Below are 72,089 nucleotides of genomic sequence, written 5' to 3'. Positions count from 1 at the left end.
TGGGTTTGGGTCCCTCTCTCCCTCCCGCCGAGCTTGCGAGGCGGGATTCGGCGCTTTCGGGAAAATGAAATGTCTATTTTCTATTGCGCCGGATGCAAAATTCTTGGCGGTTGGCACATTTGGGCAAGGGTGAAGAAGTTAGAGTTGAAATGGAGTTGGTCGAAATGATGCTGGCGTCGGTCTACTGACCGGACGCTGGGTCACTCAGCGACCGGACGCTGAAAGGCTGCGTCCGGTCGAGCTGTCAGACGGCACAGTAGGCTAGGATTGAGCACCGGACGCTGGCTGCGCCCGGTCAAGGTGGACCGGACGCGTCCGGTCGAAAAAACATGTCTCGGGGAGCTTACTGGAAACGACCGGACGCTGGGGCTTCAGCGTCCGGTCAGTTTTGACCGGAGCGTCCGGTCAGCGTCATAACCGTTGGGATCTGACAAACAGCGTTTGAAGGAGATGACACGTGGCGTCCATCGGGCGACCGGACGCTGAGGGCCAGCGTCCGGTCAGTATGACCGGAGCGTCCGGTCAGAGCGCGTTTTGCCCAGTGAAGGGGTATAACGGCTCTATTTGATGGGGGCTCTATTTATAGCCCCATGGCCGGCTCAAGGGTAGTCTCTTGCATATTTTCATTGACATAGCAACCTTGTGAGCCTAGCCAAAGCCCTCCCACTCATCTACATCATTGATTCATCATCATAGTGAGATTGGGAGTGATCCAGGTGCATTGCTTGAGTGATTGCATCTAGAGGCACTTAGTGATCATGTTTCGCTGCGGATTTCGCTTGTTACTCTTGGTGGTTGCCGCCACCTAGACGGCTTGGAGCAGCGAGGATCGTCGAGCGGAGGTGGTGATTGTCTCCGGCTCCGATCGTGGTGATTGTGAGGGGTTCTTGACCTTTCCCCGGTGGAGCGCCAAAAGGTACTCTAGTGGATTGCTCGTGGCTTGTGTGATCCTCATCTTGTGTTGGTTGTGCGGCACCCTATTGAGGGTTTGGCGTGTAAAGCCAATTAGCGCGTGAACCTCCAAGTGAGTGAATCGCCACAACGAGGACTAGCTTGCCGGCAAGCAAGTGAACCTCGGTAAAAAATCATTGTCTTCATCATTGATTCCGAGGTGATTGGTCTTCATTGTTATTCATCTTTGTGATTGATTGGTTCTTCATCTACACGGCGGTATAACTATCCTAACCACTCTCTTTACTTTACCGCAAACTAGTTGACAAGCTTTTTAGTGTAGCTAGTTGTGAGAGCTTGCTTGCTTGGTTGGTGTGGCTCTTTAGTTAGTCTTTGAGAGCACACTAACATAGGATAGTGTCTTTGCTATTGTGTGAATAGACACTATCTAAACTAGAATTGTGGTAGGTGGCTTGCATTTTAAGTAGGCTAGTGCAACACTCGCTTCGCCTCATAATTGTCTAACCATTTGGTTAAGTGTTGTTGTAGAAATTTTTATTAGGCTATTCACCTCCCCCCTCTAGCCATTAGGACCTTTCAGCCGCGCCGCCTCCTCTCGCGCCACCGCACGCTCTCCCGCCGCCGCAGTTGGGGCCCATCTGGACCCGCCTGCCTCCTTGTGGGGGTATGGCCGCCGGTATCCTCAAGACAAGACATGGGCCGCACCATCAGAGGTGGCCCGTCCTATAAGATCGAGGCGTGCACGGCAAGATTACAAGTTGTACTAGATATTGTAATAGTACCAAATAGGATACTTTACTTGTAACCCTCCTCCTCCAAACTATATAAGGAGAGGCAGGGGTCCCCTCAGAGGGGACATCTGAATACAATACACCAAAGACACAGGACGTAGGGTATTACGTCGATCAGACGGCCCGAACCTGTCTAAATCGCTGTCTCTGCGCCTTGTGTCACCATCTGGTTCCTGATTACACGCACCGTCTACCGACAATCTACCATCATGGGCATACCCCTAGATGGACTGCCAACCATATTTCGTCGACAGTGGCGCGCCAGATAGGGGTCCCCTTTAGGGGATCGTGCGCGCTGATCTATGGCAAACCAGATGGGATCTAAAGATCGACGCCGCTCGTGGCAACCTGACTTCCTACGGCGACGTGCTTCGGAAGCCTGACAGGCTTGATATCACTCGGCGACGGAATCAATCTACTACGGCGGCAACCTGTGCTTCACGACGGCAACCCTCCAGCTTATGTCGGGACTTCACCTAGGTCCGTGACCGTCGGCGTTCATGACTACACGCTTTATAGCAGCTTGACCGATCAACTTCTGGCTCTCCTGGATTGCTTCCAAAGTCAACACCGACCACGTGCATCTACAACACCATGCATACGAGGTACAACTGTCGCGCCAGCTGAGTCTGATTTCGACTTGCAGTAGACTAGCCTGCGCCCAAGTACTAGCTTTCGAGTCAGGCGGCGGCACCAAGTCTCGGCTGGGTTCTCGACGATTCAAGACCCAGATGCGTCCATGAAACTAGAGCTCCGACCCGGCGTATCCACCTACTTCAACGAGTCAGCCGAACGAACAACAAGCCAATAAGGAAGGAACAAGATAGAAGGCATGCAAGCTAATCATGCATATACTTGTATATGCATCACGTACAGTCTAATCTTGCTTGCTGTTTTCATCCCATGACTACTCGATCTAGAGGCTACTAGGATGTGCACAAGTTTCTACATGTGCGCATGAGGCACTACTGCTGCTCAGCCCCAATTCCCTAGACTCCATCAAGGTCATCACCAGAATCGATGATTTGTCATCAGCACGGCCCGCTGATCGCGACGGCCTCCGTTGACTACCTGATGAGACTTCACGTCGACACGTCTTGTGACGACAAAGCCCTCCGACGCCAACATGATCGCTGAGATGAGCTTCCAAGCGGGCCGATTGAGCAAGCCGTCCGAGCTCATGTCGACCACGTCCCGAGCGGCTTCGCCGAGCTCCGACCACCAGACCACGTCGACCACGTCCCGAGCGGCTCCGCCGAGCTCCAACCACCAGGCCACATCGACCACGTCCCGAGCAGCTCCGCCGAGCTCCGACCACCAGACCACGTTGACCACGTCCCGAGCGGCTCTGCCGAGCTCCGACCACCTCGACCACCAGACCACGTCCCGAGTGGCTCCACCGAGCTCCGACCACCTCGACCACCAGACCACGTCGCAGTGATGATCGCCACGAAGAACGACGCTATGACAACTGCGACCACCATCACAACAGGCCAAAAAGTACGAGGATCGGACAACTTTATCGCCATCGACCAGATTTCTATCCAAAGATAAGTACACTTCTAATATTTATATTTAATACAATTTTCATTACGATGTTTCTCCACAAACGTCCTCGTCATGATTATTCTTCAAATAACATTTGTCCATGTATACTATCTTAAAGATGACATACAGCTATACTGGTCGGACGATTTATATTAAGTATAAACACAAACTTCATATTAACACTGATGTTTACAAAGCACCAACTGCTTTATCACATCATGCTCATTTGCAAATGACTGTTGAGCGTTGTTTCTTCACTGCTGATTTTTTCTCCATAATTTATTATTTTGTACATCATGTACTACCATTCTACATATTTATATTGCAGGAATTTCGAGCTATGCTCAGGGACTTCGTCGCTCGCTCCTCGACCTGTGCTCGGGGACTGCCTCGATCACTCTCCGATCACAGCTCGGGGACTTCGTCGCTCGCTTCTCGACCTATGCTCGGGGATTGCCTCGATCACTCTCCGACCACAGCTTGGGGACTTCGTCGCTCGCTTCTCGACCTATGCTCAGGGACTGCCTCGATCACTCTCCGACCACAGCTCGGAGACTTCGTTGCTCGCTCCTCGACCTATGCTCAGGGACTGCCTCGACCACTCTCCGACCACAGCTCAGGGACTTTGCGTCTCAACTACATGCGACTGGTGACTCATATACAGTTGGGATATTCTTTCTCGTTTAGACTTTGCTACAAGGCTCATACCTCGCCTTCCATCAAGCTCGGGGACTACATCGGTACAATGCACCTACCGGTGCATATTGTATCACCTGAACGACGATTGGATTCTCAACTTAACTGGGAATTCTTTTTAGACCCTGGCACCACGTGCCTACGTCACCTACTACCAGGCTCGGGGACTAAGTGGGCACACTTCACCTTGCGGTGAATGTGCTCGCTCTGATGGTTCAAACACCTCCGATTCTACAAGGACGATGGTGTCTCTTTTTGACTCAGAGTCAAAGTGGGCACACTTCGAGGGAAATATTTTTCAAATTTTATCTTGAGCCCCTTACATCCTTCTAGCAAGCTCAAGACGACACTACTCGAAGGATACAAGGCGCTCGGGGACTAGCTGTGGGGGTATGGCCCCCGGTATCCTCAAGACAAGACATGGGCCGCACCATCAGAGGTGACCCAGCCCATAAGATCGAGGCATGCACAACAAGATTACAAGTTGTACTAGATATTATAATAGTACCAAATAGGATACTTTACTTGTAACCATCCTCCTCCAGACTATATAAGGAGAGGCAGGGGTCCCCCTCAGAGGGGACATCTGAATACAATACACCAAAGATACAGGACGTAGGATATTACATCGATCAGATGGCCCGAACCTATCTAAATCGCTGTCTCTGCACCTTGTGTCACCATCTGGTTCCTGATTACATGCACCGTCTACTGACAATCTACCATCATGGGCATACCCCTAGATGGACTACCGACCATATTTCGTCGACACTCCCTGCCTCTCAGATCTGGGGAGGGGCGCTATGGAGAGCGGATCCCCCTCTCACCATCGCTCTTAGGCTGATGAGGCAGACATGGAGCCGCCATCGCCGTGGGCGTTCGGTGCTGGGTCGCCAGATTTGCCGCTTCCTGAGGATGTCCTCAGTGACTCGGAGGATGACCTCTCCACCGTAGATCCACTGCCATCTCCACCGCCACCGGGAAAGGGGAAGGAGGTGGCGGAGCCTTCTGCTCAACGTCAGCGTGCGCACCGCCACTGGAAACAGTGGGGACGCCCGGAGGGCTTCATGGCAGCTGCCCGTCGCTCCCATCCGAAGGCCGCCGCCAGTGGGTTTTCACCACCACGCCATAGATCTCCGTCGGCTCACCCGGCTCGTGCCCGGGGTCCGTCGGATGCGAAAGGCTACCACCTGGTCCGCAGTCACCGTTTCGGACGCCAGCACCCCTCCCCCCACGTTCGCCGAGGCCCATTCCGCTGGGGCTCCATGGGCGGTGCCTCAACTGCCTGGCCGACGACCACATCCGGGCTAGTTACTGCTTCTTAGCCAAGTGCTACAACTGCTGGACCGAGGGTCACCGTGTCACCAGCTGCCCATTCCCAATCCGGAGGGAGCTGGCTGGCATCAAGCGCCGTCGCCAGCCGCCGTGCTCCGACGAGGGGCGTAGGGTCCTGCCTCGCAGTGGGACTATGCCCCGGCGCGGCAACTATGGCCACAGCCCCGGGTCGGTTGACACCACGTCGCCGCAGTCTACCTCTATGGGACATTCCACTTTGGTGCCGAGGTGCTGCGTGGCTTCTCCCCCGCTGCCACCTCCGCTGCCGCCGCTGCTTCGTGGCCGTGGTGCCTGGCCACGACGCGCGCATTCTGGTCATGGCCGTGGGTCGGCTGACTCCGCGTCGCCAATGTCTGCATCCACGAGATGCTCCATTTCGGTGCCATGGTGCTGCGTGGCTTCCCCTCCCCCCCACCGCTGCCTCCACCACCGCCTTGACCTTCTTCATCAACTGCTGCGATGGTCATTAGTGGGGAGGAAGAGCCACGGCGCCCTTGCGGCATGTTCGTGGTGGTACCACGCTCTAACGTGATTCAGGCGGCTGAGGATGCCTTGGGACGTGCACTGGTGGCAGTCGTTGGCGGGACCAGGCCACACGTCTCCATTGCTGCAGTCTACGCTGACCTCTACAACCGCTTTGAGCTCACCAGAGATGATGTTGTGGTTCGTCAACACTACCCGGAAGACTTCGTTGCCTACTTTCGGCAGGACGCGGACCGGGATCGCGTTCTCGCCTCTAGGCCTAGCGGGGCGCTGATGCCGTTGGTTTGGCGGTCGTGGCATCGCACGTCTTTGGCTAGCACCGCCACCTTCCACTACAGGGTGGTTGTCGGGATGCTACGCGTGCCCCTACATGCCCAGAACACGACGGTGGTGCAGACCATCCTTAGCCCCTCATGCTCACATGTTCAGGTCACTAGACTGCGGGGCGTTCCTGATGATGATGATCGGGAATTCTTCGTCACCGCTTGGTGCTGGCACCCTTCCTTCATCGAGCAGTAGCGTATGATCCTCATCCCTGAGTCGCGCCTGCTTGGGGTGGACGATGCTGCCCGTACTGAGTCACCCGGACTCTGGTACCTGGTACATATGCGGCTGGTTGCTTTCCAAGATTGGAGCACGCCACCGAGTTCTGACAATGGAGATGATGGCGGCCATGACGATGATAATGGGGGTGGTAGTGACGACGGGGGTAACGACGATCATAATGCTGATGCTAATGATGGCTATGTCGAGGATTGGCCAACACCCTGCAGGAACTCTAAAGTCGACGACGACTCTGGTGACAGGAACTACAACCACTACCACCCTAGGGCTTGCTGTGGTCGCGGCATTGCCCCGGCAACGTCTGTCCTGATTGGTGCCGTGTCGTGCCCCCTTACAGCCCAGCCTCTTGGGCATGCTGATGCAGCGACTTCGTGTGGGCTGGTCGTTCACTCTCCGGTGGATTCGCCACCACCCACCCCGCCTCGGCTGACATTGGAACCGACACCCGGGTCCATCGAGGATGCGCTGCCCACCTCGCCTGCCGCGGTGCCTGCAACACCACTCCTTGTCGTGCACGCTGGGAATTCCCCTGCCACTGGTATGGTGGCCCGCTTCATCAACATTGCCCCGCACCTCCTGCTGGCGGGCATAAGTGTCCAGTGTCCGCCAACGCCGCTACGCGAAGACTGGTGGGCAGCATGCGCTGAGGACGAGTTGGCTTTGGCTCCTCGGTCGGGTGTCTCTCCTGTGCACCTAGTCCTTCCACAGACATCGGATAGCCCACCCACACCGGAAGTGCCGACCTCACCCCCGCTGCAGGGATCCTCGACTCCTCCTACCGCACAACCTCCTCTTAACGTAGTTCCTCTAGGACCGGCGGATGCCGTTTGCGACATGGTGCCTGATGAACCATCGATCCAAGAGATGCTGGAGGGCGAAGTGTGTATCCCGTTACAGACACCGCTCGTTCACCGTGGACCGACGCTGCGCCGCTCCCGGACACCTGTCTCGATCCATTCCTTACGGCGGAGCGGACGGATCGCAGCACGACCGCGCGCACCGAACGCGACTCGACAGGCACAAATTTTACTACTGAAGAAGATGGGGATTCATGTCGACGAGAATGCACCAGATACGGAGGCCGAAGCGAAACTCAAGCTTGCGTTTCGCGGGGACATGACCCAGTAGAAGCAAAATTGTTTACAGAAGCTGTTGCTTGGCAACATTGACCTGGCGGCCCTGGACCTCAACCTTGAGGGGCTTGGCAATGGCATGGCCTGATCGGTCAGCGCTCATGGACTTCGTCGCCCAACTGTTCTCCATGTTAACAAACTCCAGCTGCTTTGTGTGGAATGTCCGCGGTCTCAATGACCGCGCGAGGAGGAATGTCGTCAAGGAATTTGTGTTGCTCCTTAAACCAACCATAGTTTGCATCCAGGAGACCAAGCTCTCCTCTATTTGTAACAATGTTGCTGTCGAAATTATGGGGGGCTCCTTTGACTATGATTTTGTGCCTGCTGATGGCGCGGCTGGGGGTATCATGTTGGCCTGGGCACGTATTGCTGGTCGATGGACTCTCTACATAGGGGCAGATTCTCCCTGACCGCCAGATTCTCCAGCAGGGCTCCGTTGGGTCAGCCCTGGTGGATCTTAGTCGTATACGGGCCTCAGCTTGATTCAGACAAGATCGAGTTCCTTGATGAGCTGCGACAGTTCAGGGCCGCCTCCTTGGGCCCTTGGTTCCTATGTGGTGAGCGTTGATTTTGGCACGGCCTACAACATTCCAGTACTTGTGTTCTGTGTGATCAAGAAGTGGAAACGATGGACCACATTCTTCTTGGATGCTCCTTCAGCCGTGTGGTTTGGCACATTTGGCTGTGCAAGCTGCACCTGCAAGACTCCATTGTACCCAGCTAGGAACCGACCTTGCATTGGTGGTTAAAAAATAGGAAGCTCATCCCCAAGCAGCAGCGTCGTGGCTTTGACTCATTCTTCTTCCTCATCGTCTGGGCGCTTTGGAAGGAGCGTAATGCAAAAAACTTCAACAGCTCAATAACCACAGCTCAGCAGCTCGCGTTATTGGTGCAGGACGAGGTGGAAGCCTGGTGCACGGCCGGGTTCAGGCGCCTCCGCTCGCTCGTGGCCAGGATGTGAGGCTTCCCGGCTGCTTCGTGTGTTTTAGTCGGAAATTAGTTGCTATGTAATCGCTTTATGGTGCTCGTTGTTCGTTGGAGTCCGATAACCTTGGCTTATCATCTCTAAGTTCTTATTTGAAACTCCTTTCTTCTTAATAAAAAACGCGCTTCGGCGTGGTCGAAAAAAAAGAATAAGTTTTGAAAAGGCTCTAGGATATACAGCCTGTTCGGTTGGCTGGTTCGTATCGTTGCTGGTTCGTGAAGAAGTACTACTGGCTGGTTTGTGTGAGAGAAAAATACTGTTCTAGCTGGAAATTTACGATCGTTTACGACAAGCCACAGCTAAAAGAATAGGATGATATACTCTAATAAGGGCACCATCAACTGTATAGTAGATAGTTACTAGGGCCTGTTCGCTCGTCTGAATTCTGAAGGAATCTAAATGGTTTGGAGGAATGCTGGATGAATTTGTGAGAGAAAAACACTGTTTTAAATAAAAAAATAAACGAATCAAATCAGACTTAAGGGCACGCAAACGGGGCCTAACTATTCGGATCATACTAACTTTTAATACATAGCTCGTAATACGAATAATATACGAATATGCGTCTAGCTTATTTTTCTGAGTGTGGGCCTGCTCGGCTGCAGCTCCCGCCTGTACCATTCGATGGCGAGAGGGCCCCACGGGCGCACCGCGATCCCAGACCCGCCTGTACCGTTCGATGGCGAGGGGGCCCCACGGGCGCACCGCGATCCCAGACCCCACATGGTGGTGGGCGCGCAGCTTACGAGGGGGGCGAGGGGCAAATGCCACACCAGTAGACAGTAGTACACCACACCACTGGCCATTGGCCAACTTGCGCTGCCTGCTTGCAGAGCGACAGGCTGCAGGCCACCCGACGACGGCAAGTGGGCCGACCGTTTCGGGTCCCACCGGCATGAGCCGAGCCGGCTTGCGGGGTGGGTCTCCCGCGGGACCCGAGCGTCCAAAACCGCTTGCTCGCCTACCCTTTCCGCGCTCACCCGGTCACCCCGTCCTGCGTGTCGCCCTTTTTGCTTTTTTCGTACACGCGGTCAGGTTACGTCACGCAGGCGCCAGCTAGTATAGTCATTGACTTGTGGGCCTATACAGTACTGGCCCGACCTGTCATCAACGTGTAGGTGGAAAGTGACCAGCCGCCAGCCGGGTGCCTTTCCATCTTTGATTACTCGCTGCTTACCACCGATCACACTCTGTGCTTGTTTAGTTCTCAAAAGTTTTCTAAAAAGTGGTATAGTAGTTATTACATCGAATCTTACGATATGTGTATAGAGCATTAAATGTAGATGAAAAAAACACTAATTGCACAGTTTAGTTAGAAATTACGAGAAGAACGTTTTGAGCCTAATTAATCCACGATTGAACACTAATTGTCAAATAAAAACGAAGTGCTACAGTAGCCAAATTCCAAAAATTCACGAACTAAACACGCACTCGAACCCCGAATTTGAGTTTTCAACCAATTATATATACTACAGTAAAATGAATTTGATTTGATTCACGGCATGCGTCAGGTCGTCGTGGCCTCGTGGGGGGAGAAGTGACAAGGATAGGATTTGTAGATAGGGTGGTCCAATGACTGTTTAAAGAAATTTAACCAATATATTGATACACAAGTATATGAATTATGAAACACAATATGTTTAAGTTAAAGTGAACATACAAACATCATAAAATAAACGAGCTAGTCTAGCTTCCTTAATGTAGAATTATAGATTACATACCTAAGATAGTTACATCACTACTTTCTTTTAGGCTAGCTTGCGCCTATACTTGGCCATCGGGCCGGCCCGGCTCGGCACGGCCCAGAGGATGTCAGGCCGGCACGGCACGCCGTGCCTCCCGTGCCGTGTCGCTACGGGTCTCGTGTCTTGCCATTAGCCCAAGCACGGGTCTGTGGGCCTAAATTCGTGCCGTGCGGGCCTGCTAGGCACGGCCAAATCAGCAGGCCGTGCCAGTCCGAGGCCCGTAGGGTTCAAAACACATCAAAAAATTCATCTCAACAAGAAATATTCAAATTTGAAGTATTTTTTCCCAGAAGAGCCTCAAACCAAAACCAAAACCATACACACAGAGAACAAGAGAAAATTAAAAGGATAACTGAGCTGTGTGCAATGCTGCCTCATTAAAAACATTTCTGGGTAAAACTCATCCTTGTGAGAAACTCCAGAAAGAGAAAAAGAGTGCATCACAGCTCTAGTTATAAGTCTTAAACATGTTCAAAGGTTTACATGATACATCACTGATATAGATCATAATCAAGTCTCAGGCTCTCAGCTCACCTCTCAAGTCTCACACTCTCACTGTCTCAATCTCAACTCTCAACTCAAGAACCACCAGATACAGAAGCCACAGATGCAGATGTGCTAGTAGAAGGAGCCCCAAAAGTAAATGCATCTTCATCAATATAGAGATGCTCGAAGGAGTCTACCAATTCTTGGTTATCAACATCATGCTGCAGTCTTCTTTCACCCAGCTCCCAATCTTTTATGCAAGCAAGCATCTCCATATGTTCAGGCAATAGTCGACGACGCCGCTCCTCAAGTATTCTTCCTGTCAAGCTGAAACAAGATTCTGAAGACACTGTTGAAACAAGAACTGACATAATGTCTCTAGCCATAATAGAAAACATTGGATTATGAGCTCTAACAATGTATTCTTCCCAAGCATCAATCTCACCAATTTCTAAAGGCAGATCAAGCTTAGCAATCAAACGACATAATTCAGATCTAGCAACTTCAGGTTTATAATCCTAGTTATAAACAGAACCATCAGGATTGTATGAAAGCCTAGATTGAACCCTAGCATGTTGATCAGTTTTAATCCTACATGATTTTTGGTGCCTTTTTAAGTGACCAGTGCCAGCAGCAGATCTAGCAGACAAGGTAGATTTGTACATCTTACAAATAATCTTGGTGCAAATTCTAGAACCATTAATAACCTCATAGATCTCCTCAAAATCAGCCCACACAGGCGATTTGCGCTTACTAGTGTTACCTGTACCAACAACCGAAGGAGCAGAGCCGTTGGAGTTCGCAGTCGCCGTCGCCCCTTCGCCACCGTCCACGTCCACATCGATTGGAGCAGCAGAGCCGTCCCCAAGATCGATACCGAACAACGCAGCAGTGTCAGTTCGAGTGTCGTCATCGTTCTCGCCCTCTGGGGCCAGGCCAACCGGTAGGAGGCCATCCTCATCGGCCATGGCTGCCTCTACAGCCCCGTTCCTCGACGGTGCGGGTGGCCGCCTTGCTCGCTCTAAGCCGCAGCTAGAAGATGATGCATCGGCTGCCGACCTGCGAAACAATGGAAGAAGAAGAAATCAGAAGCATACATTAAAAGAAAAAGAAGAAATTAGAACATGATTAGGGGTTAGGGTTAGGGTTTCACCTACGCAGCTGGAGCCCGGTGCTGAAGAAGACGACGAGCACCCAGAGCCCAGAGGAGACGACACTCAGTCAGCAACGATGGCGAACGACGGAGGAGGGACAAACAGAGACAACCAACTCACATAATCAACGAGATCTAGAGGGGAGATAGGGAGAGGGAGAAGGGAGAGGCAGGGACAGAGGGGAGGACGCCGGCGGGAGGCAGATCGAGGTCACCGGAGTCGACATCGGAGACGGCGAGGCGTCACTGGCCACTGCGTTTGAGAGCGGCGCGACGGCTGGTGGTGGTGGGATGCGAATGGGCGAATGGGGAATTGGGGATTAGGGTTAGGTTACGAGCGGGAGTGCGGGACTGAGGGGAGGCCGGGAGGGGGCGCCACATCGGTCGCCTTTTATAGGTGGGGTCTGGGGTGGCGGCGTGGGGGGAGCCGTTGGCGAGCTAGGCCGCCTCTCTCTTGGGCCGTTGCCGGGCCTCCTCCAAAACCCCGTGCCGGGCCGTGCCAGCCCGCGGGCTCAACTGCCGGCCTAGGCACGGCCTGGCGCTGCGTGCTGGGCCAGCCTGAGCCTAGTGGCCTGCGGGCCAGGCCGTGCTCGTGTCGGGCCAAAAGGTCGGGCTTCGGGCCGGGCCGCCGGGCCACGGGCTGCATGGCCAGGTATACTTGCGCCTTCTAAGCCATGAAAGTATTGATTATTTGACCGTCACTCAATTGTAAGAAAATATCTTGCTTAACAAATTTGTAAGAGAATCGTAAAATATTTCAATTTATTATTCCAATAATCCAGTGCTGCATAAAAACTCCTACAATAATGTCCTATAAGTAGTCCACTAGGGGGCTTCAACCCCCTCCTCTTTGCCTCAAAAAAAATGTCCTATAAGTCAAGAACCTAAATCAATATCGCATATCATGTGGTTGTGGCTTGTGCATTTTTTTTTGTTATGCTTTCATGTCGATCGCTAATCAGCTGCTTATTTACTTAGTTTCTAGGAAAGAGCTTGAGAGCAAAAAAAAAAAAAGGGGAGGGGGAAAGGCGAGCAGGCTAATTGGCTGGAGAGTTGTAGACATACGGGAGGACTGAATGTGTGTGCGATGTACAGCTGTAGTGCTTTTCGTCGCCAGAACTGCATTGGTTGGGCATGGTTGTAACGGACAAGGATGAATGGAAAGGGACAGACGTGGAACGGATGGCCGCAATTCACCAGACGAATACGAAGGGCCTTCTGCCTTCCAACGGGCGCACGCGCGGCTGCTGGGCTTCTGAAGACAAAACCTGATGATTACAGGTCTTTGGACTGCAGGGTGATCCACGTAGCACAGGGATCACCCTGTAGCTCCGCCCCTGACAGGAGAACAGGAGAAGCAGGCGCGACGCAACTGGGGCGAGCAGCCAGTTGCAGCGGGCGAAGCAATTAACGGGAATAATTTAATGCGGCTTCGGGTACACGCGGGCAGGTCAATCCTCGCACTCCACCTCCTGCCCGCCCCCGCAGGCCCGCACCCGTAGCCATCAGCCTGTTCGCGTGGATTATAAGCGATGCTGACTGGTTGGTGTTCCAGAAAAATACTGTTTCGGCTTCGTACAGACTGCATGATCCACCGCCCCACCACGGGTAGATCCCTGCAGGGGCGGCGGTGGCGGCAGCAGAGGCGGCGCGGCAGAGGCATGAAGAACTTCCTCAGGAAGCTGCACATTGGCGACTCCGCCGCCGGGGACGGCGCCTCGTCGCCGTCGGCACCTCCCCCGCCGCCAACGAAGAAGGGCGGTGGCACTGGCATCGAGCGCAGGCTCGCCTCCGGGTTGTCGGGCTGGCTCAGCTCCGTGACCGGACGGCCGCAGCACCCACCACCACCTCCGCCGCCTCCTGTTTCTGCAGCTGCAACGACAGCAGCGGCGGCGCCGGAGGTGGAGGAGGAGTCGGCGTTGGCTTCGTCTGTCGAGGAGAGGAGGGCAGCTGAGGAGGACGAGGAGAGGGCGAGGCGGGAGTCTTTGAAGGAGGAGAGGAGGCGGGAGGCGGAGCAGGAGAGGAGGCGGGAGGCGGAGATGGAGAAGAAGGAGAAGCGGGAGGCGGAGCTCGAGGACTATCACATGCAGCTGGCCCTCGAGATGAGCGTGAGGGAGGACCCGGAGGCGATGCAGATCGAGGTGGCCAAGCAGATCAGCCTCGGCTCCTGCCCCATCCAGAGCTCGCCCGCGGAGGTCGTCGCCTTCCGATACTGGGTACTCAGCATGTCCACTCCCCTCCCACTATCTTCTAGACTAGATTGTTTTTCTTACCGCGATGGGATCTCACTCGTGCTGTGTTCATGCAAATTGGATGTTAGAGCAGAAATGGGGTCTGTCATTCATATGTTAGCTTGGTCAAAGGTCTATTGCATGATGCTATCATCCATCATGGCGATGTTCTTCTGATAGCCGTTTGAATTATATTCTGTAATGGAATGGGTATGGCATGGGGTAGTGTAATTATATCATAAACGGAAATGCTAAAGGACAACCGTGTGTTTTTGTCTCTCCCGGCACACGGTTTTCTGATCATCCGATCTTTGGGTCTGTCCATAGTTGACCGTCTGATCCCACCAATTTAGCTATCTGTTTTTTTTCCTTGTCGCTGACAAGCTGTTCCGCAAGTCTTCTCTCGTTTCATTTCATCGTCTCCCCCCAGACAACAGCGACTATAGAAAAAAATTGTCTCATTTTATAATATATTATTTATTTTTATTCTTGTCTAACTATAGAAAAAAATTGTGACTTGTTAATTGTCTTTATGTCAACATTTATATTATTTTTTGACCTTGCCTAACTATAGAAAAAAATTTATGATTTGTTAATTGTCTTTGTGTCAAATATATATATATATATATATATATATATATATATATATATATATATATATATATATATATATATATTTGTCTAGCTATAGAAAAAAATTGTTACTTGTTAATTGTCTTTCTGTCAACATATATTAGATTTCGTTAGGTTTGTATAGTTTTGTGTATCGGGTTTTTTATAACCTGATTTGAAAATTGCAGCTGCAATTTTATTATAAAATATATGCAATAAGCATGGTGGCCGTTGGATTTCGATCTAATGGTGGTAGAATTCGTGTGCTACTGTTATCTAAAGCAACTGAATTTGTTTCTCAGAAATCATGTGTTTTACATGGAACTAACAACCGTGTGCTAGTTGGTCACGAAACACATGAATATAATATAGACATCCTCATAATAAACTATCTCGATATGGCATATATGAAAATTCCTTTTCTGGTACCTCTGAAATTATGTTAGTTGGGAATAGTACACCTTGGATTATCTATCCTTCGTGATCTAACCTTTTCTGTTTTGACTGAAAAAATACTCCATAATTTTGTAGCGAGTTCAATTGTTTTTTAGCATAATGAACATCTGCCTTGCTTCATACTAGAAACTACTGGATGCCCATACTTTTGTACGAGCTGCATTTGCAATGCACTGAAATACTCATTCTATATCCTAGAGATAGCCAGCAGGTGATAGCCACCATAAGATGTTCTCCTTCAGAGATTGTTCAGAAGTTAAACCCCCTATATATTTGTGACTCTTACCATTTTCTCACTTCCTCATATGGTAGATTTGTTCGTGCTTCACAGAGTTTCAATGCCCTTAGCTATGACGACAAAATCTTGGATGGTTTCTATGACATTTGTGCCACTGGGGATGAGCTCGCATTATCAACCATACCCTCTTTGATGGAACTGCAAGCACTGCCTTTTTCACATGGAGTCAAAACCGATGTTGTATTGGTCAACAGAGCACTAGATTCTGAACTCGTAGCTCTTGAGCAGAAGGCATTTATCATGTCTTTGGAATTTCGCTCGCACGAATCAGAATTTGTTGGCCACTCATTGGTTCAGACTCTAGCTAATTTAGTTTCCAACTACATGGGTGGACCAGTCATTGATCCAGAAAGCATGCTGTTGAAGTACCAGAATATGAGCAGTGCATTGAAAGCTGATATAAAAAGTGCAGTTATTCCTCTTGGGCAGCTAACAGTTGGTTTGGCTCGTCACCGTGCACTGCTTTTTAAGGTCAGTAACAAATTGCAATATGGACAGCAATCTGAGGCACATTAATTTTGTAACTATGAAGTTTGCCATGAACAGTAAGCATGAAAAATGCAGTTGTGGATGGCAATCATTTTGAAATGTAATATCTTGTTCAGTACAGAATTTGAGATGGTCGCTTTCTTGTTTAGTTATTAGCATAAAACCTGACTTATTTTTTTGTTATGTACTCAGCTCACAAGACTTACTCTTTTGTGGCCTTTCAGTATTTTAATTCTTTTCTCCGCATACTTGCATCTAGGTTTTGGCAGACAGCCTTGCTGTTCCTTGCCGACTAGTTAAAGGAAGGGAGTACACTGGATCAGATGATGGTGCTTTGAACATTGTGAAATTTAATGATGGAAGGTACTTTGCTTACCATTTCCTTGATAGTACAAGCTGTCTCTTTCAGTACTTGGATATTAGGGATTAAAATAGTTTTGTCTAGATATCTGATTTCAGCACCTTGTATTAGCAATGGGTAATGAAAGTTGGCATTGCATTAATACATCATCATTGTAACATACCACATGTTTGCAGGGAGTGCATTGTTGATCTCATGATAGATCCTGGTACTCTTATTTCATCAGATGGTGCCGACCTGGGTAGAGAATTGGAAGACAGCTTAGTCATAGATAATCAACATGTTAACAAAGATGACACTAGCACTCAGTTTGTTTCCTCTTTCAGTGAAGCTTCAAGTTCCATGCATGGTTCATTTGGAAATGAATCGCTTGAAAAAGGATTTATTTGCAATGCTGGGCATTTTGGTCCAGATGGAGCAACAACTGCCCAGAGTGACAATGATGTACCTGGGTCTGGGCTATCAAGTTCATTTGAGGAGCTATCGGTTAGCACATACGCAAGTGAAAACATGCCTATTATTCATGAATCTAATACGGATCATACCATGACTGCAAAAGGCAAAGATAAGTCGATCACATCAAATAATCCATCATCAAGTTCGCCTCCATCTTCTGAGATGGGCAGTACTCCAGCTGTACGACGGAAGAAAGTCAAAGATGTCTCTGAGTATATGATTAGTGCTGCAAAAGAGAACCCTCAGATAGCAGAAAAGATCCATGCTGTATTACTTGAAAGTGGAGTTGTGCCACCACCTGACTTGTTTTCAGAAGAATCTAAGGAACAACCAAAGGACCTGATTGTTTACGACACATCTATGTTTCAAACAAAAGATGAAATGATAAGGACAATGAATGAGCTTGAATCCACAGCACATGATGGTTGTGCTGGCCTTGGTCCTTCATTACCACATCATCCTGGACATGAGCTCCAAACAAAGATTGTTCCCTATCGGCCGCCTCCTGACCTCAAGCCTGTCCAGGGATTAGGTGTTTACCATCAGTTCGATTTCTGGGATAGCATTAATCCCTCTATACCTCTATATGAACCATCTGCACCTCAGGAAAATCCATTACAACTTATAAAGCAAATGCCTGTTACAGCTGCTGCTGTTGCAACAGCTGCAGTGGTTGCATCTTCAATGGTCGTTGCTGCCGCGAAATCTAACGGCGATATTAAACTAGATGTGCCAGTTGCAGCAGCTGCCACTGCTGCTGCAGTTGTTGCTACGACAGCTGCTGTTAACAAGCAATATGAATACTTGGATCCTGTTTGTCAATTACTTTGCTTGCCAAGTTCATCAAATAAATTAATCCAAAAAGGTAGGCATGACTTGTTGGATGGTGATCAGCTGGAAACAAATCATGGACAGGATAATGCCCTTGAGCATGAAAAGGATTCGGTTCAAGCACCTCAGGAAGCTGAGCGAATCTCTGATAGGTCAACTGGGACAGAGAGCGCAAGATCTGAAATTGCTCTTGATGAAATTGCAGAGTTTGAAATCCAGTGGGAAGAACTTACCCTTGGAGAACGAGTTGGGCTGGGTACAATTTACTTGATCTTAGCAAATTCAATTCCATAGTCCTGCCTGTATAATTTGACTCAGTTTATTTGCAGTATTACTAAGCTAAAGATAAAACATACTCTGAGAAGCGATCATGCTTCCTTGTCCTTGTTTTTTCAATGCTGTTCTAACTCTCTCTTTTATCTCCAATTCTCCAGGATCTTTTGGAGAGGTGTATAGAGGTGAATGGCATGGAACAGTAAGTTTTTCATCTACATTGTCACATAGTATTTGTAAATTGCTAAATTAGAAAAAGATCGAGTTTTGATAATAAACGTAAACTTATGGTAAAATGGGAACCAGTGTAACGAAGAAAGATTAGTTTCTAATCTAATAGAATAATACGTGAAGAAACAAAATGATCCCCATCATTTCACCTTGTCAAAATCTATAATGCTTCTCATTCATTGTTGCACATGGCCACATGCATAAGAACTTCTCTGTTCCCTCCTTTTTTTTATAGGAATGCCGCATACCTGAGGGGTAGTGCTAAATCTTGTTGCAAGTTGCAACTTAGGCACATGGGTGCACTAAATCATATCACTTGAACTTAATATTAGAGCAATTAAGTACCACAGTGATTGTTGTGGACTTGTTCATTGGGCAGCAGTATAATAGGATGAAGAAGGATATGGCTGCCTCTAGTGGCTAGAGCCTGGTCAATTGGATCAGCTAGCTGTGTCCTCAGCCGCTCATGTGGGTGTGCGGCTACCTCTAGTGCTAGTACATGGTCAATTAGCTAATAATAGTAGGAAGTGTCCTCAGCCACCCATGTGGGTAATATAACCACTAGTGCGGCCGGGATTAGAGGAAGGCAGAAGTAGAGTTAGCAGATCAGAGCCTCCCAGGGAGGGCGATCCTCTCTACTGCTGCTGTTCTAGTAATTCAGTCATTGTAATCACCTTCCAGTCATCAATAGAATTCCCAGATTCCTAGCCATATCAGTGATATATGGACTCATATGTAGCTCTGGCACTAACCTCGACTGCCTGGGGGGTATTACTTCTATAAACTGACATGAGATCCACCTTTAAGTCAATCTAATAGTCATCAGGGTGTGTTTCAACAATTTCTTAGAGAATCAATTCTCTGTAAACAAAAGGTTTCAGACACATTGTGATAGTTACCACAACTAGATGTATTGGGTGGCCTCATCTGAACTGTAGATGCTTGGACTTATTCACTGAGTGATAATGTTAAAACTTAAAAGCAAGAGGCCTACAAATGATTGATTAGATAACTTAAACAGAGCTCATTTGTTTCCCCTGTGCATTGTGAATAGGAGTCTACCATTTCCATTTTGTGCTGCTTCTGTTGCATCATAGAAATTGGCTCTTCTGTGTAGGAAGTTGCGGTCAAGAAATTCTTGCAACAAGATATTTCAAGTGATGCTCTGGAAGAATTTAGAACCGAGGTATATGAATTTTCACACTTTAAATATTTGAAGGCTGCAAAATGGAAGTGCTAGCTTTATAATGTGATGATTTATTTTCTTAATCTGAATGAACTAATAATCTTGAGCAAATCACCATCAGACGGTTGAACCAATAATCTTGGGCCCATCAGACTGTTATATAGATACACAGAGCTTCCATTTGGCTAAGGTGCATTTTGCCGTAAATGTTTTTTATTTGATTAGTAACCCCAATAGCAGAAGGGCGGGCCTGGTGCAAGCGGTAGAGTCTTACCGCCTGTGACCGGAAGGTCCCGGGTTCAAGTCGCGGTCTCCTCGCATTGCACAGGCGAGGGTAAGGCTTGCCACTGACACCCTTCCCCAGACCCCGCACAGAGCGGGAGCTCAAAATTAGATACACGCCCAACATCACCGGATAGCGAGGTGCCAAACGGTGAAGGGGTAAACTCACAAACACAAGGCACCGGATGAACGGTGGAACTGGCACTGGTGTTCTAACTAAGGAAAGGTTAGTGCGACTGAAGCCGGTAGTAGCTGAACGGGCTAGGACTGCTGGAGCGCGAGCAGCGACGAGAGGCCTGGGAACCCAGCACTGACCCAGGCATTTGCCTCTTCCAAGATGAGGTGGTAGAGCTGGGTAACGGTCCGGGAGACGCTATCAAAGGTACGGCGGTTGCGCTCCTTCCAGAGGAGGTTCCATGTGATGAGCATGACGAATCGAAACCTCTTTTGGCCACCTTGGGGACCTTCTTGCGCGCCTGCTGCCACCAATCACAGAGAATGGAGGTGGGCTGCGGCACTAGGTCCTGAAGGCCGATGTGGCGCAGAAGGCGTTGCTAAACCTGGCGCGCTACCACACATGAGGCGAGGAGGTGATCAACAGACTCAGCCCCCTGGGCGCACAGGGCGCAAGCATCATCAACCTGCAAACCATGCCTTCTTCAGCGTTGTGCAGTCCAAATCCGTCCGTGAAGAACCGTCCAAAAGAAGAATTTCTCCTTCGGCGGCGCACTTGCGCGCCATAGGTGCTTGGCTTCAATCAACATTGTCATGCCCTGGAAGTATGATCGGTAGGCTGAAGAGGCGGAGTAAGATCCATCCGCTGTCCACCTCCAAATGAAGCGATCCGGTACGGTCGCCTGGAGCTGCACACCCTCAAGCTTTTCCCAGAGCAGGACGTAGTCGCAAAGGACCAGAGCTGTCGGTGCTCCGGTGATGTCGCGCACCCATCTACGTTCTAGCAAGGCATCCTTGACTGAGCGGTTCCGACGTCTCTTGCCGATTGCCTGGAACAGACTTGGGGCGAAGCGATAGATTAGACCTTCAGGTAGCCAGGAATCCGTCCAGAAACGCGCTGAAGCCCCGTCACCAAGACGCACCGTGACGGATGCTTTGAACATAGCCTCTACATTCTTCTCCGTTCTTGCCGGCAAAAGTGCCCAGGTAGAACCCGTGTCGATTCTATGTAGACATTCCCATCTAAGGCGCAAAGCAAATCCCATGACCCTAAGGTCCGGAATGCCAAGGCCTCCGAGATCTTTCGGAGAGCAGACGACCGGCCAGGCTACTTTACATTTCCCACCGGAGCTTGTTTGTGCGCCTGTCCAAAGGAAGGCCCGACGGCGCTTATCGATCTCAGAGATTGCCCAAGACGAATGGCAGCAGGTGATGGAGATATGGACTGGGATGGCCGACAGAGTTGTTTGCGTAAGAGTTGCCCGGCCTGCCGCATTCAACATCCCGGCCTTCCAGGTCGGGATCCTGGCCACCACCTTGTCCACCAGCTTTTGCTCATCAATCCTGCGTAGGCGAGAGAGCGACAAAGGTGCACCAAGGTAGGTTCACGGGAATTCCTTGATCTGACATGGGAAGACCTGCTGCACGAGCGCGATCTCAGCCGAGCAATGGATTGGCGTGACCTGACACTTGTCAAGGTTGGTCTGTAGACCTAAAGCTCCAGCGAACAGATTAAGGATCTCTTGAATGCAGTTAAAATCCTAGACGGTGGGCGACAGAAAGATGACGAGGTCGTCGGCATAGACCGACGCTCTGAACTTGATGACATTTCTAGGCAGTGGCTTGAGCACACCTCGACGGTCAACCTCCGCGATCATTTCGTTGAGGACCTCCATTACGATGACGAAGAGGAGTGGTGAAAGCGGATCTCCTTGGCGTAGTCCACGGGCATGACGGATACGTTGCCCCGGCCTGCCGTTCATGAGCACCCGCGTGCTCGCCGTTCCCAGCATGGCGGACAGCCAGTCTCTCCAGCGCTGCGGGAAGCCCATGTGCTCCAAGACTTCAAGAAGGAAAGGCCAAGCGACCGAATCGAAGGCTTTCGCGAGGTCGACCTAAGCAGCATAGCTGGCTGTCGTCTGGTATGTAGCCAACGACACGACAATTGGACGGCTCTGAAGTTCTCGTGGATCTGTCGCCCTCGGATGAAAGCTGACTGGTTGACGCGTACAATCTCGTGCATCCGCGGCGCGAGGGGCAAAGCGAGGCCCTTGGAGAACAGCTTTCCAACGCAATGTATCAGGCTAATCGGCCTATAGTCCTTGAGACCCGTTGGCACATCCGCCTTTTTGATCAGCACCATGATGGCTTCGTTTAGAAGGTGGGAGCTTCTGCTGTCAAGATCCCAAATATCCTAGAAGACAGAGACAACATCGTCGGCTATGATGTCCCAAGTGGCCTTGAGGAATCCCCCGGTGAAACCGTCGGGTCCAGGCGCACGGTCAGATGGTGTCTCCATGACTATCCATTTTATCTCCTCAGGCGAGAAGGGAAGGATCTGGTCAGACAGATCAATGGTGGGCAAGCCGGTCTGCGTGAGGTCGATGGAGTGCTCCCGGATGAATGGAGTGCCGAGGATTCCATTGTATTACTCAAAGACAATATCAGACTTTGCCTCATCTTTGGTGAATAGCTGTCCATTGTGTTCCAGCGCTGCCAAGTAGTTCTTATGTCGTCGATGGCAAGCTTGCAAGTGAAAGAAGCGTGTGCTCGCGTCACCCTCCTGCAGGAAGCGATTTCTTGCCCTTTGTCTTGCCAAGGATCGGTTCAAGGATGCTAGACCAAGTGATTTGGCCTTTAGGTCGCACTGGAGGTCGAGCTCATCGGTTGACAACTGTCTGGTCTCCTGTGCGACATCAAGCTCGTAGAGGACAACCCTGGCCATAGCTAGCTGCATACGGATGCTTCCAACATTTGAGGCACTCCAGCTCTTGAGTGACTTGGCGACATAGTGAAGCTTGGAGTCAAGCGACCGGCAAGCGTCGACATTCCGCATTCCTCCCTTCCAGGCAATGCTGATGACATCGACGAAACCATCAAACTTTGTCCAGAATTGGTGGAACCGGAACCATGGATGCGCCCACACACCGAAGTTCAGGACGAGCAGCAGTGGTGCATGGTCCGAGCAGTCTGAAGATAGGCTGCGGAGGAGGAAGTCCAGGTGGTTCTCTAGCCATTCCACTGAAGCCAGAGCTCGGTCCAGTCGTTCCAGGGTCGGAACGTCCCTCTCGTTTGTCCAGGTGAAGCGTCGACCGAGTAGTTGAAGGTCCGAGAGCTCAAGGTTATCAATGACCGAACGGAACTGTTGCATAAGCCTTCGGTGCAAACGACCATTACTCTTGTCAGTGGCCAGGTAAATCAGGTTGAAGTCCACACATAAGCCACGGCCCTGGACAAGTTGCACGGATGTCACGCATCTCCAGAAGGAAAGCCGGCTTATCCGCACGTTGAGTAGGACCATAGACATTGGTTAACCACCAATCAGAGCCATTGCGGTCCAGAGGCCGTAGGCGCACGGTGATAGAGAACCTACGTACGTTAGGAAGCGACATGTGCCACAGGTCACGGCGCCAAGCCACCAGGGGCGCCCACCGACGGGAGACAAACGTAATCAAAATCTGGTCCTGTTATATCATTAGCCATAGTAACAGACAGGTTTTGGACCTTGGACTCCTGCAGGCACAGAACAGAAATGCGCTGCGAAACGACAAACTTACGCACTACACTGCGACGCGCTCGGCTGTTAAGGCCACGAGCGTTCCAGACCAGGATGTGGTTAGAACTCATTGTGAAACAATGGTGCGACAAAGGAGCAGCTGCGCTCAAAGCGCTGTGGACGCCGCCCGACTTCTGCGCGGCCCCGGCCGTGGGAATAGCTCCCGCATTGCAGCTCTCTTGGTGGACGACAACGGCTCCAGGAATGTTGCGTGAAACCTTGTGGCGATGGTAGCATCCGGTGTATTGCGCGACGAGGCAACGTGCTGGTTGTTCCAACATCCCAGCAGTACCCGCCTTGCTTGCTTTTCTGGGACAGGATCACAGTACGCCGACTTTACCGCTAAACGGTCGCTGCGCCGCGGCACCGAACCATGGTCGCAGCCCTTCGTTGGTCTTGGGCGCGGAGCAGAAGAAATCAGCGGTCTGGGTAGCGGCTTCTTGAGCACAGCGATGAAGGCAGCGACGGAAGGTTGGGCCGGTGCTGGTGTAGCCGCGTGGTCGAGGACGGCGCTGCCAGAAGGCGGAGCAGTCGAGCCGTTGACACTTGCTGGCGGAGAAGCAGGCTCAGGCGACTCTGCGAAATGCACGTCCACAGGCCGTGCGGTTGGCGACAGAGCATCGAGCGACGGACAAGGTTAAAATTTGGATGGTGTGTTGGATCTGCCAAGTTTGGTTGCCTGCATACCCCCCTATCCTGGCCTCTGCAGTGCACTTCGTTCCTGTTTGGTTACCTGCATATGTAGGCTAGCACTATCCTCAAAGCAAGCCCAGCCTGCATCCCACTATTCGACCAAATCCTGTGTATCCAGCTATGCACCCTTGCACCCTTCCTCCTGCACCCGCTCTGCAGTCTAAGACACATGAAACCAATCACACGCATAACACTGTACAGCTTCCTATCCAGGCAAAACAAACAGCAGCAAATTGCATTGCCTTGTCTAGGTTAAGGGTATGCTGCATAACCTCTCATGCAATGCATAACCTCTCAGACCATATGTGGTTTTAGTTTATGCTCAGCAACCCTCAAAAACAAAATTGTTAGCATTTGACACATGGGAATGGAGTGAATTGGCCATGTATCATATGATATCCTTAGTAGTTTTTACTGATGAACAATTATAAAGGATAATGTTTGACATATGTACCTGAGACCATGTGAGTTTTCAAAACAAGACAAAAGGAGACATTTGATGGTACCTTCTACTCCTGTAGGGAGCCAGGAGTAGAAATTGAAAGTTTGAAACTGTTGATATGTTATGGGTAGTTTGACTTTCTTTATCTAACATAAAAGGACTTCTGGTAGGGTCGTTGTGCGGATTTTGGCATTGTTCCTTATAACCATGTGCATGTAGCCGCCGCCTGCACTGCTGTCGCCTTGCTCGACCTGCATATCCCATGGAGCAGCATTGTGGCAACATGCTTCTTGACGGGATTGGTATTTATGTTAAATTACAGGCTAGTTACTGCAACTGCCATCGGTCCACATGATGGCACCAGATTTGCTCCCTGTCGCCAATCTGTCTGGTCTGACATGGGATCAACGTGGACGATGTTCATAAGATAGTTTACCTTGATGAGTGAATAGTGTTACTTAATGGTTACCAGGCTAAGCTTTCCATTGATAGGACCTGAAGAAGGAGCTGCTGGCAGAAATTAGGGAACAGCTAGAGTGGATATTACTCAGCTGCATAACCTAGTACGTGCAGCAAATTACCATATTACCATTAAGATGCTGCTCCCATTGTTAGCATGTTTACTGCTTCCTTTATTACTAGCTGACTGCCTAGGAACCTTCTGTGGCTGTCACCTACTTACTCCTCCTCTTTACTGCTAGTATTTACTTCTCCTTTTGCTGCTAGACGGTTGATGTATGGGAATCTTCCCTGGCTGTCGCCTGTGTACTTTCCCCTCTCTCTTGTGCTAGTCTAGCTCCTATATACTACAACAACAACATAGCCTTGGGGTTAGTCTGGCTCCTATATAAATCCCTGTAATTTGGTTTACTCAACATGTATGAATACAAGAGCTAGTTCATCCTCTATCATGGTATCACGAGACTCTTAAGATCCTGCTGTCTCCTTCCACTCCTATCTCCCTATCTCCATGGCCCCTGAGCTGCCGCTTCCCTCTGATGCGACCACTCTCGCCGCGCAGGCTGAGCACGAGCAGGCCGCTGCCTGCCAGCGCGCAGAGGACGCCGCTACAGCTGAAGGGAAGGCCGCCCTGGAGACGGCCGCTGTGGCTGCTACCCAGGCCGCCGCCGCTGCCCAGGCCCGCGTCCAAGCAGCCCTCGCTGCCCTGGAAGCCGAGCACGCTGCGGCCGCCCTCGAACGCGCGGCTACCGCGGCTCAGGACCATGCCGCCCCGCCGGCCCTTGAAGACGACGGCTCCAACCTCAGCGACGACGACGCTCCTCTCCACAATGAAGCTGCCCTTGTCGCCCACCTCCACGCCCAGGCTACGGGTGTCCAGAACATCCGCTCCCTCGTGCCAGTGGTCCTTGATCTCCTGCCCCCACTACAACCGATGGTGCTACTTAGTGTTGCTCACTCTCGAGCGGTACGCTCTCGCCGACCATGTCCTCTGCACCGCGCCCCGCCCTGCCCGTCCTTCTTGGCACCGGATGGACTGCGTTGTGCTGTCTTGGCTGTTTGGCACCCTCACTGTCGAACTCCAGGACACCGTTCGCGAACGCGGCGGCTCAGCACGCGACGCTTGGATTGGCATCGAGGAACAATTCCTGGGCAACCGTGAGACTCGCGCTCTCTACCTCGACGCAGAGTTCCGTGCGTTCGTCCAAGGCGACCACATGAAGGCCCTCTTGAAGCTGACCCATTCGTTCCCGACGTTCATGAAGTCCGCAATGATCTCCAGCTTGAGGAGCTCACGCTGGACCCCCCTGTGTCCCAGCCACCGACGACTCTCCTCGCCTCGCAGCCGAAGTCCAGCGCCACCAACACCTCCTGTCATCATCATCTCTCGTCATGTTACCTTTGATGAGACAAATTTCCCCTTTGCCAAGACACCGTCACCCCCCACCACTAACGATTTTGATTTTTTGGATGAGTTTGAGCCTTCGGTGTGCCTTCCAGGCCTCCCTGCTGGCTCCTCCCCTTCAGGTACCTTCGACGGAGTCAACCCTGGTTCACTCGGTGTCTCACCAGCTGCCACTGTGACTCCTGTCACACCAGTGCTGGCTGAGCCCGTGGACCTGGCAGGTCCTTACCAGCCCCTTCCTGCGCCACGCGCAGCCTCGGCTCCCTCGGCGGAACATCACAATGCCCCTGCTGCTGCTCCTGCTCCACTGGCTCCCCCTGCTGTGCCCCCTGCGCGCACCATCACTCATGTCTACACCCGGCATCACCCAACTCGTGTTCCTCCAGTTGCTGCTGATTCTGGGCTGTCACAAGGTACTCCAGCTACTGCAGATTCTGGGCTGTCACAAGGTACTCCGGGTGCTGCTAATTCAGGGCTGACACACAGTCCTTCGGTTGCAGCTGCTCCTGTTACATTGCCCCAGGGTGCTGTTCCAGTTCATCAAGTGGTGAATCATCACTCCATGACCACTAGAGGGAAACTTGGCTTCCGTCAGCCTGCCATCTATCATGCTGCAGCCATCTCTCCCATTCTGAAGACTTATCGGAGTGCTTTTGCTGATCCTAATTGGCGAACTGCAATGGAAGAAGAGTATGTGGCTCTTCTGTCCAATAACACATGGGATCTCGTTCCCCGACCGTCTGGTGCAAATGTGGTAACTGGCAAGTGGATTTTTCGTCAGAAGTTCAATGCTGATGGCTCCTTTGATCGCTACAAGGCTCGGTGGGTTCTCCGTGGTTTTACCCAACGTCCTGGAGTGGACTATGATGAGACCTTTAGTCCTATGGTGAAACCAGCAACTGTCCGCACAGTCGTCTCTTTGGCTCTCTCACAGCAGTGGCCTATTCATCAACTGGATGTCAAGAATGCCTTCCTCCATGGCACCCTCTCCGAGACTGTCTATTGCTGCCAACCCACTGGATTTATTGACACTGCTCTTCCTGATCATGTTTGCCGCCTCAACAAGTCTCTGTATGGTCTGAAGCAGGCACCTCGTGCTTGGTACAGCCGGTTTGCCACCTACCTCTTGTCTCTCGGGTTTGTTGAAGCAAAGTCTGACACCTCTCTGTTCATTTACCACCGAGGCAATGAAATTGTTTATCTACTACTCTATGTGGATGACATTGTTCTGACTGCCTCCAGTGCCTCTCTCCTCCGCCGCACTATCACTGCCTTGCAACAAGAATTCTCCATGAAAGACCTTGGTCCTTTGCATCACTTTTTGGCCATTCCAGTCACACAACATTCAGGTGGTCTCTTCCTGTCACAACAGCAGTACACCATTGACATCCTCAAACGTGCTGGTATGATGGATTGCAAACCGTGTAGCACGCCTGTGGACACTCATGCTAAAGTTTCTGCTACTGAAGGTGCTCCTGTCACTGATCCTACCCACTATCGCAGTCTTACAGGAGCCCTGCAGTACCTTACTTTCACAAGACCAGACATTGCTTATGCTGTTCAACAAGTATGCCTTCACATGCATGATCCTCGTGAACCTCACATGTCTGCTGTTAAGAGGATTCTCCGCTATCTTCAGGGAACTCTCAGCCATGGCCTGCACCTTCAGCCCTCCACTCCTTTTGAACTTGTGGTCTATACTGATGCCGATTGGGCTGGGTGTCCCGACACTCGCCGCTCCACTTCAGGCTATGCTGTGTTTCTTGGCGTGCCAATCTGGTTTCTTGGTCTTCAAAACGCCAAAACAGTCTCGTTCAAGTGCCGAAGCTGACTACCGGGCTGTGGCCAATGGAGTTGCTGAAACTTTCTGGCTCCGCCAACTTCTACAGGAGTTGCATGCTCCACTGCCTCGGAGCACACTGGTCTACTGCAACAATGTCAGTGCAGTATACTTGTCCACCAATCCCGTACAACATCAACGCACGAAGCATGTTGAGATTGATCTCCACTTTGTTCGTGAACGGGTCGCCATTGGTGATGTTCAGGTTCTTCACGTACCAACGACATCCCAGTTTGCTGACATCTTCACCAAGGTTCTTCCCACCTCCGTGTTCCAAGATTTTCGCTCCAGTCTTCATATTAGCGAGCCCGCCGATTCGACGCGGGGGGGGGGGGGGGTGTTAGCATGTTTACTGCTTCCTTTATTACTAGCTGACTGCCTAGGAACCTCCCCTGGTTGTCACCTACTTACTCCCCCTCTTTACTGCTATTATTTACTTCTCCTTTTGCTGCTAGACGGCTGATGCCTGGGAATCTTCCCTGGCTGTCGCCTGTGTGCTTCCCCCTCTCTCTTGTGTTAGTCTAGCTCCTATATAAATCCCTGTAATTTGGTTTACTCAACATGTATGAATACAAGAGCTAGTTCATCCTCTATCACCCACATTTTAGCAGGTGAAGTAGATGGAAATCTTAACTAATCTAGACCATTTGATGAAATGGAATGAAGGGTAAAACAGTTCAAAAAAGATTAGTGCTAGTACTTCAAAACACATTTGGGTCACAAATAAATTAATGCTTGTCGGCACTCTTGGCATGGTATGACATAAAATTAACAAGCATGATAATTAACCAAGCTCCGTTGATCTGTGCAGTTTAGAAGTAGGCTCAAAAGTAAAAAAAAAAGATACAGCTAACAGACTTGAACACAAACATTTTTTTTACGATTTGGTAATATACTTCAAAGTTCAAACACATTTTCCTCACTAAACAAGTTAGTGCTTGTCTTACACCAATTGCATGGTATGTCATGAAATTATTTGTCCGTGGGTCTGCTTTGTTATGATTATTCAACTCTTCTCCAAAGATTTCCATGCTTATTCATAGCACTATTTATTTCTGTTTAGGTGGGAATAATGAGAAGATTGCGTCATCCTAATGTTGTTCTTTTTATGGGTGCTGTCACTCGTGTTCCTCATCTTTCCATCGTGACTGAATTTCTTCCAAGGTACCGATTTGCGTCGTCGTTCAAATATTATATTAGATTTTGAATCTTTGACTACTTCATGGATATTAGGCAGGTCTATGTGTGATTAGCTATAACTAGCACCTGCTATGTATACTTGATTGTATTCCTTGTATACCCAGCCATATTGGCTATATATATGAAGGTCATCCCCCATATTGGGTGTGAGGTGTGTCTCTACATGGTATCAGCCAATTAGATCATATTCTTCCGTTCTTTCCCCCCACCTCGCGACTCCTTCCGTGATCGCGCAGCCACCCCCCACGCGCGCGACTTCCTCTCGCCCGTCCACCCTCACCGGCGTCTCCTCCTCTCCCATCCCATGGCCACAGTGCCTTCTCTCGGCTCCGACTCCTCCCCGGCCACAGGTACCGGCACCCTGCCGGCAACAGGCGTTCCCACCATGCCATCCATCAGTGCTGCCACGATGGGTGCCATGGGCGCCGGCGCTGCTGCACCAATTGTGGCTCACCACTACGTCACAGTTAATGTCAAGTCCCACATCCCGATTACGCTGGACCTTCAATCCAACTACTCCAAATGGACGTTCTTCTTCAAGTCGCTGTGCGGCAAGTTCGGCCTTCGCTCGCACATCGACGGCTCTGCTCCACCTCGACCTGATGATCCTCAGTGGGATGCCGCGGAGTGCTGCGTCCGGGGTTGGATCTCCCGCTCCGTCGACGACTCCGTCCTCGACCTCGCCATGGACGGTGCCGATCCAACAGCCCGTGATCTGTGGGTGGCCATTGAGGGGATCTTCCGTGCCAACCGGGAGCCGCGCGCCATCTTCCTCAACGAATTTCACTCCATGGTGCAAGGTGACAGCACCATCTCGGCGTACTGCCAGCGGCTGAAGATCAAGGCCGCCGCTCTTCGCGACGTCGGCCATCCTGTCGAGGACTCGCAGCTTGTCCTCGCCCTTTTGCGTGGCCTCAATCCTCGCTTCTCCAACACCGCCGATGACATCGCCAACTCCGCTGTACTTCCCACATTCACCAGAGCCCATGACATGCTGGCACTTAAGGAGCTCCGTCTCGCTAACGATGAAAAGACGGTTGCCAGCACCGCCCTCCTCGCCACTGGCGGGTCTGGCTGCACCAGCTCGGGCGGGTGTCGTGCTCTCGCTGCCATAACCACCTCTGGAGGTGCACACAACCCACACGTGACCGGCTACGGCAGCAGCAACAAGGGCGGTGGCAACAGCGGCGGCAAGGGCAAGGGCTGGCGTGGCTGGAACAGCGGCCCTGCGCAGCAGCGCGGCGGCGTGGCAAACGCGTCCCAGCTGGCTGGCCACAATGGCCAATACCGACCAATGGGCCCCTGGATTTGCTACAATCCATGGGCGCCACAGAGCCCTCCTTTGGCTCAGCAGGGCGGCTGGCGCCCAGGCCTGCTTGGCGCCCCTCCTCCTCAGGCTCACACATCCTTCACGCCTCCGTAGCCCCTGACGACATTTGCGCCGCTCCACGTCTCACAACAGGCTCCCATGTGGAACCAGGATGGTCTTGTTGCTGCACTCAATCAGATGCATCTCCAGGGCCAGCATCCCTGGGTCGTGGACTCCGGCTCCTCCCACATGAGCTCCTCGGATGGTATACTCCTTTCTCACCATCCTCCTCCTTACTCTTCCATTACCGTTGGCAATGGTCAAACTCTTCCTATTTCATGTCGTGGCGAGTCTGTCCTTCATACACCAGAGTCAAATTTTTATCTTAATAATGTCTTAGTTGTCCCATCTCTAGTCTGCAATCTGTTATCTGTCCGTCAATTTACTAGGGACAAAAACTGCTCTATAGAATTTAACGCTCTTGGTTTTTCTGTCAAGGATATCCCGACCCGACGCATGATACTTCGCTGCAATAGTGCTGGTAACCTTTACACCTTCCCTGCTGCGTCTCCCGCTCCACACGCCAGCATTGTCATCTCCACCGACCTCTGGCATCACCGTCTTGGTCATCCCAGCTCCGCCACCATTGACATCCTTCGTCGTAATGCATTCATCACCTGTAATAAAGTAGAGCACCACTTATGTTATTCGTGTCAGCTTGGCAAACATGTGCGCCTTCCTTTTCATATTCCAGTTCATTTAGCTCCATGCCTTTTGAACTTGTTCACTGTGATGTATGGACATCCCCGATTGCCAGTGTATCCGGGTATCAATATTATCTCGTCTTACTTGATGATTTCACTCATTTCTGTTGGACCTTTCCCCTCACTCGTAAATCTGAAGTCTCCACACATATTATAAATTTTTGCAATTATGTCCACACTCAATTCAGCCTTGCCATCAAAGCTGTCCAAGCGGACAACGGCACTGAGTTCGTAAGTAATACCCTCCATACTCTCTTTGCTTCCCATGGTATTCATTTACGCCTCTCGTGTCCATATACCTCCCCACAAAATGGCAAGGCTGAACGCCTTCTTCGAACATTGAACAACATCAGCCTCCATGCACACATGCCTGCTCAGTACTGGGCTGAGGCGCTCGCCACAGCCACATATCTTATGAACAGGCGTCCATGCTCTGCTGTTCGCAACACCATTCCATATACCCTCCTCCACAACAAACCTCCCGAGTACTCCCACTTACGTGTTTTTGGGTGTCTCTGTTATCCGAACTTGACCGCCACAAACTCTCCCCTCGCTCCACAGCTTGTGTTTTTCTCGGCTATCCCTCTTCCCACAAGGGGTACCGCTGCCTCGACATGGCCACTCAGCGCGTCATCATCTCTCGCCGTGTGGTCTTCGATGAGACTTGTTTTCCCTTCGGGCTTTACCCCTCCAGGTCCTTGCCAAGCGACCTGGATTTTTTGCTTGCAGGTACTATAGTGCCGGTGCGTCCTGCATCCTTGCTCACTGCTGTTGGGCAGCCACACCAAGGATTCATTGAGGAGCTGACCGACGACCCCGCGATCTTGTTTCACGGCCTCGTACTGCCTGCTGCTCCACCAGCAGCCGATCCACCACCTGCTGCTCCTCCAGCGGCTGCCCCGGCTCCAGCTGTTGTTCACGCCGCTCCACCAGCTCGAGACATTTGGCTTGCCTACAGCCGGCGTCCCCGGGCGCATGACGGGTCCTCTACAGCACCTGGCCCGGCTCCTGCACCTGTTCAGCAGGCTCCTATGCCTGTCCAGCAGCCCCCTGCCCCTGTACAGCAGGCTCCTGCTCCTGTCCAGCAGCCACAGGCACCTCCTGTACAGCTGGAACGCCGCATCACGCGGACCCAGTCTGGGGCCATACCGCTTATGCGGTATGTGGGTCTCTCTGCGATAACCACTCCGTCTCCGTTTCCTGCCAACTACCGCAGCGGTTTGGTTGATCCAAACTGGCGTGCGGCCATGGCTGAGGAGTACAAGGCGCTCATCGACAATTGGACATGGCGCCTCGTGCCCCGGCCACCCGGCGCCAACGTGGTTACCGGCAAGTGGATATTCAAGCACAAGTACCACTCCGACGGTACCCTCGCTCGCCACAAGGCTCGCTGGGTGGTTCGTGGCTTCTCCCAGCGCCACGGCATCGACTACGACGAGACATTCAGCCCGGTGGTCAAACCAGCAACCATCCGGGCTGTTCTCAGCATTGCTGCCTCACGCGCCTGGCCTATTCATCAGCTAGACGTCAAGAATGCTTTTCTCCATGGACATCTGGAGGAGACCGTCTACTACCAGCAGCCCCCAAGCTTCGTCGATCCTGCTTTTCCTAACCATGTGTGTCTGTTGCAGCGCTCCCTCTACTGCCTGAAGTAGGCTCCCCGAGCCTGGTACCAACGTTTTGCTACATTCGGCAGCTCGGCTTCGTCGCCTCGACCTCCGACACCTCCCTCTTTGTCTACAAAGACGGGACCAGTACCGTCTACCCGCTTCTCTACGTCGACGACATTGTCCTTACTGCGTCCGCGACGACATTTCTTCAGCAGATCATTGGGCGCCTCCACTCTGAGTTTGCCATGACTGACCTGGGCGCACTCCACTTCCTCGGGATCTCCGTCACTCGCTCCGCCGACGGCTTGTTCTTATCCCAGCGACAGTACGCCGTTGAGCTTCTTCAACGCGCCGGCATGGCTGAGTGTCACTCTACGTCGACACCTGTTGACACTCATGCCAAGCTATCCGCAACTGACGGTGCTCCTGTTGCTGATCCGTCCGCATACCGGAGCCTTGCTGGCGCGCTCCAGTACCTCACGCCGACGCGTCCTGACTTGACATACGCCGTCCAACAGGTGTGCCTCTTCATGCATGATCCCCACGAGCCGCACCTCTCGATGATCAAGCGGATCCTACGCTACTTGAAGGGCACTCTCTCCTCCGGCCTCCACATCGGTGTCGGCCCTGTTCAGTCACTGGTCGCCTACTCCGATGCTGACTGGGCTGGCTACCCAGATTCTCGGCGCTCCACCTCCGGCTATTGTGTCTACCTCGGCGACAATCTAATTTCTTGGTCCTCCAAGCGTTAGACCACGGTCTCCCGCTCCAGTGCAGAAGTAGAGTACCGTGCTGTTGCTCATGTGGTGGCCGAGTGTTGCTGGTTGCGCCAGCTCCCGCAGGAGCTCCACATCTCCATTGCTTCGGCGACGGTTGTCTACTGCGACAATGTCAGCGCTGTCTACATGACAACCAACCCCGTTCATCATTGTCGCACGAAGCACATTGAGATTGACATTCACTTCGTCCGTGAGAAGGTCGCCTTGGGACAAGTTCGGGTTCTTCATGTGCCGTCCTCTCACCAGTTCGCAGACATCATGACCAAGTGTCTTCTTGTACAGCTATTTTACTGAATTCAGGTCCAGTCTATGCGTCCGGGATCCTCCCGCTTAGACTGCGGGCGGGTATTAGGCAGGTCTATGTGTGATTAGCTATAATTAGCACCTGCTATGTATACTTGATTGTATTCCTTGTATACCCAGCCATATTGGCTATATATATGAAGGTCACCCCCCATATTGGGTGTGAGGTGTGTCTCTACAATGGATAATGATAACGATACTGCGAATCTCTGTTAATTAATTCTCTATTGTGTTTTCTCAAAGAAGTGTGTTCAATTAAAAACAAGAAGTTAATGAATGTAACATGTAGTGTCCTATAGAGATGCTGATTTTGTGGTTAAACTAATGAATCTTTCCAAAGTAAAAAATGTGAAAAGGTTTCACAAACCTCAAAGCTACTCTGTTGTTACTTGTGCCGGGGCCCGGGGGTGTATAATCATCAAGTCATCTAACTGGACTACTTAACCTACAACCCTCAGGCAACAATCTACACTCCTTACTTTTGCCATCCTTCTGAGCTCCTCTATCAAGTGGCTTTTCTTCTCCCATGTTGATTCTTTGTTACTTTTGCTTGATAGTTGATTCATATCCATTGATTCTTTTTGACAAAGCTAATCCGACAATCCCTCATGTACAAATATGAAGCTCTCGATCGATGGCCTTTCAAGTTTGTGCTGGTCCATCTTGGTCAATGACAGTCCTTTTAAAATGACCAAAGTACTCTTCCTAGAAAGTTGTTAGTGGTCAAACAATCGTTTAATATCAGCCTCTCACCTACACTGAATTTGCTCATATCTATGCAAAACTACTGATGCACTTTGTAAATTTTCGGAATAGCGCATTGATATGCTATTAAGGAAATGGGAAGTTGTGCCCATAGGGTCTACCAAGTTTACACTGCAGTTAACAGAAAATAGAGAGGAGGATTTTTTTTTTCTCGAAAACGCAGGAGAGCTGCGCTTCATTATATTAAGAAGAGAATAGAGAGGAGGATGTATAAGAATTAATTCAAAATGGGAATACATTGCAGGACTGTAGTGAGAGTACAAGATGTAGGCATTTGTAGTATGGTAAAGCATTATTCAGGTATAGGTTATCATGGCTGTAAGTCATTATGTTTTGTCTTTACTCCCTATATCCCAAAATAAGTACACGTCTCACACTTCGAGGAGTCAATCAATCTCAAGTTTGACTTAAATTTATAGAAAATATTATTAATATTTGTATCTCTAAATATGTTTACTACGAAAATATATAATGTGATTAACCTACTGATGTTTATTTGACATCATATTCATAAGCGTTAGTAATATTTTTGTACATATTTGTTCAAACTTAAGATTTATTGACTTCTCGAATTGCGAGATGTACACTTATTTTGGGATGGAGGGAGTATTTATTTATATACAAGTTAACTCGCGTAAATGTACGATTGCTAACTATATATTGGCAATGCAGGGGTAGTTTATTTCGGTTAATCCATCGGCCCAATAACCAGTTGGATGAAAAAAGGCGTTTAAGGATGGCACTTGATGTGGTACACTTAAGTTGCCTTTGGTTGTGTTAATTCATATTAAGAACTTCAACTATTCTTCTTTAATACTTGGTTGTTGTCTGCCACAGGCGCGTGGTATGAATTATTTACACAATTGCACCCCTGTCATAGTTCACCGGGATTTGAAGTCTCCAAATCTACTTGTTGACAAAAATTGGGTTGTGAAGGTAATAAGTAGGTCCATTAAAGTGGTATGCTCTGAATTTTTGGGGATTTCTAGATATATAACCATTATCACTTGTCTTTTGTTTAGGTTTGTGATTTTGGTTTATCACGTCTGAAACATAGTACCTTCCTCTCGTCAAGATCTACAGCTGGAACAGTAAGCTTGCACAATAATATTAAATCAAACATTTTCCATTTGTTATAATATAAGAAACTTGTTCTCGGAAGCACCAAGTTTATATTTACCATACCTCATATGTAAAACGCATTTCTATCATGTGTGATGTGAATATGTATAGGATAATATCATACGTACCTCCTGATAGTAGGAAAATAATTGATGCCAAAGTATATAAGTGAATTATCCACTACTTGCCATCAGTTTAAGCTTTTGAGTTGAATTGGTTGGTTCATGCGATTGAATAGGATTCAAGTTTGAATCCAAGCTAGTGCAATCAAACATAATAATTGTTGCTCGCTCCTATTTGCATTTACGAGGCCTAAGAGAGCAAGTGTTGAACTATTTAAGTGTAGCGGGCCTCAGCAGTAGCCAGCAGCCCAGGGTAGCCCAGCCAACCCCCTAGGCGTGCCCTCCCCCTATATATCAGTCTCTATCGGACCCACCAACGAGTTGCCCTAAAGAGTACCTAGTTTAGGTAGAATTGGTGATTCATTCGGTTTATGGAAACTATGATCATTGCTATAAGGATTCCATCCTTAGTTTGCTTATGAGTAAGTCTAAGAGGACTAAAAAACTTAGGGGATGTACTCAATTAAATTGAGAAAGAATTAGTGGTTTTATTACCCTCACCCTTTCGCCTCTGTGCCTTCCTGTTTTCTTGCGACTGTTACTGTTCACGTGACACTGTTTATCATGAATAGTACCACCGCCTCCCCCTTCTCCATGCCCTAGCCACCAGCCATCCCTCCACTACAGAACGGGTCGCAAATGACATCCTGTGCCCCGTCCCACCATCTCCTCTGGCTACAATCTACGCTTTACGCCTCTCACCAATCAGCCCTCTTAACATATTGGTGCCACTGTCTGGGACATTAAGCTTTCCACCTCTCACCAATCAGCCCTCTGACACATTGGTATCACCGTCCAAGACATCAATAGTCGGTGACAAGATCCCAATGCCTGAAGAAGTACTGGGCAGTGTTGAAGGAGCAGAACAAGAGGATGACCAGCAGGCCAAGCAGCTCGACAGTTTGCTGTCCAAGCTTTCTGGTCTCCCAGCCCTTCTGGAACAAGTGCAAGGCATGGAGACCAGGGTGAAGCTAGTTTCATCCTGGAGAAGGCGAATATCAGCTAGATCGATGACACCGGCAAGCAGGAACGGGAGCGCCGTAATACTGGGAAGAAGGCCCCTCAAGCAAGAGGCATACTGTGTGGCTGCTGAGGCCGCACGCAAATTTCTCAACGACAGAGCGGCGTATAGCAGATCAGTTTCCAGCTATGTCATCCAAGAGGTCATGACTCCATGTTCATGGCGCCAGCGGACCAGCACCGACCTACTCCTTTGCCCCTCGAGGACTTGACTTAGCCGTAGCAGCCCATGACGACACGTTGCTACCACAAGATGGCCTTCCCCTCGCACGCCAGTGCTCCTCAGGTGTCAGGATCTTGTCGCTAGGCATTGTGTCCTGGACAGTGATACCAATTTGCCAGAGGCTTCCCACCAATCAGCCTTCTAACAATAAGTGAACTGTCCAGTGTCCACCACTCCCCCATCGGCTAAGTTTTTTGTTTGAATTGTTATGTGTGGGTTGGGGCATGCAATCATGTTGGCCAGGCCTAGAGACCTATATTTAAACTCAAAATTCATTTTATCTTGACATCAATGTAAACTTGCACATTTGGTTTATCTATTGATCACGCCATGGTTTACATACTATATTTGCGTTCATGTGGGTATGAGGATGAAATAGATCGGAAACGAGTGCTAGATTTTGAAACATATGCAGAGATATTAAGTTGTGTAGCTTGAGGGGTTGGGGCCTGGGGGTGATCGTATTGGACAGGTCTGGAAGCATGTACATAACTCATAATTCACTTTATCTTGATATCAATCTGAACTTGCATGTGTGGTTTGTCTTTTGATTATGCTATAGTTTACTCTACAGACTATATTTGCATCCATGTGGGCATGAGAATGAGAGATAGACTGAAGAGAATTTTTAGATCCTGAAACATTTACCATTTACCATATTTAGCTGGTTCCTGATTTTTTTTCTTGTTCCTGTTAGAACACGGAATTTTGACGATGCCATATCAGCATTCTTTTATAAGTTTTTGCATATGCGGTTAATTTGCTTAGCCAAAAACTCTGATTTAGGCTAAATAATTCTAGAGGCTGCTAACTGCCTGCACTACACATCAAATGCAGGCGGAGTGGATGGCACCAGAAGTACTTCGAAATGAACCATCAGATGAGAAGTTGGTTTTACATGTCGCTGTCTTTGATTCCAAATGGTTTTGTGATTGATGAATGCATTATGTGCTTGTTTTCAGATGCGATGTTTTCAGCTATGGGGTCATATTATGGGAACTCTGTACAATGCTGCAGCCATGGGAAGGTATGAATCCCATGCAGGTTGTTGGAGCTGTTGGTTTTCAGCAACGAAGGCTTGATATTCCAGGCGGTGTGGATCCTGCCGTAGCAGAGATAATCAAGAGATGCTGGCAGACGTTAGTATGCTTTAACTTGCTGAGCTGCAACGGAGTTTGAAATTTATACGATGTTAACTCATATAAAATTGTTGAGGCATCAGATGTGTAGTTATTTACATTACATCATAAATTGGTAAAGTTTGTCACGTTATTACTACTGTGAAATTGTCAAAGTAAAGACGACTACTCAGGATCCACATTCAGTTTATGCTTCACTGGATTATCTTTTGAAAAAAAAAAATCAACTGTGTGTGAAGAGATAAAACAGAATAGTTCTTTATTACTTAAAATAACAAGATATTCAGAAAAATTTAATTTCATTCTCTTTAAATTGAACCATAATTTTTTTTGTCTTTACCAATCTTTTATGCACCCTACTTATTGTCTCAATTATGTTCTGTTTATTGTTTCGTGCAGAGATCCAAGGATGCGGCCATCATTTTCAGAGATCATGGGCACTTTGAGACCATTGTTAAAAAACATGCCTGCCAACCAACCTAACAGGAAGCGGGCACAGCAAACAGATGATTAAGAATATAGTGGTCAGTATCAGCTGACAACACAAACCAAAAAAGAGCGCATTGGTTTGTGTTGCCTTCCCAGCTTCAAGCAACTGGCCATCTGTAACTATTACCATTGGTTTGTACAGTACGCCAAAATGCGTATTTGATGAAGAACAGGTGAAATTTTGGTTCTTTGCCTCCAACGTTGGTTCTCCATTGAAGCCAGCGGAACCTGTCTGTCTGATGAAAGCCAACCCAAATAACACAGATCCATGAAAGCCAAAGAAAAGAAATTGAAAAGGAAACTTGCGAAGGTTAGTGCATAATAGTGTTGCGGGCACAATGGTGTACTAGAGTCAGAAGTTGACATGTAGAGCGGGTTCATCGTCTTGTGTTCAGTCAGGCCTTACTTTTGTTAGTCCTCGAACTAATGACAAAGTATTCCATCTTCAAGGCCCCGTCAAATTGTAATGTTTTGTGATGAAATTGTTGGTTCGTTGCAGGCCCTTGTGTATATCACGTCTCAACAAATCTGTTGTAATTGACAGTTAGATTACAAAAGAAAAATATGTCCTTTGTACTTAAAATCATCATTCTTTTCGTTAGGAAAAAATGCAGAGCATCTATTCTTTCCCTCTTTTATTTTGGTGTGCAATGAATGTCATATTCAGAGTAGAACACTGACTGAAACTACAACTGGTGCACAGTTTTTAAAATACGTTCCCCTTCCCCACTCTTGAATTGAAAAGAAAATTCACGCAATTCCTCCTACAGTCCTACTCCTTTCATGTGCTAGCTGTTCTGGTCATCCAATTCAGTTGCTCCTTGACAGATCTTATGTCTGGATCATAATTCATGGAACTTTGGCTGAGAGAACCAAGAGTTGAGATTTGCTTCCCGTTATTTTACGTTGTCGGTTGTCGAAAACCAATGCTGATTTTAATGGCCTCGCAGATGGTTGTAGTCCGGTTGATGGTGCCAAATGTTAACAGCTTGATGATAGTTAGACCCGTTTAGCTAGTTTGTTCGATCATCAAGATTTGACATCTTGATGTTTGTGCTAGTGCTGCGTTGTCCATACGGCAACCGATAAGCACAACTGCACAAGGCAACGCTGTGGCCTTCGTTCCAAAAACAATGCAATTCTATATGTTTTAAAAAAATATATTATTAAAGATTAGAACTATAAATAGATATACTATCAATGTATATTTCATAATAAATAAATTATTATTATTTAATTCATAAATATTATATATTTTTAAAGATAAAATAATTAACTTGTACAAAGTTAGGCCTGGTTTAGTTCCTAAAAATTTTCACCCCAAACTACCACATTGAATCTTGCGGGACATGCATAGAGTATTAAATATAGACGAAAAAAAACTAATTACACAGTTTGGTTGGAAATCGCGAGACGAATGTTTTAAGACAAATTAGTCCATGATTAGCCATAAGTGCTATAGTAACTAACATGCGCTAATGATGGATTAATTAGGCTTAATAAATTCGTCTCGTAGCTTCCAGGCGAGTTATATAATTAGTTTTTTTTATTAGTATCTGAAAACCTCTTCTGATACTCCAAAATATCTGATGTGACATTTAAAAATTTTCGTTTCGCGAACTAAACCCACCCTTCCTCCCTCCGTCGCGCAATATCTGTCGTGCGGGCGACAGTTGCCTGTCCCAGAATGTTTGTCGTTGCCTGCTAACCCGTGCTAGGCCGTAGCTGTACCGCCACCTCGACAAGGCAGCCTTATCCCTTCCCCTCCCACTCACAGCCTCACACACCACGCAAATATCCATAGCTTTATTGGCACTGCTGGTAGAGAAATGGCGCTACTTTTAAATTTTGGTTTGGGTCTTGTTTAGATTGCAAGTTTTTTCATTCTTTCTCTATCACATCAAATTTTTAGACACATGCATGTAGTATTAAATATAGATAAAAAAATAACTAATTACACAGTTTGATTATAAATTACGAGACAAATCTTTGAGCCTAGTTAGATCATGATTGAATAATAATTGTCAAATATAAATAAAAATGCTACAGTGTCGAATACTGATTCCTAACCTCAATCTAACATGGCCTTGCTTCGTCTGTGTAAAAGTGGATAGAGGTTTTGTTTTGGCGGTAAGTTGTGTTTGTCGCCGAGTGGATGCTGATTTGTTTCGTGTAAAAAATGTGTTTACCGCCGAGTGGATGTGAATGCAGATTTGTTTAGTGTAAAAAATCTGTGGTGTGGACGGGCGTTTCACAGCAAAAAGGTAACATTAATGGCATATTCATCCAAAACTGCAGAATGTGAATCATTGCTATGGTAGGGGTGTTTGATTCACGGACTAAATTTTAGTCTAGGTCGTATTGAATGTTCGGATACTAATTAAAAGAACTAAATATAAGTTAATTATAAAACTAATTATACAGATGATGACTAATTTACGAGATGAATTTATTAAGCCTAATCAACTCATTATTAGCACATATTTATTGTAGCACCACATTATCAAATCATGGGCTAATTAGGCTTAAAAATTTCATCTCGTAAATTAGTCACAATCTGTGTAATTAGTTATTTTTTTAGTCTATATTTAATACTCCATACATGTGTTCAAATATTCGATGGAACCAGGACTAAAATTCAGTCCAGGAACCAGGCCCTAAATGGAGACGGAGGGAGTAGAATTATACATTTTTTTTTTGCAGGAGAGTGGGTAAAACGAACCGGGTCCCGAGTCGCGCGCGGTCAGACCCACAACCTGTTCGGTTGGCTGGTTCGTATCGTTGCTGGTTCGTGAAAAAATACTGCTGGCTAATTTGTGTGAGAAAAAAATACTATTTCGACTAAAAATTTACGATCGTTTACGATAAACAACAGTTAAACGAACATGCTGCCAGACTGGCGAATCGCCAGAAAACCCACCCAGGCCTTGCTTAGATACCCTCAAAATTCCAAGTTTTTTCACTATTTCTCCATCACATCAATTTTTAGCCGTTTGCATGGAGCATTAAATGTAGATAAAAAAATAACTAATTGCACAGTTTAGTTGGAAATCACGAGATGAATCTTTTGAGCTTAGTTGATCCACGATTGAACAATATTTACCAAATAAGACGAAAGTGTTACTATTCATTGGGTTGAAAATTTTTTCAATCTAAACAAGGCCCCAGTTGGCCCGCGCGGCGCCTGTCGGCCGTCGCCGACGCCGCGCATCCAGCGTCCTGTCTTGCCGACACCACACGGCACAGTGGCACACGCACCCCGCACCGGGCACCGCGGCCCGGACCACGTGCCCTCACGTCTCCCCGGATCCCATCGACCCCAAGCTTCCAACGCGCTTTCCCACAATCCACGGAGCAATAAGCGGCCACGCACGCGGGCCTTCTTCGCCCACACTCCAGAAGTCGAGACCAAAGCCCCCAAACCAAACCCTCGCTAGCCACTTGCCATCTGATCAACCAGCCAGCCGATCTCCGCGACTCCGCCATGGCGACCTCGTATTACGAGAGCTCCAGGCCCCGGGGCGGCCCCGCGGAGGAGGCGGACGACTTCGACGAGTTCGACCCCACGCCGTACGGCGGTGGGTACGACCTCGCCGTCACCTTCGGCCGCCCGCTGCAGCCGTCGGAGGAGACCTGCTACCCGTGCTCGGCACCCTCCACCTCCTACGACGCGCCGCACTACTCCGCCTCCGAGCCGTCCCCGTACGGTCACCACGCCAAGCCCAAGCCCAACTACGGGTTCCGCCCCCAGCAGGAGCAGCAGCCGCCTTACGGCGGCGGCGGCGGCTACGGATCCAGGCCCGAGCCCCCTGCGGAGGAGGGCGGTGGCTATGGATCTGGCTACGGATCCGGGTATGGTAGGAAGAAGCAGGAGGAGGAGAGCTATGGATCTGGGTACGGGAGGAAGCCGCAGGCGGAGGAGAGCTACGGGTACGGCTCTGGCTACGGCGGTCAGGCCCGGCCGGAGGAGAGTTATGGGTCTGGCTACGGGAGGAAGCCACAGGTAGATGAGAGCTACGGATCGGAGTATGGGTCTGGGTACGGCAGGAAGCCACAGGTAGAGGAGAGCTACGGATCGGAGTATGGATCTGGGCACGGCAGGAAGCCCCAGGTGGAGGAGAGCTATGGATCAGGGTACGGGAAGAAGCCGCAGGTTGAGGAGAGCTATGGATCAGGGTACGGGAGGAAGCCGCAGGTTGAGGAGAGCTATGGATCAGGGTACGGGAGGAAGCCGCAGGTTGAGGAGAGCTATGGATCAGGGTATGGCAGCAGGCCGCAGGGTGGGGAGGAGTATGGCAGTGGTGGGTATGGGAGGAAGACTCAGGAGGAGAGCTATGGTTCCTCGGGGTATGGCTATGGCAGGAAGAACGAGGAGCAGAGCTATGGTGGTTCTGGTTATGGGTATGAGAAGAAGGCATCTGAGGAGGATGAAGGTGCCTATGGCTCTGGTGGTTACCGGAAGCCAAAACCGTATGGCGAGGAGACACAGGGTTCATATGGTTATGGAGAGCAGCAGTCCAAGCATGAGAGTGGTGGGTATGAGAGGCCAAGCTATGGTGGGGGTGAGGGGTACTATGGCCGCAAGAAAGATGTAAGATCCTTTCTCTTTGGTTGAGATGTGTGAATGTGAATTCTTATAGTGGTTCAATAACCTCTTATCCTACTAATCCTTGAATAGGATGGCCTTTTGAGGTAGTCGATTGTTTAGCTAGTAGAGCTTGTGAATCTAAAAACCAAATCACACAGGCCTTTTAGGTGGTAAAAGATAGCTTGTAGATAAATGATGCTGATATAAATATAGGTTTTAGGTGCTGGGAGAAGTTTATCACTGTGTCAAAAGGTGTCAACAAGATATTAGGAGCATGCTCTATAAGTTGATCCTATACGAACTTCTTGCCAGTGCTTAATGAACTATATATATATATATATATATATATATAGGGAAATTATTTCCGACTCCTAGGGAGTAGGAACTCCTATGTGTATATCTCTAGATTTAGGACGTATATGGCCCGACGAAGTGTATGTAGATGGAGTATATCATCATACTAGACTATCTAGGGTACTATGTATGACAAGTATGTATGTATACTTAGAGTATATGGTTATACTTATTTTATATGCTACTATCGTAGTATTATATAATATATTAAAAAATATGTGCTCTTTTGAATTTTTTTTTCACATAGTAAAGATCTGGAGTATCTTAATATTAGTATGTCAACATACTCAAACTGATAAATGAGTATGTACACATACACAACGTGATTTATTGATTATGGGAGTAAATTACTCCCGGGAGTGTATATATATATATATATATCATATTTTTGTGTACATTTGATAATACTGATTTGCTTATGTGTAGTGGTGTTTCTAGTTTCTAGAAATCTATAGTATGACTGTATTCAGCTCAACCTAAAATACTGTGGCTAAATGAATATCAATGATGGTTATTCATTTGGATTCAGTACTCTGTTGTAAGAGTGCAACCTTGTGCTTGAGCTGTGGACTTAACATAATGTATAATGCATGGTTGTGTAATGCTCCCTCCATTCCAAATTATAAGACGTTTTGGCTTTTCTAGGTGCATAAGTTTTTCTATGTGCCTAGATTTACGCTATGTGTAGGTACATAGTAAAATCTATCTATGTGTCTAAAAAGCCAAAACGTCTTACAACTTTGAATAGAGGGAATATATATTTTGTAAGACATAATCTGGGCCGCACAAATAAGATCTGCAAATTTACATCGCGTTTTGAACAAAGTTCAATCCACAGTACAAACTTGATATTTGGATATACTTTATTTGTTCACTTTGTTGGCAAAAGTAGTTTTTATGCTATTTCGTTAAGGAATTTTCTGTTTCTAGTGATTACATGAATTGCAGAAACACAATCCAAGTGCTAAAAATATAATAGCATATTTCTCTCCAATTGTAACCTTTTCTTGTTGCCACTTTGTAGGATGATGACTCGGATGATGAGAAGAAGCAGCGTCATCAGAAGCACCACCACCATCGCCGCCACGACTATGATGATTAAGCACCAGCGCCTTCTGCTGGGCGTGTTTGCTACATAAATAAAGATGGGTGTACCTTCTGGACATTGGACCATCGTTGCGACGTTGCCTCCTCTGCATTGTTACTGCTCAGTCGTGAGTGTGCTGTGTGTTTTCTATGTTCAAATCGTGACCAAATAAGTACCGGTTGTATCCTTTGTGATGAACCATCGTCCACGCCTGTTGATGCCGAACCGAATGTCTGAATTCAACTTTGTACTTGTTCTTGTGGTGTTTCTTTCGGTGAACGGGACTTTGTGTGGCATCAGGCGCCACTCTCCTCATACATTTTCCTTTGCTGTTGCTATCATCTGCACTGTGTCTGTGTATGAGGACCATAAGTTGCACTTGCTGGGCGTGGTGCATATATAACGAAAAATATCTGTTTATCGCCTTTCCTGTCAGTTCCGCCATCGAGTTCTATTTGGTCTGTTTTTTCTTTGAAACGTTCTCTCGTGGTGGCTAGATATCGCCATTTCTGCCAGCTACTCTGGTCGATATCTTCCACCAAATTAATCAACCCGTTTGGTGCTCCAAATCTCTCCACCTGGGCCACTACAATCCAAACGGTTGCCCCTGATATAACTGCAGTGCCCCTGATGTAACACCGGTTGTTGGAGACCGTGTCACTATCAGCTCAGTATAAAAACATGCAACTATGAGTTGTGCGTGTCAGAAAAAAATAGTTTACGTTTGATTAAGTTTCTAATAAATAGTATTTATATTTGTAGCTCTAAATTAATTTATTATAAAAATATATTTTATAATTAATCTAATAATATTTATTTAATATTATAAATATTAATATTTTTTTATCTATAATTAGTTAAATTTAAGATACTAGAATGTGACAATGTGCTAGAATTACATGTTTTTCAGTTAGGAAGGAGTACCTCAGCAATGAGCAAAGTGATGTACGCTCCCATTGGGTGGTCAGTTATCTAGTTTTGCAAGTGAAGGTTTCGCTAGGAGTAAATCAATTTTTCCATAGATTCTCCAAGGGCAAATGAGCTAAACTTTGAGAGGTCTCCCAAAAACAAAAGCTAAGCTTTGAGAGATTGAGGACAGGCTTTGCTTTGTAGTTCTTGTGTTAAATTTGCAGGGACGATCCGAAACGGTTCGTTTATTAACATTTTCTTTTTGCATCGCAGGCGAGCCCCTCTCCGCCATACGCCTCCCCGACAAGCCCCTCCTAGTACAACAATCAAGAAAATTAAATTTAGTTACCTAACATGGAAAGGAGAATTTAGGTCTATAGTATTCACTAACCCACTTGGTAATGACTTTGTCCATAATGATACACCCCATGAAATGCACCCATACTTTGCTAAGTCTCCAAATTCCCCAATGTCCAACAGACTTTTCACTTCCCTTTTAGGATCCAAACCTTCTTGGTGCTCTTTATGTTGGAAATAATCTCCTTTAACACCCAAAAGCGTTTGACCCTATTGTTGGCTTGCTTGTTCACCTTGATGGCCACCACCTTGTCATTTTTCTTCTTCTTTAACAAGCATGGTGTGGAAGCCTTCTTATCCACCTTGTTGGTGTAGGTGTTGGAGAGCTTGCTTGCTGGCTTTTTCTCTTTCTTCTTTGCTCCTCCTCCATTCTTCACTTTGCACTCATAGGACTTGTGACCTTCCTTGTGGCATACATAGCAAACCATAATTTGTCCTTCATCAAGCTTCTTCACTCCCTTGATGGTGTTATTTTGATGAAGTTGGGCTTGCTTTGTCTTACCTTTCACTTGAGTCAAGTCCTTGGTGAGGCGAGCCACTTTTTGCTTGAGTTGTTCATTCTCCATTGCAACCTCTTGTGTGCATGTATCTACAACAACTTTCTCAACACAAACTTGGTTGCACAAAGGTGAGTCTAAACATAAATCATTGCAAGAAGTTAAAGCATCCTTTTTAGACATGTTAAAGATAGAACTTTTCTTTTTAGATGCCTTGGTGGGGGTTGTACCGAGGCTTCAAGTTTAGCAACTTTATTAGTTAGCCCATCACAATATTTGCATATGGTTTCCATTTTAGCAAGCAAACTTTTATAAGCCTCTTGTGAGCTAGCTAACTTTTCTTTTAATTTTTTTATTTTTCTTTACAAGTTGCTCATCATTGATTGTGCATGCATTTGTTGTTGCACTAGCCTCAAGTTGTTCAATTTTAGTAGATAGTTCAATATTGAGATTAGTAAATGTCTCAAATTGTTCAAACAAAGTTTTATATGCTTCTTGTAAACTATCTAACTTTTCTTTTAATTTTTCAAACTTCTTTTGTTGACTAGTGCAAATTTTAGCATAATTAAGATTTTGTTGCACAATTTCATCATAAGAAGGCATTTTATCATTACTATCACTCTCACTAGAGGATGAGCTTTCGTTACCTCATGCCATAAGGCACATACGAGAAGAGCTTGATGATGAGTGCTTGTGCCTGCGCCTCTTGTGGTGGTCCTCTTCTTCACCTGAAGAATAATCCCATGACCTTATTGATGTGGGGGCTTGATCCTTGCACGTCTTCTTCTTTGTCTTGGGTGCGGACTTGTTTGGACAAACTTTCACAAAGTGCCCCAATTCACCGTATCCATAGCATCCTCTCTTTCTTTGCTCATTTCTTTGATTGGTGAAGATAATATCTTGAATTTGGATAGGCACACCCTTGACATTGAGCCTTTGGATCATCTTCTCCACCTTGTTGATAAGTTTGATTGATTCTTCATCAAGATCGGAGGTGGAGGAGTAAGATTGATCATCATCAATTGAATCTTCTTCTTCTTCTTCATCATCATCATTCTCATCTTCTTCTTCATCTTCACTTGAGGAGCTTGAGCTTGAGCTAGTCTCAACTTGCTTGCCCTTCATCTTCTTTTTCTCGCTACATGCGAGAGCTTTGCCTTTGTTTGATGAAGAGACTTCTTCTTGACCCATCTTGCGTGACATTTCAAATGCCACTATCTTGCCAATGACTATGGCTAGGGTCATGGTGCTCGAGTCCTCCATGTTGTCAAAACTAGCAAGATCCAATGGAAACGACCACCTAAACCGCTTTTTTCAAAAAAAACCCTCGAACTTTAGTCGAATCAACCCACAGTGTAGGCCTCCTCTCATATTTTTTTTCAAAAAAACCCTCGAACTTTACCGAAATCAACCCTCAATCCAGGCTGGCCTGCCTTCCGCTCGGGCCTGACTTCGATCCGTCCTCCCGTGCCGTGCTTGGCGCTCCTCCTCCCGTAGCCCCATGCCGCGCCGCCGCAGCTCCCGTCCCCGCCGAGTGCTGCCCCTGTCCTAGCCTCCGCTCAGGCCGCGCTGCCGAGCGCCGCCTTAACAGGAGGCCCGACGCTCCCCTTCCCACAGGCCCGCGTCGCGCTTCCGCCGCAGCCACCACTCCCGCCATCGCCCCCGTCGCAACCCCCACCCAGGCCACGCTGCCGAGTGCCACTGCCGCCACCGCCGAAGCGGCGTTGCCGTTCGACGCCCGCGCCCCCGTCGAGGCCGTGCCACCACCGCCGCTGCTCGCCACGAGGGGCACCACACCTGCCCAGATGGCACAAGCTGTCTGCACTGGCAAAGGGCGGCGCGAGAGAGCAACGGGACCTGGTGCGGACGATCCGAGTGGGCTCAGCCAGCAGCTACAGGATTACAGGAGGTCCAACTGCAACAGCAACTCTCCTCGCCCTCGGGCAGCTGCGAGTGTGCCAGCAGCGTACGGGCATAGCACACCTCGTTTCCCCGTGACCTGTTCGACAAAATGCTACGTTGCGTCTACACGGACCAACAAGCAAACAATCAACGCCTGTGAAAGTATACGTACATCACGTACGTCTCTGGCAGTTTTGCTGGATTATGTAATCGACGCTAGATACCAATACTGCAACAAATGACTCACCAGGTAACTTGCCCAATTATCTACTTTTTAATTTGGCATCAATCGGTTAGCTTCCTTCGAAATAAACCGATGTTCACTTAAATATTACTCATGTTCAGCATCATTATTATTTTGTCTTCTTATTACAAAGTGCTTGTGCAAGCACTCAATGAAGCGATAGGCTGAACTCCAGAGCAATTTTTGGGGTTGTTACAACTACAGATTTGCACCATTGTTATATTAGCCGTTTTACTGCTTGGTTGTAGTGCCAGGGCCAATGGCGCCATCGCTTCAGTTCACGCTCTAGCAGGAGAAGGAGATATGGCTGGCGCGCGTCAAGAGGAGTTGGAAGTGGCGACCGGCGCAATTGCACTAAGGATGGCAATGGGTATATACCTATCGGATATCGTCGGAACGTTCTCTTCCCCGATACAGAGAATTCATCCCGTCCACGTCCCCGTTAACTATCTCGGGTATAGATTCTTGCCCATCCCCGTACCCGTCGGGCATCGGTCGGGTAACAGATACCCGACGGGTACTACATACCCAATAAAAAAGAACACTTGGGGTCGCAGCTTTGCAGTCGGAGACATTTCTTCTTCACCCGGGTATAAGTGTCGGAGTCTCGGAGATGCCGAGGAGAAGGAGCGAGGTTGCGAGGAGGATGAGCAAAGCAAATAGTTAGGTTCTCCAACGGGTAACGGGGACAGGTAAATAGGGAACGTTCCCATATCCACTATACCCATCGGGGATGGATTCTTGCCCATTTAGATACCCACGGGTAAAGATATGATTCCATCCCCGTTTCCTAATAGATCAAGTACCCGTTGGGTATCGGGTATCGGGGCTGTTGCCATCTTTAAATTGCACCATGCTTTCCACCACTAGCACCATGTCCTGGCGCTTGGCCACCTCGCACGTCGGCCTGTGCCCTTCATGTGCTCCGCCGCCCGGTCCTCCTCCCGCCTTCCGCTATTCCGCACCGCTGTGACCGCAAGGACACACCCTGTCTGTTTGCGTTGCCCCCAGCAAGCTAGCTCCTTCTGCCTAGCTGCGGCCAAGCAGGGCCTCACAGCTGTGGTGCGGTGTGACACTGAAACAAGCCCGGGGATAACAACCACTCGAGGGACACCCGCATAGTGTTGGATGAAATTGCTGTCCGGAACACTGTGGCTTGCCTGCAGCTTCGCCATCCTGAACGAAGACGGTACCCATCAGATCAAGCCATGCTCAGTATCCCTGCCGCCAGTGTGTGGCCGAAACAATTTTGCCCATCTAATTTGCTTTATGTTATTGTAGTGTTGTACTGTTTTAGATGTGCCATGTGTGGGAGTCAAAAGCTTATGACTCATTTGCTATCTATGAGGATACATGGAACTAGCCCCTTGGCTCTAGAACTAAAATAAGATTACAATCTGTGAGATGCGGCCAAAAAGTACTTGTAAGAGCATAAGCTAAAGCTATCACCATATTCATATGTCTTTTATTTGTGTTAATTGGCTTCTGCTACAAATATACAATGGTCACCAAGATTGTTGTAGCTGTTATCTATTTTTCACCTTGAAGTCCGACCGTGTTATCTGAAATTGGCATCTTTTATTAGACCTAGACATGACACCAATAGTGCTAACATGGAAATTGTAATTAGATCTTTTTAGAAGCCACGTGGTCATTTGTTTTGTTTTTACAAGAAATAGCAGATTGCTTAGCAACTATCCCTGGAAATACTATTGGGATAATTTTCGTGTAATTGTGTGAGAGCAAGTGACACATGTACTTATTTTTCCTGTCCACTACTTGGGCTGGACACATTATAATGAAACACATCTATGTAGAAATATATCTATTATTTTGTGCATCTCTTGTTACAAGCGTTTAATTTGAAATCTCTTTTATGTAGGATTTAGTGAAGAAGTACTCTAAAATCATCAACTCAACCAAGGAGGTTGATGTTGACAACCCCAGAAACTACAAAGGAGGAAGAAAAAGAAGAAGGTGAAGAAAAAGCCCAAGACGAAGACAACAAAGGACATCATGAGAAATGCTTCAACAACAAAGCAGTCTCAAGACCATCAAGAAGAAGCTGATCCACAAAGTAGATCCTGATGAGTACAACAACAAAGATAAGACCACTAATGGGGTTTGCTGGTGGGCAACAAAAATGTTAGCAGTTGGGTCTGAATCCAAGTCCGTACTAAACTGTCTTATGAGTGCTCTAATGGAAGTCATCTGGAGTCAGATTGTACTCCTTTGCATGAAACACTCGACAAGGGCATGCAGATCTGAATGGACAAGACTATTCTTAGATCCACAACTCCAAACCATTAACTAATACATATCCGCAGACCTTCAAGAATAGGATTATCTTTTGAAGACCTAGACAGTACTTGTTCATGTTAATAATCTGTGACATTCAAGAGCTTCCCATCTTTGAACAAGACCTGACATTTCAGATTGCTACATGTTGACTTGTTTATTTTAAGAAAATTAAAAATAAAACATTCTGGTACTTGAAGTCTTAAACATGTTAGAAATTGTCATAACTTCTAAATTAATTATAGTACTTTCTTTAATGCTACTTGTACGTTTTTGTCTGATTAATTTTATAGATAACATAGTTTTGATGTACACTTCTAGCTTGACAGATACTATAATGCTGCTAAGAAATATGAATGTTCTTACAGGAGTGAAGTATCACTGGTAATGGCAACTTCATGAGACATTAAATTATCTTCTTCAGCTGCCTATATTTTCTGACCAACATTGTTATTATAGATAATTGAAAATCCTTAGATAATTCAAAATTGAGAGCATAGATGATCTTGATTTCAGTGTTAGATGTACTGTCTTTACTACTGGCTTTTAAATCTAAAAGTACTTATAAACTCTGGCATTCTGCTAATTGCAAGTGAAGTATGTTAATTCTGTACCAAAGCAATTTATTTAATTCCATTCCATCTCACCATAGTTACACTGTTTGTCATTGAGATGTGAGAGGTTGCAGTGGCAGGATAGCAGCTCCGTAACGGCCACCAGTTGCTTGATCAAGGCCTGGTTTAGATTGAGGTTATGAATCAGTATTTGACACTGTAGCACTTTCGTTTGTATTTGACAATTATTGTCCAATCATGGCCTAACTAGGCTCAAAAGATTCGTCTCGTAATTTACAATCAAACTGTGTAATTAGTTATTTTTTATTTACATTTAATACTCCATGTGTTCAAAGATTTGATGTGATGGAGAGAGAGTGAAAAAACTTACAATCTAAACAAGGCCCAAATGACAAAAAAAAAAGGAACAAAAAACCTAGGCCGGCGAAAGCAGGCAGGGCACGGCTTTGCCGCGTCGAGTTTTCTAGTAATCTACTCTTCCCGTCTGTGTTTACTTGTCAGTAACTTTTTACTATAGCAAATTTGGTCATCTGTTTTTGTTTTCTAAAAAAATCTTAGATACTTCAATGTATATAACACTAATGAAGTATGTTCAATAAAGAATCATATATGTGAAAACTTGATGTATCTAAAAATCTTTTGTAGAAAAAAAAATGTATAATTAAAATTGCTATAGTAAAAATTCGGTGACAAGTAAACGATACCATAGACCCTTACTCCTGTATACCAAAACTCCTTCCTCCGCGAGCCACGTCGCTGCCAACTGCCTCTGTCCATTTCCTGCCATACGTGGATCAATCACCGTCCATTTTAACCGCCGCCCACCGCAAAAAAAGAAAAAAAACACAAAAGCTCGAAGCTTCCGTTCCTGTGCCACCGCAAAAAGGCAGCCGAGCGGCCCGCTCCCTCGAGCCTTCTAGCGCCTGTACGTCCGTCCGCAGAAAAAAAAAACCTTCCTCGATGGCTCCGGCACGTTCCTTCTGTCGCCGCGACCTCCGTCGGCCCCCAACCCACGACATCGGACAATGGCGCGGCGTCCTCGGATGGGGCGCCTCGGCGGCCGTCCGCCCAGCGGCGCCGACGGGAGCGCAGGCGCCTGAGGGCCGATGGGAGCGGCAGCGGCGCTGCCCAACGGCCCATGGGAGCGGAGGCGCCGCCCCACGGCAGGGAACGAGTCTCCTAGACTGAAGAGTAAAATTCAACGGAACATACAAATGTAGCATGAGAAGGCCTCTTTTCATATTAGTATGCATATGTATCAATATTTTGTTCGTTTCCTATATATACATATGCATGCTAATATGAAATTGTTTCTTACACATTGTTCGCGATTTTAATGAGAGATAGGCCTCTTTTCGAGTGGTACATGATCCATTTATTCACATTAGCACATACTTCATTGTTCAGACAGGTATATGCATTACCGATTTACCGGGTATTATGAGTTCTGTCAACCACCACGTGATTGATGTGCCCTCCAAAAAACATGAAATTTGTCTCCAAGGACCAATATATAATGTATCCCATGGGGGTCTTCTGATTTTGCCTCTTTACTTAAGGATGTACACCTGGTTGCTGACTGATTTCCTTTGTGGATGATGATTACGGGTGGAGTGGACCTTTCTTACTGTTACGAAAGCTGTGAGGTAAGACAGTTACTTATTTCCTGAGTTTTGTAGGTTGTGCATCTACAGAATTGAGACAAATGATAACTGCACAGTCCTTCAGAGCAGTTGTCAGGTTCGGGAGAGTGGGAACAGATACTTGTACAAGGAGGGGAGGAGCCAAATGAACAAGAAGGCCATTGTTCTTAAAGATAATTATGGAGTTCCACTCATCTATCAGATAAATAAACAAAAGGGGCAGACCCAGTGCCGGGGCTCCCATATGAGCAAGGTCTAGGGAAGGAAAAAACCGAGGCAAGCATTCCCCCGTAAAATCTGCGGAGATGCTGTTTTGAACCCATGACCTGTTGACCCAGTGAGACAGCTCTATCCGATAAATGAACATTCCCAAAAAAAAAAAATGGTCACACAGTTGTGACCAAGGTTTTAGGATTGGGGTGAAATGGATTTCTATCTGCTTTGAACAAATTTCGCGAGAAAGCCAAAATGTTGTCCGATCCTACGTGGATGCAGAGGCTCCAGCCTACTCCTGGGTAGGGATGAAAACGGATCGGATACGAACGGATATCACTCATATTATATTTGTTTTCATATTTCTGTTCGGATTCGGATTCGGACACGGATAGCGTTCGGATACATATACGAATACGGATTGACTCGGTTACGGATACGAATAATGAGTATCGAATACGGTATGAATCGGATTCGGAGAAGGTCGGATACAAATATCTATTCGGATATTGAGTAAAAGCAGCATATATATATATATATATATATATATATATATATATATATATATATATATATATATATATATATATATATATATATATATATATATCATACGTGCGCAAACCATTACACCACTCTATGAGTCCATAATCCATCTAGATTAAGCCGAAAGACTAAAGAGTAAAGCAACAAATAAGATAAAGATACAGATACATCATACATCAAACATCATACAAGCACCAATCTTCGCGGCATGAGTAGAAATAGCCAAGCTCATGGCTTCATGGGTCTCATGGAGTCATGATCATGGATTCAAGATCTACAATCCTTATATAGGCCATTTTTTCATTTGAGAAAGTTTGAACAAAATATAGTTCAAATTTCACAAGTGTGTGACATAGTTTTAGAAAGTCTGTATGAGATTCAAGAATTTGTGACTAGTGTTTGATAAAACTTTCTCAAATGGGAAAATAAGCTATGTAACAATTGTAGATCTTGCTGAGATGATCAAACTTGGTATTCAGAGTTTTTTCATCTGAGGTCATTTAGTGTCTCATTTGAGCAAGTTTGACCAAGTCAAATTTGGTCAAATAAAAAAACAACACTTTGACTCTAGTATTATGAACTATAATGACTTCAAATTGAAAAGTTTTGAATACCAAGTTTGTTCAACTCATCAAGATCTACAATTCTTGTTTTGGTCAACTTTCCATTTGAGATAGTTTGGACAGTTCAAATTTGTGATTTTTAAATTTCGATGCTTACAAACTAGTTTTCGCAACCCTAGATTGTCTCAAATTGAAAATTTTTTAATACCAAGTTTGTTCAGCTCATCAAGATCTACAATCCTTATATAGGCTATTTTTTTCATTTGAGAAAGTTTGAATAAAATGTAGTTCAAATTTTACAAGTGTGTGACATAGTTTCAGAAAGTCTATATGAGATTCAAGAATTTGTGACTAGTGTTTGATAAAACTTTCTCAAATGGGAAAATGAGCTATGTAACAATTGTATATCTTGCTGAGACGATCAAACTTGGTATTCAGAGTTTTTTCATCTCTGGTCATTTAGTGTCTCATTTGAGCAAGTTTGACCAAGTCAAATTTGGTCAAATGAAAAAACAACACTTTGACTCTAGTATTATGAACTCTAAATGACTTCAAATTGAAAAGTTTTGAATACCAAGTTTGTTCAAATCATCAAGATCTACAATTGTTGTTTTGGTCAACTTTCCATTTGAGATAGTTTGGATGGTTCAAATTTGTGATTTTTAAATTTCGACATTTACAAACTAGTTTTCGGAACCCTAGATTGTCTCAAATTGAAAAGTTTTGAATACCAATTTTGTTCAGCTCATCAAGATTTACAATCCTTATATAGGCTATTTTTTCATTTGAGAAAATTTGAACAAAATGTAGTTCAAATTTCACAAGTGTGTGACATAGTTTCAGAAAGTCTATATGAGATTCAAGAATTTATGACTGGGTTTGATAAAACTTTCTCAAATGGGAAAATGAGCTATGTAACAATTGTATATCTTGCTGAGACGATCAAACTTGATATTCAGAGTTTTTTCATCTGAGGTCGTTTAGTGTCTCATTTGAGCAAGTTTGACCAAGTCAAATTTGGTCAAATAAAAAAACAACACTTTGACTCTAGTATTATGAACTCTAAATGACTTCAAATTGAAAAGTTTTGAATACCAAGTTTGTTCAACTCATCAAGATCTACAATTATTGTTTTGGTCAACTTTCCATTTGAGATAGTTTGGACGGTTCAAATTTGTGATTTTTAAATTTTGACGTTTACAAACTAGTTTTCGGAACCCTAGATTGTCTCAAATTGAAAAGTTTTGAATACCAAATTTGTTCATCTCATCAAGATCTACAATCCTTATATAGGCCATTTTTCATTTGAGAAAGTTTGAACAAAATATAGTTCAAATTACACAAGTGTGTGATAGTTTCAGAAAGTCTATATGAGATTTAAGAATTTGTGACTAGTGTTTGATAAAACTTTCTCAAATGGGAAAATGAGCTATGTAACAATTGTAGATCTTGCTGAGATGATCAAACTTGGTATTCAGAGTTTTTTCATCTGAGGTCATTTAGTGTCTCATTTGAGCAAGTTTGACCAAGTCAAATTTGGTCAAATGAAAAAACAACACTTTGACTCTAGTATTATGAACTCTAAATGACTTTAAATTGAAAAGTTTTGAATACCAAGTTTGTTTAACTCATCAAGATCTACAATTGTTGTTTTGGTCAACTTTCCATTTGAGATAGTTTGGATGGTTCAAATTTGTGATTTTTAAAATTTGACGCCTATAAACTAGTTTTCCATTTGAGAAAGTTTGGACGGTTTAAATTTTGAAGCACTAAATGATTTCAAACGAAAAAGTTGTAAACAACAAAGTTTCATAACTTTTTGAGATCTACAATTTTTATTTTGATCATTTCTCCATCCAAGGTCGTTTGAATAATATCCGGATAATATCCGTTTTTAAATATCCGGATATATCCGATACTTAACCGGATTATCCGATATCTGCCGGATATCGATGATATTACATCCGTATTTGATATCCGCCTAAGATATCCGTTTTAGTATCCGTATCCGAAAAAAATTACAGATATCCAAGTAACTATCCAGATAAGTGTTCATATTTGTTCGGTCGAACGGACGATCGAATAAATATCCGTACCGTTTTTATCCATACTCCTGGGGCAACCGGTAGTAGGCTGCAGACTACCAAGAACTCCATTTTTAGCATTCCAACTACCAGACACCTTTGCTCCTTTATTTAGCTATTTTGAAGCTCATTTTTTCTTCCATGCCGACTACAGGTCTACAACATGGCATGTCCTTGGATTTCCAAATATATTGTCAATTAAAAAACTTACGTTCTGTCGATGTCCGACCACTGAACTGTATGTTGAGTAGTTTTGTCGCCTCTCTTGCCATTTCATTTTTATGTGCTTATTATTTCCTAAATGACACTTATCTCATGGCTTCTCTTATCCTACAGTACCTTCAATTTGCCGGATGTTTTACAATACATCCCAGTTTAAAGTATTTCAAGTTTGCAACAGCGACGTTGTATTTTATGATGGCAAGATTGTGAAATGTTAATAAATCTCAGAGGTGCCACTATCTAAGAATACTAATATGTCGGCCCTGTTCGCTTCGGTCTTTTTCAGTTTGTTTTTTTCAACCGGAACAGTGTTTTTCTCTCACAACAAATCAGCCGGAACAGTGTTTCGGCTTGTTTTTTTAGCAAAGTGAACGAGGCATGTGTTCCACTGTTTTTATGAGTAAAGTTATGTGTGTGGGGGTATGTCTCCGATACCCTTAGGGCTGTACATGGGCCGAACCGTTAGGGAGGCCTAGCCCATGAGACTATGCCAGGTGGGGCACGGTACAGGTTGGCGTGCCTCGCAAGGAAAATCTGTGCGAATATGTTAGATTCTGTAATCTTTGTAATTCCTATCGTATAACCGATCAGGATTAGATCCAACCGACCTGTAATTGTAGGATCTCTGGTACGTCTAGAGGGGGGATGAAAATAGGCCTGTAAAAATTTAACTCAAACCTAAGTCAAATTCACCTACGACATTGCCGCTCTGTGAGCGCGGCACTACCGCACAACGGCAGCACCAAACAGCGGCACTGCGGCACGTGCAGGAGAGATTAGTTCACAGTTTAAAATCTACCCAACGAAATTTAGATCGGATAAATTTCTTAGCTTCCTCAGGGTAGTAGATCATAGATCGACAGCTAAAAGTGATGGGAACACCACACACAAGTATATCGGCCTCAAACCCTAGAAATCATCTCAACAACAACAAGAACACAAGTGTAGCAACATAAGCACAAGATGACACAAGAATTTATTCCGTGGTTCAGCTCACCACTAAGGCTTGTCTAAGTCCACATTGTTGAGGTATACCACTAAAGCTTAGGGCTTTGCAATCCTACCTTGTTCTCAAGTCAAGAGAGTGAACTCTTAAGATTAGGGGTGATTTTACTCGCTATAAGAGGTGGTTACAAACCTCTCGGGGCTGCCACAAACTTGGCAAGCTCACCGGGCGACGCTCTAGCCGGCTAGGAGCCAAGCTCCAAGAGTAACAAACACAACCGCCGGTCAAAACGTGAACCAAATGCTCTTTAGACTTTGGGAATCAGTGGAGCTACTCTCTAATCACTTTTGGCATCTTTTTCTCTTAAGGATTGATGGGAAAGTCAAAGGAAAAGCTTAAGAGCTTGAAGGGCACCAATGGAGGAGAGAGGAGATGAGCACCTACTGATTTTCATTGGTCTAAACCGTTGAGGAAGAAGAGAGAGACGTTGTGGAGGACAGGGAAAAGTATAAGTACCCTCTACCTTTCAACGGTTACTTAAGTGCGGCAGTGCCGCGGTGCGGCAGTGCCTCTCTCCAGGTGCGGCACTGCTGCACCCAGCAAGACAGTAAGGGTGAAAGAGTTGTTAAGTTGGCTGTCTTGGCTGAGGTATGAGGATGTTTTGTGTAAAGATTGAGCATTTGGTTGCATACTTTTAATCAGTTGTAGTGTCTCCTTTATAGTATGGCTTTTTCCATACTTAATTTCAAAAGATAAAAGAATTCAAAACTCCTTTGAGCCCGATGCCGTCCTTATTTGTAATTGAGGGCTTCTTCTTTCCATGTAACATCCTCTATAATGAATTCCCTGCTTGTCATCTTAATAAATCTCATTAGTTCTCTAATTAGGTGGTTATCAACACCAAAAGCCACATTATGGCTTGATTGCACTTATAATTTTCCCCTTTTTGGTGATTGATGATAACCCAATTAGAGCTTACAAAAGATATGAAATGAATAATTGAGATTTTTTTTCGAGCCATGGGTGTAGAGCCTCCCCTAAATATGTGAATAGAGAATTGAATTCTCAACTTGCATAAGAGGCCAAGATTCACACTTTAGTGAAGTGAAAATTGAGGCTCCCCCTACATCCATGCCTTTGTAGGGTGCTGCACGTAGTGTCAAGAAAATATATACGTGATGCATATGACAGATCATGCACTCATGTGCTTGCTGCTGCAGCTGAGTGCGGCACTGTCGCACCTGACTGTATGAGCAAGACAGAGTCAAGCACCACACAGCTAGCTCAGATAAAAAAAATATATGCAACCTAGCACAATAAGATGACTTCTAATCCACACAAACAATATATGTCCATATCCGATACACAAAGAGTCGAATAGTAGCATTATTTCACAATTTAGAGTTTTGAGCGACTCTCAAACTTTCCACCTAGCGAAGACTAACACTCATCGAATAGGACATGAAGCGCAACTGCTGACCATGGCGTCGTAAAGTTGTTGACTCCTCTAATTTTCTCCCCCTTTGGCATAAAGCACCAAAAAGAGAAGAAAAGAAGAAAGATCAACACCTACTCATCATCTCCCTAGATGTTCGTCCAATCAATATCATCATCTCCTGCAGCCCTAGCACCTCCTACAACAGTCTTGGCACCACCACCATCATCATCATTGTCGGAGTCAATACATGCACGGCCCCGACGATGAGTAGTGGCGGTGTAGCGAGTGGAACGAGTGGAACGCCTCAGCTCTTGTCTCTAACGGTATCCCTCCAGGGTCTCATCCCAATCTACTGCTCGTCCCTGCTCCTCCTCATCATCTGAATCTGTGTCAGAGAGACTCGGAAGGTCATACTATGGAGGAGGTGGAATAGGAGGAAGTGGTGGAAGGTCCTGTCCACGCTGCTGATGCTGCTCAAGTTATGTCTCATACGCTCTGTCAGTTGCATAGGTGCACTTGCCGAAGATTGCCTTCAATCACTTGCCAGACTTTTTCATCTTGCCTCCTCTGTGAGACCTAGAGTAGGAAGACTCAGGGATATCTATATGAGCATGAGAGCTCCTCGCTCCCTGAGTAGCTGCAGCTAGTTGGGTCTTCTCAATTTTGTAGACGGTGTGCATCCCATCCTTCAAAAAATAAAATTCAGTGACCCTCTCAATCATGAACATGAGGTAAGGGGCATAGTGCAGCCCCCCCTCCCATCCTCCACTACAAATCTCAACTCAGTCCACATGAATCTAGGGACAATGAACTTGTCCCCACCTAGAGCAAATCTAGTGAACACATTTCTTACATAGCCATTAATATCTAAGGCTGCTCCATCCTTTGGGTTAATGGTGTTCCTAATGATGTTGTTGAGGATGTAATAGAAGCTATGTAGACCACTCCTCTTGTCATCTGCAATCCTTCTATCTCTCCACATGTAACTAATGTCACGGATCTTAGCTCGATGCTCATCATGAATGTAAGTGTAACCTCTGTGCTCCTCCCTAAAGCCAAGAATCTAGCTGAAAGTGACAAAGTCAACTCAATAGTATCGACCATCAGTCATCCAGTGAATCTCATCAGAGGTCTAGTCATAGAAGTATGTGGCATGAAACTGTGTAAGGACCTCTTCATTCCAGTTATACTGAAAACCCATGATGTCTGAAAGCTAGAACCTATCACAAATTTTGATTACCTTGTCAAACTCAGGCTCCTCCTTCTGTATCTCGTCCCAATCAATATACTGCATTTTGATGATCTTGGTTTTCTTGGATGAAAAAATGGTAGTGGCATAAAAGTTAGAATGAAATTCATTCTAGAATCTGTAATCAATGCACAAATCCTTGTGAACTGCATAGGGATTGATCTCCCTTGCCTCTTCCACTAGCTTCCAACTCTTAGAATAGTTGACAACTGCATGCTGGCAGGAGTCATTTGGAGGTCTCATGATGATCTCACCCTCAAAATCTCTCATGTATCTACCATCAAACTTAGAGAGATGCTGTGGGGTGTTAGGAATGGCATCAGTGGTATGGCCTATCATCTCTAGCCTCTCCTCATCTTCAATGTATTGCTTGTGCCTCCCCCTATCACCAAGTCCCCTTGGAGCTGCACTACTGCCTGCTGCTATTGACCTCCCTCGACCACGATGAGGTGGATCCTTGTCTCTTTGCTCATTCATCTTCCTTATCTCCGTGCTCCATCTATGCATAGAATGAACTAGATAAGAAACTATATAAATGGGACATAGAAAAACACTTGAAGAATAGTCTTGATAAGAAAAAGGACTTAGATCATGAACTTGAGAGACACTATGGGTAGTGCTACCCAGGCAGTGCGGCACTACCGCACCCTGAGAGCGGCACTGCTCCACAAGCTCATGACCTCCTTCTTCTTTCTTAGCAAATCCATTTTTCAAATGTCTTTCCACATCACCAAACAATTTCTAGAGCATAGTTCAAGATAAAAACACATGATGTCATGTAATAGATAGAAATAGTGATAACATTTTGAGTGGGAGAGAGCATGTGGTGAATAAATCCAACCAATACATCGATTCATCTGGGGAAAGTCACAACTAGACGTAGTCTCAAACTGCAGGGTGCGGTACTGCCGCACCTTACCACGGCACCCTCGCACGTGTTGTGCACCGCCCCCAAATGAATCGACCTATTGATTTAATTTGTCCATCAAATCTCCCTCCTACTCGTTCATAGTACCACTAAGAACCCGAATCCATCACAGAAACACTCACATTGCATAGATCGAGTAGGTTTAGAGTTCTACCTTCTCAAACGAGCATTAGAGAGGAGACGAAAGAAATTGTTCAGGCCAGGGGCATTAGTAGCCGTCAGCGACATTGAGGGAGGGCTAGCAGCTGCCGCCGCAGTGCTAGAGACCGACAACGTGCGGCCAAGCGACGGCGACGATGCGAGCGCGAGAGGAGAAAGAGGCGCAGGCATCGGCGTCGAGGGAGGGGAGAGGGAAAGAAGTTACTACAGACCTGAGGATAAGAGGAAGAATAAATGGCCCCCGTAGTAAAACCATTTGGGCCAAATCTCAATTAAGATTCAAAGTGCAGCACTACCGCATGCCTAGCCCAGCACTGCCATACTCCCTAAAACAGTGGGAGTTAGCTATAATCTATATGACTCTCTCTGTATAAGATATGGACACATATCACCTATATACCATGACCAGAAACAAATAATCAATACAGACCATGATCATGATACATAAGTTGCCTTTTATAAATCATTTTCATGCATAATATGAAAATTTTCAACTCTTTTGCCAAGATACTAGTTTATCAAATAGAGGCATCCTAAAATTCAAACCATGTTACAAGAATCAAGTATATTTAGCTCACTACGCAAAGCATAAAACCTTGACTCATTGAGGGGCTTTGTGAAGATATCGACTAGTTGCTTTTTCGGTGCTAACATGGCAAATTTCGATATGCTTTGGTTTTGTGGTCTCTCAAGAAATAATGACGGATGTCTATGTACTTGGTTCTAGAGTGGTTTACGGGATTGTTTGCAAGCTTAATGGCACTCTCATTGTCACATAATAATGGGATTTTGATAAAATGACATCCAAAATTATGAAGAGTTTGCCTCATCCAAAGTAGTTGGACACAACATGCACCGACCGCAGTGTACTCGGCCTCGACAGTGGAAAGGGCTACACAATTTTGCTTTTTAGAACTTCAAGACACTAGGGATCGTGTAAGGAATTGACATGTCCTCGAAGTGCTTTTTCGATCTACTTTACAACTGACGTAATCAAAATCCAAATACCCAAGTAGATCAAACTTAGAGCCCTTAGGATACCACAAACCAAGGTTAGGAGTGTGTACTAAATATCTCAAGATTCTCTTAACGGTCACCAAGTGACACTCTTTCGGGTTAGCTTGAAATCTAGCACATATGCACACACTAAGCATAATATGGGGCCTAGATGCGCACAAATAAAGTAGAGAGCCGATCATGGAACGATATACCTTGGTATCCACGACTTTCCCTTCAATGTTGAGATCAAGATGTCCATTGGTTAGCATGGGAGTTTTGATAGGCTTGGCATTCACCATGTCAAACTTCTTGAGAATATCATGGATGTACTTCGTTTGACTAATAAAAGTTCCATCCTTCACTTGCTTGATTTGAAATCCGAGGAAGAACTTCAAGTCACCCATCATGGACATCTCAAATCTCTTCGTCATGATCCTACTAAATTCCTCACAAAAAGTATGATTAGGTAATATCAAATATTATGTCATTGACATATATTTTGCACACAAATATATCTTTACCAACTTTGTAAGTGAAAAGGGTAGGGTCGGCTTTGCCTATTTCAAACCTTGTTTAAGCAAGAATTCCTTAAGGCATTAATACCATGCTCTTGGTGCTTGTTTAAGCACATAGAGCAACTTTTGGAGTTTGTAGACATCATTGGGGAACTTGGAATCTTCAAAACTCGGTGGTTGCTCAACATAGACAAGTTCTTGAATGGGGCCGTTGAGCAATGCACTCTTCACGTCCATTTGATATAGCTTGAAATTGTGATGAGCGGCACAGGCTAGAAGCATTCAGATTGCTTCAAGTCTTGCCACTAGTGCATATGTTTCCTCAAAGTCCAAGCCCTCTACTTGAGTGAAACCTTGAGCAACCAATCTTGCCTTGTTTCTTGTCACCACGTCATTCTCATCTTGCTTGTTGTGGAAGACCCACTTGGTGCCAATGATATTGGTGTTGGGTTTCTCCACCAAGGTCCACACTTGATTTCTTTCAAAATTGTTGAGCTCATCTTGCATGACCATCACCCAATCTGGATCACCAAGTGCTTGCTCAACCTTAAGAGGTTCCAAAGAGGAAACAAACGAGTAATATTGGCAAAAGTTTGCTAAATGTGAATGAGTTGTTACCCCCTTTCAAAGACTCCCAAGGATGTTGTCAACGAGATGATCCTGTTGTATTGTTTGTCTTAGCCTTGGATGATCAATGGCCTCTTGTCCATCTTCTAGATCTTCATTATCTTCTTGCTCGAATATGGGTTGTAGGTTTGGTCCTTGAATTGGAGTTGGACTTGTTGCTACTATTAGAGGGAGTGTGGCACTACCGCTCTTATGTGTGGCACTACCGCTCTGCTGATTTGCAGCAGGGGTCTGCTCCCCCTCAGCATTAGGTTTGTCAGCGGAACTTTGTTCATCAGCAGCTTGAGGAACCTCCACTTTAGTGACTTCGTCTTCTTGTGGTCTTATATTACCAATAGTCAATTGCTTGATTACTTCACATGGTGGATCCTCCTTTCCTACAACACTTGAATCAACTTGCTCCACTTGAGAGCCATTAGATTCATCAAATGTCACATCTATCGCTATTTCAACTTTCCTAGAGGTTTTGTTGAAAATACGATAGGCATGCTCATTTGATCCATAACCAAGAAGAAAGCCTTCATCAAATTTAGATGCAAACTTATAGATTTTAAGTTTCTTATTAAGTATGAAACACTTGCACCCAAACACTCTAAAGTATGACACCTTTGGTTTATTACCGGTTAGAAGCTCATATGAAGTTTTCTTCAACTTCTTGTGTAGGTAGAGCGGTTGATGGCATGGCAAGCGATGTTGACGACTTTGCATCGAAAGAGGTCCAGCGTCTTGTACTCATCTAGCATTGTCCTTACCATGTCAATTAGTGTATGATTCTTCTTCTCTACTACCCCATTTTGTTGAGGGTGTATGGAGTTGAGGACTCATGCTTGATGCCTTCTTCATCAAGAAACTCCTCAACTTATGTGTTCTTGAATTCGGTCCCATTGTCACTTCTCATTTTCTTGATGGGGAGACCGAACTCCTTTTGAGCTCTTCTAACAAAAGTCTTCACTTTGTCTCTAACTTGACACTTATCAAACAAGAAAAATACCCAAGTGAAACGAGAATAATCATCAACAATAACAAGATCATATTTGCTACCTCTAATACTTAGGTAGGTGACCGGTCCAAAGAGATCCATGTGTATGAGCTCCAATGGTTGCGTCGTGGTCATGATGCTCTTTGGTGGGTGAGGTACACCAACTTGCTTTCTGGCTTGACAAGCGCTACATATCCTATCTTTCTCAAAGTGAACATTTGTTAGCCCAAGGATGTGTTCATCCTTTTAAAGTTTGGTCAAGTTCCTCATCCCAACATGGGCTAGTCGGCGATGCCAAAGCCACCCCATGCTAGATTTTACCACTAAACAATTCTTAAGATTAGCTTTACTTTTGTTGAAATCAACTAGGTAAAGCTTGTTCTTTAAATGACCCATAAAGACAATAGAGGAATCCTCCTTTCTAAAGACTTCCACACCCTTATCCGTAAAGAGACAATTGAAGCCTATCTCGCATAATTGAGAGACGAACAACAAATTGTAACCTAACGAATCAACATGTAAAACTTTTGTAATTGAATGCTCAAGGGTTATAGCAACTTTACCGAGACCAATCACATCCCCCTTAGAGTTGTCTCCAAAGAGAATATTTTCATTTGAGTCCATCTTCGGGGTATATGATCAGAACATACTCCTTTCTCCGGTCATATGATTTGTACATCCACTATCAAGCACCCAACTTGACCCACCGGAGGAGTATACCTGCAAAACAGATTTAGTTACTTGATTTAGGTCCCCAATTAGACTTGGGGCCATGCATGTTAGTCACAAGAAATTTAAGAACCCAAATAGAAGTATTCCTATATGTGTTGGCTTCCTTTCCAACATATTTGGCAACCACTTTTCCACTTCTATTGTTCCTTAAAACAAAACATGAAGTCAAGCTTTGTCGAGGTGGTTGAAACTTTGGTTGGTAGGCATACTTATTCATAGTGCCCCACACTAATTCCTTTGGCTTCTGCTGAACCTATTTTTGCTAGGACACCTTCTTCTTGGGCTTAGTTTGATCAGGAGCAGAATTGGTAGCCTTCCCATTTTTGCATGGAGCAGCACAGCCAGCCTTCACTGCGACACTGCCGCTGTCTGTGTAGGTTGATCTGTACCAACTCTTTCTTTCCTATCAAACTTGACACACTCATAGCCATTTATGATCTTTCTTCTATTTGTCCTGGCTCCTACAGTGTACCCAAGCCCATGCTTGATTGAGGGGTGTCTCCCTTGCTTGAATTGAGGCACTTTTGAATCATTTGCCTTCTTGTCACTTACTTGAGCCTTACCACTCAAGTAGCCCTTACCAATGATCCCGTTGAGTCTAGCAATTTCTTCTCATTGCCTCCATGTTTGCAAAGTTAGTGGAATAAGCATTCAAATCAATATTATAATATTTTCCACAACCTAGACTAGTGGAGGTAGTAGAGGCATCCTTTGCCTTAGAGGGATGTGAGTTGCTATCCCAAAGAATGTTATATTGCAGCTCAAGTTCTTTGTGCTTTTCATCTATCACGATACTTTTTCTTGAGAGCAATATTTTCTTTCTTTGTGATAGCATGGTCCCCTTGTTCTTCGACCAAGGCCTTGCGCAAGGATTCCACCTCACTTCTCTCTAATGCAAGAGCTTCCTTGCTAGCAATGTAGAGATCCTCTCGTTAGATAAGAGTTTCCTCTCTAGATTCTAGCTTGGCTTGGACACTCTCTAAGTCCTCTATTAGTTTAGTGATAAATAGTTTGGTCTTTCCGTCTAAGTTCTTAGTTAATTTATCAATTTCTTCATCACTAGATTCATCATCACTAGAGCTATCACTAATATCACTACTAGAAATATCACTATGAGGTGGAGGTGGAGGAGCTTTGGCCTTGGAATTAGATTTTACCTTCTCACCCTTTGCCATAAGACAAATGTGAGGAGAGTAGTAGTCATCATTGGACATGTTGGTGAAGAGTCTTGGTAAAGAAGATGGCTCATGGATAGCAATGGTTGCAACTTTCTCATCTTCTTCACTTGAGCTTTCAATAGATGAATCCCATTCATGCCCAATGTGAGCTTCTCCCATGTTTTTCTTGCCCTTTCTCCGGTCGGCCTTGTCCTCCTTCTCTTTCTTATACTTGTTCTCCTTGATCTCATGTGGGCACTTGGCAATGAAGTGATCGGTGCTTCCATAATTGTAGAATGTCCTCTTCTTCTTGTTTAGAAACTTCCTCTTTACTACCTTGTACTCTTGCTTCTTCAACCCTTTGTGAAACCTCCTCATAAAGAGAGCAGCATCATCCACTTTCTCATATTGGTCATCATCATGTTCTCTCTCACTAGAGGATGAGGTGGTCTCTACTCTTTCTTGAACTTGCTTGATTGCTTTGGGCTTGCTAATTGAAGCTTGATTGTTGGTCTTGGACTTGCTAGTAGAACATTGCTTGCTTGATTTGTTGGCCTTTAGAGCTACATCCTTATTGATCTTGATGCCTTCTAGCTTTGCTTATAATTCTCCAAGCTTCTTCCTCTCATTTGTTTCTTCTCTTTGCATGTCAAAGGTCAAGATCCTCCCAAGTACATCATTTGGTGTGAAGTACTCAAACTTCTTCTTGTCTCTAATTAGAGTTACTACGGTCTCATTTCTTGGTAATTAAGCTTTCAACATAATCTTGACAACTTTTGTGATCATCTAGCTCATCACAACCATAGCCTCTAATCTTACCCACCATATTCATCAACCTATCAAACATCTCTTGTGGCCCTTCTCCATCCAAGATAACAAATCGGTTGAGCTTGGACATCAACAAATTAATTCTTGCCTTTCTCACTTTGCCAACCTCTTCATGTGCAACATGCAAAGTATCCTAAATTTGCTTGGCAACATCCACACCAATCACTCTATTGTACTCATCACCATCCAAGCACTAAGTAGCACACTAGTAGCTTGACCGTTGAGGTGGATGATTCTTATTTCTTCCATGGTTGGATTCTTGGGATCAACCAGTGGTTCAAATCCATTGCAAACAACCTCCCAAATGCTGGGATGAAGACCTATAAGATAGGCTCTCATCAAGTGTTTTCACTTAGCAAAGTTAGTCCCATCAAAATGAGGTAACTTGCTTGTGGGCACATTGATGAAAGACTTGCAATCATGGTTAGTCATAGATATAGAAGAATAGTTAAAGGATATGGCGGCATATTTGTTGTCGTCATTCTTCTTGCCCTTTCCTTTCTTGTCCTTGCTATGCACTTGGTAGGACTCATCATCATCACCATCTTCAGAGCTACTAGATAGCTCACTTGAAGATGCATTGGAGGCTTTTGCTTCTTGTTCCTTCTTCTTTCTTGCTTCTCTTCTTTTTCTTCTAGCTTCTCTCTTAAGTCTTCTTTCTTTTTTTCTTGCTTTCTTCTCTTCTAATCGCTGCTGCTCCTTCTTCTTCTATGTTGTTTCTCTTGTCTCTTTTCTAGTTGTCCTTCTTCTTTCTTCTTTATTTTGAGCTTTTTGGGCATCGATTGCCTCTAGCTGCGGGAGCGTGGAGTTGCTCACTGTAGAGGCATTAAGATCACTGTTGTTGGTGTCATGTAGTTCAACGTCCTTCAAATCAACGTTGATGGGCTTCACAACATCGGATCCTCCCTCAGGCTCCATACCTCACGCGGTGAAGCACACACGAGGTAACCCGCTCTGATACCACTTGTAGAATCTCTAGTACGCCTAGAGAGGGGTGAATAGGCCTATAAAAATTCAACTCAAACTGAAGTCAAATTCACCCACGACACTGCCGCTCTATGAGCGCGGCACTGCCGCACCTGTAGGAGAGATTAGTTCATAGTTCAAAATCTATCCAACAAAATTTAGATCAGGTAAATTTCTTAGCTTCCTGCAGGGTAGTAGATCATAGATCGATAGCTGAAAGTGATGGGAACACCACACACAAGTAGATCAGCCTCAAACCCTAGAAATAACCTCAAGAACAACAAGAACACAAGTGTAGCTACACAAGCACAAGATGACACAAGGATTTATCCTGTGGTTCAGCTCACCACCAAGGCTTGCCTAAGTCCACATTGTTGAGGTATACCACTAAGGCTTAGGGCTTTACAACCCTACCTCATTTTCAAGTCAAGAGAGTGAACTCTTGAGATGAGGGGTGATTTTACTCGCTGCAAGAGGTGGTTATAAACCTCCCGGGGCTGCCACAAACTTGGCAAGCTCACCGAGCGACGCTCTAGCCGGCTAGGAGGCAAGCTCCAAGAGTGACAAACACAACCGTTGGTCAAAACATGAACCAAATGCTCTTTAGACTTTGGGAATCAGTAGAGCTACTCTCTAATCACTTTTGGCACCTTTTTCTCTCAAGGATTGATGAGAAAGTCAAAGGGAAAGCTTGAGAGCTTGAAGGGCACCAATAGAGGAGAGAGGAGATGAGCACCTATTGATTTTCGTCGGTCTAAACCATTGGGGAAGAAGAGAGAGACATTATGGAGGATAGGGAAAAGTATAAATACCCCCTTGCCTCCCAACAGTTACTTAAGTGCGGCAGTGCCGCACCTAGCAAGACAGCAAGGGTGAATGAGTTATTAAGTTGGCTGTCTTGGCTGAGGTGTGAGGATGTTTTGTGTAAAGATTGAGTATTTTGTTGCACACTTTTAACCAGTTGTGGTGTCCCCCCTTTATAGTATGGCTTTTCTCATACTCAATTTCAAAAGACAAAAGAATTCAAAACTCCTTTGAGCGCAATGCCATCCTTATTTGTAATTGGGGGCTCTTCCTTTTCCATGTAACATCCTCTATAATGAATTCCCTGCTTGTCATCTTAATAAATCTCATTAGTTCTCTAATTAGGTGGTCTTCAACACCAAAACCCACATTAGGGCTTGATTGCACTTACAGTAACCCTACCCCCAAGCTATATAAGGCAGGTAGGGATCCCCTCATTTTCATCTCATCTCATAATGCAATCCTTCAAAGACATAGGACATAGGGTATTATGTTAAGCTGACGGCCTGAACCTGCCTAATCGTTGTCTCTTGCGTTCTATGTCATCATCTAGTTCCTGTCATGCGCACCTCCATCGATTCATCTACTACCGTGGGCATACCCCTCAGTAGACTGTCGACCGTATTTCGTCGATAGTGGCACCCTAGGTAGGGGATATGTGTGCTGATTCCATGGCAAGCCAGATGGTCCGCTTCCTAAGCTCCATGATCCTTCTCGAGCCAGGTCAGACCTTCACAGTCAGATCTATGACCTGGGTCATCGGCGCCAATGGCATCAAGGAAATCTTAAAGGCGGTGCATAATCACCCTGTGTTGATCATGCCAACATCTGCAACATCTTCGATCTTGGTGCCCTGCCTCTAGGTTAGGAGATCCATCGACAACGACGATCTGATCGCATCTATCAATCAGATCATAGACCGCATAGCGGAATGTTAGCTCCTCGTGGACTCAATCTTAGATTGGTCTACTACAAGCAATGAAGTCCTAGTGCCCCAAGATCACAAGCCACTATGATCAAGCAATTTGCTTGGCCACAACGTCTGGGGTGGCAAGATTTAGATCTGGTACAAGGGCGTATGGTACAATGACGACCACTCCTAGCTACCGGCCTGCAATTAGCCGACTATGAGGCCCCAATGGAGAACGTGCCAAGGCCCTATCCCTTCGGGTTGGTGGGTGCAGGATCTATGTATCAAGATGCCGTCCACCACCTCTTCATCGACCACACTGAGCGTGACCACATCGATGACCTCTACATGATCGATCTACCTGAGGTAGGTCAATCCGCTCCCGTGGTCAACAAGGTGTCTATTCACCAGCTTTCTGATGACTCCCTCCACAACATCCTGGAGGAGAGCCCTGATGAATATTCTTAGGGCTCGACCAAAACCATCTCCACCTACCCTACTTTTTCGTAGGGATTTGGGGGCGAGATCTACCACATCAGTCATGACAACATCACCAAAGACGCCAAAACCATCGCATATCGCGATGCCCATTTGGAAAGGAACACCGATCGCCAATGGTGTTGAGATGAAGAAGCCACTCGTAGGGCTGACAGGGATCCTAACGCCCTGCACCATGTGTGCCATAATCTAGAGGACAAGTTCAACATGGTGGGCATTCAGGTGGTGCAGAAGACGCCAAGCACCAATCTCACCGTCATTTTGAATGAGTTGGAGAAGCTCCCACCGACTCCAGAGATCGAGAAGATCCGGGCGCATATCAAAGTGGCTGAGGTTCAAGTCAATGAGATCCACCATCCTGCTCCATCTTACTCGACCGTGTTAGCTCATAGTCATCGCTCCCACCATAATAGAGGAAGTCAACATTAGGGCTCTGAGCGCCCTCGATAGTAAGCCAGTGGCCCCTACCTTTATCTAGGTTCTAGGGGCAACTATGAAGCATATCCAGACCAGGGCGGACGCCCTCCTCGTCCACCAAGCGACTGAGGTGGCAACCACAGCGCCAACCAGGAGGTGAATCAAACCCTACCACATGATGTTTGCGAACACATTAATGCCAACATCGATGTCCATGATCACATCAAAAATAGTAGGGCCACATGCTACGAGGCACAGATGGAATGCCAGTGCTAGTTCGACACCGAGCATGGAGCAGCCGGTGCTGTACGAGCACCTCTTACCCTCGGTGCCCTCGGACTTCATCCCTTCACGACAAGACTCTGAGTTGTTCAGTGGCTCACAAGCTTCAATATTTTTGGGGTCGACTCCTACGATGGCAAGGCCAACCTCGTGCAGTGGTTAATGCTCTATGAGATTGTCATGAGAGCCATAGGCAAAAACAAAGATGTGATGGCAAATTATCTGCCCGTCATGCTAAACCAATCTGTGAACAACTAGCTCCTTAGCCTATGAGATGACTCCATCTGATCTTGGGATGACCACAAGAAGGTCTTCACCGAGAACTACATGGCCACTTGCAAGTAGTCAAGCACCAAGTATGATTTGGAGAAGCTTCATCAGACCTCTAGGAGCCCCTATGTGGCTTCATCAGGCGCTTCTTAGAGACTAGGAATTCCATCCCCAACATCAATGATGGTGAGGCCATCACCGCATTCACTAAGGGGCTCTAGCATGAGCAACTCCATGGAAAGCTCTACCACAAGAGGCCTATGACCATTAGTGAGCTGATACAGGTAGCAAACGACTATGCCGATGCCGAGGAAGCCAAGTGGTCTGCTTGCTCCGATCACCCCCAACATCA

General features: G+C 46.4%; 2 protein-coding genes across 2 annotated transcripts; both read left to right on the top strand.

Moving 5' to 3' along the window:
* Positions 1-13,345: 13,345 nt before the first annotated feature.
* On the top strand, positions 13,346-39,559 carry LOC136527142 (probable serine/threonine-protein kinase SIS8). Its single transcript, XM_066519763.1, has 13 exons — positions 13,346-14,047; positions 15,462-15,899; positions 16,177-16,280; positions 16,455-17,821; positions 18,000-18,040; positions 19,187-19,255; positions 29,170-29,270; positions 35,509-35,587; positions 35,674-35,772; positions 35,859-35,927; positions 38,161-38,210; positions 38,286-38,462; positions 38,862-39,559. Exons 1-13 carry the CDS (start codon positions 13,364-13,366, stop codon positions 38,974-38,976), a joined length of 3,393 nt encoding a protein of 1,130 aa, XP_066375860.1. The 5' UTR covers positions 13,346-13,363; the 3' UTR covers positions 38,977-39,559.
* A 2,721-nt stretch (positions 39,560-42,280) lies between these two features.
* LOC136527130 (uncharacterized protein At5g39570-like) lies at positions 42,281-45,408 on the top strand. The gene is made up of 2 exons (XM_066519750.1): positions 42,281-43,542; positions 44,918-45,408. The coding sequence occupies exons 1-2, from the start codon at positions 42,436-42,438 to the stop codon at positions 44,993-44,995; spliced, it is 1,185 nt and encodes a 394-aa protein (XP_066375847.1). The 5' UTR covers positions 42,281-42,435; the 3' UTR covers positions 44,996-45,408.
* The last annotated feature ends 26,681 nt before the right edge of the window (positions 45,409-72,089 follow it).

This window comes from Miscanthus floridulus, chromosome 19 (genome assembly GCF_019320115.1).
Source record: "Miscanthus floridulus cultivar M001 chromosome 19, ASM1932011v1, whole genome shotgun sequence".
Lineage (NCBI taxonomy): Eukaryota > Viridiplantae > Streptophyta > Magnoliopsida > Poales > Poaceae > Miscanthus > Miscanthus floridulus.
This window is presented reverse-complemented; position numbering and strand designations above follow the sequence as displayed.

What these genes read in the sequence shown, in the direction of transcription:
- LOC136527142 (XM_066519763.1), top strand. Translation starts at nt 13,364, where the DNA reads ATGCTGACTGGTTGGTGTTCCAGAAAAATACTGTTTCGGCTTCGTACA. An exon ending in TGGAAGAATTTAGAACCGAG is followed by an intron (nt 19,256 to 29,169) that starts GTATATGAATTT and finishes ATTTCTGTTTAG; the next exon opens with GTGGGAATAATGAGAAGATT. An exon ending in TAAGGATGGCACTTGATGTG is followed by an intron (nt 35,588 to 35,673) that starts GTACACTTAAGT and finishes TGTCTGCCACAG; the next exon opens with GCGCGTGGTATGAATTATTT.
- LOC136527130 (XM_066519750.1), top strand. Translation starts at nt 42,436, where the DNA reads ATGGCGACCTCGTATTACGAGAGCTCCAGGCCCCGGGGCGGCCCCGCG. An exon ending in ACTATGGCCGCAAGAAAGAT is followed by an intron (nt 43,543 to 44,917) that starts GTAAGATCCTTT and finishes GCCACTTTGTAG; the next exon opens with GATGATGACTCGGATGATGA.